A 71632-nucleotide genomic window follows, 5' to 3' on the forward strand; every position below is an offset into this window, starting at 1 on the left:
ACAGCGGTGATGTTTGAATGTATGGCTGCGGGTGACGCCGTTAATTTATTAAGCTGGCAGCTCGGGGTGCCGCCACCCCCGCGTCGTTCCGGCGGTTTAACGCGCGCGGCTCTGCCCCGTCAGCAGCCCCCCTCAGCCCCCGCGCCGCCCGCCCTCCCCACCCGACCAATGGCAGCCGCCGACACGTAGGCCTGCCCCTCCCGCTCTCCCCGCCAACCAATCGGCGCTCTCCGTGCGGAGCGCGGCGCGGCTCCGCGCCCCGGATTGGCTGCGGCGCACGGGCGCGCGGGTTACCGCCGGTAGCGATCGGCGGCCGCGTCCCGGAGCGCGTCCTCCTCCCCCTCCCTCCGCTCCCCGTACACCCCCGAAGCGCCCCCGGCGGCGCATGCGCGCTTCCCCATGGCGGGCGCGCGGGGCGGCGGGCGCGTGGCCCCTCCCCCCGGCGGGCGCGCGGCGGCTGTGGCGGGAGGAGGAGGAGGAGGAGGAGGCGGCGAGGAGGCGGCGCCTGTGTCGGCGCTGGAGGTTGTGTCCTTCCTGGGCAAGCTGCTGTGCGCAGTCGCGGCGCTGAAGGCGGCCCTCTACCTGCTGCGCAGGGTGTGCCTCGCCATGGCCTGGAAGTCGGGCGGCGCCAGCCACGCCGAGCTCATCCACAACCTCCGCAGTGAGTCGGCGGGCGGCCCCGAACGGCCCCGAACGGCCCTAACGGTCCCTAACGGCCCCTAACGGTCGGGGGGGGGCGGGAGGAGGTTGAAGAGGAGGCGGCGGCTCGCCGTGCCCAGCCCCGGGGAGGCCGCCGGGGGAGCAGAACGGCCCCGGGGGGCGTGAGGGGCCGCTGGTCCCCCCTCGTCCCGTCCCTGCCCCGCTCCTCACGCCCCTCAGGAGCCGGTTCTCCGGCAGGGGGGTGGCAGCGGGGCCGGCCGGCTCCCCAGCCCATCCCAGCAGGCGGTGGTGGCAGGGTGGTTACAGAGGACCTGGCGGCGAAACGCGTTTGGTGGCTGCAGGAAGCAGTGGCGGTGTCTTTCAACGCATGGAGGCTGTTGAGGGCTTTGCAAATAATAATAATAAATAATAATAATAACAAAAAAAAAGTTAAGACTCGCTATAGTCAGAACGCAACAGCAATTCCTGAAGGAATAGGAAAGCAAGCTGAAATTCTAACATTATAATCTCAAAAATGCCGATTGCTGGTAATTCAGTCAGCATTTCAGAAAATCGTACTCTGTAACTTTTACTCCTCTTGTTCTGCATCCGAACCCCAAATATTTTGAGCGATATCAAATTGGACTGGGAATAAAGCGCTGCAGAGGCACAAGTGCTGTTGATCTTGCTGCAAGGTTGTGTTGCTGACCGCTGTTTTGTTGGCGTGAGTGGGACTGCAGTGACGGGGCAGGGCTTTGCCAGGGCTCAGCAGTTGCAGGGTGAAGACCAGAAATGTCAAATAGGAGTTCTCCAGGTAAGGGGAGAACTTGTTGCTGAAGCTGGAAAGAGTTTAGGAAAAAGTGCTGTTTCATGTGGCATGTAGTTCTGTTAGGCGTGCTTTCAACAAACTTAAAAAAAATCCTGGGCTACAGAAGGACTGAGATGTTCTGGAGGATTCCATTTCAATAGTAGAGCCCTCAACGTGTTTAACTTTCTCTTCTAAAAACAGCTAAGCAGCACAGCATCTCTAGCATCTTTATACTAGAAATAATGCAAGTCTGATGGGGCTAGTTTGATGCTCTCCGAGCGTGAGGTATCTCGTGTGTGTGTGTAGCTTAGTAACTGAGTATGTAATTTGCATAAATTAAAATAAAGGCAGTGTCTCCCATTGTAGTGGCATAGCGTGTTTTCTTCTGCAGCAGAGTCTGGCTGAGTTGTGCTCGCTCCTGCTTTTATGCCCCGTTTTCTCTTTAGTGTGCTCATAGAAACGCTTGTGAGGGAGGCTGTGTTGTGAGACCGGGTCCCTTTCTTATCAGTCCCCTTGGCAGAAAGCAGAGGTTTAAGCCCCTCAGCATTCGTAAGCTGCTGTGCTGGTAGGTCTGGAGAGGCAGTGACCGTGGCTGTGGGTGTAAGTGGGCTGGGGAGAATGGGAGCTTCTTGAACTGGTTCTGCCTCTGTACGAAGGCATCAATGGAAGACTCCCGGAGGCTACGCATTCTTCTTTAGAACAGCCATATAGACTGTGCTTTATTACAGGGTGCTATTGACAGCTCTTCACGTCTCTGTTTTGTGGCAATGGAGCTCTAGTTTGATGAAGTTACATTAACGTACCCTCCTTTCACTGTTGCCTTAACTATAGCGCTGGCTTGTTCTCTGATGGGAACAAGGGGTGTGTGAGAGCAGTGCTAAGTGCCTGTGTATATTGCATGCAGATTTAGACGACTGCTTTTACAAGCCTCGTCTTTGTTTTCGTGTCTTAAAAGGGGTAAGTTAATGAAGAAGGCCCTGGAACTCTGCATGCTTTTCAGTGCATACTTGGAGACAAGTGACTGAGGAATCTTGTGTGGCTTTTGGTTTTGTTTGTTTTGATTTGTAGCTGTTTATTGTGTGTTCTTGCACCATTAATTTGAGGCATCATAGACATACAATTTGTACAACATGCAGAAAGAGCTTGCTTAAATCGCGCTCTGCACAACCAGAGCGCTGTCCCTGTGTATGCTGTTTTCTCAAGGTGTTCAGCTGCTTTGTTTTCAAGTGGTTTGCAAACTACTCCTCATGGAAAAAAAATCCTAACGTTTTGATGTTTCAAGCATGAGAGTTATTGTTAAAAGATATTTTTCACCTTTATGGGGTAATTATTTAAGCCTTTGCTTTTTACCTGCTGGAAATAGCTGAGTACCTGTCTTCAAAATTGATCAGACTTTACCCCTAAAAAGATTGAAACAAAAATCGTTTAAGAAGCAGCACTTCTAGGAAGCTATCTAAATGAAGATTGCTGGAGAGTTACAGATCGTACTGAATGCAGAAATAGTTGGCTGTGTTTAAATACATGGCTGTGGCTGGAGTTCCTTTCTGTTGTGAGCCTAGCATATGTGGATGCTGAGAAAATAGGAAAAGACTCGGTAACAGGTGACTTACTTGCTGTTACATTGCTTGGCTGGGGGTCTTTGGATCCTAAATCTTTATCTTCTCCCCCCCCCCCCCACCCCCCTATATCTTCAGATAGCCACCCTTCTCTCCCTGTTGGGTCCTTTTAATCTCCTTCTGTTCCTCATATCTGGGCTCTTGCCAAGTCCTGTTGCTCTACACACCACCGTCTTAGAAATCAGCTTGTCTTCTTCACCTGCAGAACTGAAAATTTGGTTCCCGTCCAGCTCTCAGTCCATCAGAGCTAATTAGGTTCCTTCATCACACCTTTCGTTCTCTCCTCCAGTGAACACGGGGTGCTGCAATATGACAATCTGTTTCCTTGCTTCTCTGATCGTGTCATGCCACTGGTGTTACAACCAGCTAAATATACTGTTGAATCCGAGTGTTCAGGTTTGAATGTGCAGGTGAATTAACTTGGACGTGACCGAGGTGCTGCATGGTGTTGTTAATTGCCTTTGTGCCTGTTTGCTGCTACGCTCTGTTCTCTTCCTCATCTAATAGCCTTGGATCAGAAAAGTTAGCAATTGCAATTCATGAGGTACTGCAGATTCCATAGAGTGTGATGGCTCGCTTCAGGCACAGATTCCTAATTTTTCAGCATGAATGATGTTTCAAAGCAGCGTTTATTCAAATATTGTTGGGCTTTGAAAAGTCTATTCTTAGACGTGAGAAAGATATTTCTGAGTGTTTTCTTATATGTTAAATAATTAAAAGTCGTATCTTTCAAAGCAAGCTTCATCCTGGCGAAGGCTTATCAACAGAGAATCCATGCCTTTGCTGCAGACACTTTTCTGCTTGCTCAGAACAAGCCTCCTTTGTGGAGGGGGGTGAGCTGCCATGAACATGAAGGCGTTGCGTGTGGCCTTGCTGAGCCTGAGCTTGGTTCTGCAAGAGCTGACCATGGTTCTTCTGAAGGTTGTGCTTTCCTGCTGTGTCATTCCTCTTGGTTCAGCCAAAGCTCTTCCACAACAGACTAATTTAGGTCGTGGAAGGGTAATGTAACTGGGATGAACACGGAGAAGGGAAATAGCAATCGATGAAACCAATAAAAAAACACTTAACCCACATTTAACACCTACACGGTACAGGCAATTATGCTGCCTATTGCACGTGTTCAGTGAACAGGCTTCCTTGCAACATGCGTGCAGTGTTGAGGCTTGCGTGACTAAGCATTGTAACTCAGGGCAGGATAGTGAAACAGTCAGAAATTATTTTTTATTAAAAATCAGTGCATCCATTGGTATGTTACTTTAAAGATGCAAAAAGTCAATTCAAATTTGTTAATGGTTCTGGTGGGAAATCTGTGGCTCTAAGAGGGAGGCATAAGAAATGGTAACAGAAAGGAAAAATAATGGACAGAACATTCATTGTGTTTTATTTGTGTGAACTAGGACTGTGTCCCTAACTGGTTGTCTGTTGGCATCCCCTAAATGTTAGACAAAGTGTTGATATGAAGTTATAAACATGCCTCATTCTTTCCCACAACAACCCCAAAATTCAAAGTCTGAATGCTCAGTCATACAAGGAAAAAAGAAAGCTATGTTTCTGGCTACTTTTTTATATCATAACATTTTAGAATCAGTCACTTTAATTTAAAAATATTTAGTTCTTTTGCTTGACTGAAGGTATGTTTTTGCCTCTGGTTTGGGTTTAATGGCGTAATACTATTTTTCTGGTAGTCTGAAGCTGCCTAATAACCCACAGTAGAATGGAAATAAGTCTTGCAAGTCTGTCCTTTGCAGGTGATTACCGTTGCTTGTGGGCATGTTAAAAATGGGAATTTGGTAGGTTTTAATTTCAATATAACTCCAAGTTTTTCTTTCAATGCTACTGTTAATGTAGTACAGAGAACTCATTGAGGGCTATTAGTAAGCTTGGGAAGAAACTGTGTAGTGCTGCTGTTCTTCTGACTGATGGTTTCTGTGAATATAGTACCTCAAAGCCATGTTTGTTACAGTAACACTTCAGGTGAATTTTTTTCTTGAGGTTCATCTTACGCCTTTGATTTGAATTACCAAAGTTTGGCAAAAGCAGAGTAAACTTTTTCAGAGGCTGAGACCAGTGTTGTTTTTTCAATGACATCTTTCCTGTTCTGGTTGACTTACGTTTAGAGACTTCAGAGCCTGAATACTGCAACGTTGGACTTGAACACAACATAGATTTTAATGCTTGCACTGTCAAAAACTAGAAGAGAGAAGTGTACAAATAGGACTTCAGAAGTTCTCCCTCATTTCTGCTAGTATGACAGCTCCATGTGATTTTGTACCTAAGTGCTTTATAGTCTGTAAATGTTATATCAATATATAGTTTTGTCTCTAGCTTGGGATATTTTTGGGACATGTCTTTCTCATGGTTTTTAGGTGCTTCAGCTTGGTGGTCTTCCTTTGTAATGCAGTTGCTGTGGAGCAAGAGGCTGCAGTCAGAACTGCCTTTTGCCGTTCCTTCACAAGAAATTGATGACAGCTTTCATCCCTGGGAAGCTAGTTGGTTCAGCATAGGGTACCATGCTTGGATGCTCTGAGAGTTCGTGTCACGTTTTGCTGATGGTTTTTACTTTTTTTGATCTTCCCTCAGCTATCACATAGCACTAGCGCCTGTTTTAATGAAACACCCTTCAAAGTAACCAACAGCCGATGTGGTCTGGCTGCTGGTTTTGACAGCATTGCCTTTTCTGAAATCAGGCCAGCAAATCTGATGCAGAAGTTGTGAGATGTGCAGCATCTCTGCTCCTTGAAGACCTGCTAAAGCTCCTGAAGTAGCCTTGCCTCCAGCCTTACTGTGAGGAGAGCTCCTTATCTGCTTGTCCTACCCAGCTATATTTATCTGAACTGCTGCAACATTTTTTTTTTATATTTTTTTTTAACTACTGGTGGCTGTTGCTACTTTGTGTTGAACTTGGTTTTGACGCCCCCTGTGACTTGTAAGTGGAGATCAGTCCCCCTAAATGCAGAGGGATCAAGATGTGCCTGGAAGTGGTCTCCCTCATCTGCACCCAGTCTGTTACAGTTTATTGGAAAATGTAGTTCTGTTCTTGCAGGCTGAACCCTAACTTAAAGGCACTTCATTCTTTCACGTGCTCTCAAAAGCTGCTTTGCTCAGACAGATGCTGATGTAGATTGACTGATGTCGTGTTTCAAGAAACATGACAGCATTATGGGTGGTGTTTGGGGTAGAGATACACGCTGTAGAGGTGTAAGGCAAGAACTAGCCTGCCTTCCTCCACCCTATCCACACGGGAGAAACTTGTTAATACCTACTTTGCAACATTTTTCTCAAGTATGAGGGAAAGATACAGCTGCAGTTAAATGTGCCTAAACTAGTCATTTGCAGACTTTCAGATCCGTGGATAGAGAACTGTTACCTGTGATACCAACCTTCCCATTTTGGTTTCAGAGATGGTCATTATTAAATAGACAAGGAGTATTCAAATAAAATAGAAGGGAAATTTTTGAGGGTAAGCTTGTATTTAGATCTTGAGGATCTATACTAGTATGTTTAGCTGTTGGTTCCCATGTGGTTTCACCTGTGTTTTGCTTAGCTTTGTTTATTTATTGCTTCCTCTTAGGGATTTTCTTGAGATTCCATCTTTTGAGTTTAATTTCTGGGCTGCAAGGTTAGCTGTGGTGGTCCCTTCCTTTCTTCCCTCAGTCTTTGTCATTGTTCTGTCTCTGAGTTACAGTCTCAACCGATCCCATCCAGTTAGCCCTGTGCAGTGTTTGGTTTGAGTAACGTTTCTGAGCCTTGTCCTGGTGACAGCAGACCTGCAGCTGAACATATGAGGCAGTTACTCTCTAAGGTGTAAGCAAAGCACAAGAGACTTGTATGTATGAGTGGTTTAAAAACGCTCTTTTGCAAACACCTACTTGGTTTCTTTAGCACAAAGAAGTTTGTATGTTTTGGGACCAGTGTCCTTTATTGCATCTCCGGGTGCTGATCCATCACTTCTTGTTCAAAGTGCTTTCTTTGTGTTCATGGTTTACAGTGAAAGCTTACTGTGCTTGATACTTAAATAAAACTCTGTTAACTGAAGTGGTTTCTTCCTCATCTTTTTGTTTCTTCTCCCTAGCAAAAAGACCCCAACCTAAAAAGCAGCTCTCAGTTGAACAGCCTTGAAAATCAAGCTGTGCTTCTAGCCCAGCCTGCTCTCTGTTGGAAAGCTGCTGGCTGGTTTGGATCGTTCAGGTGGAGCCCTCTGAAAACTGTTAGTTGTCACTGAAGTAATCTACTGCATTTCACCTTTTGCCACGCTGCGCTGTAATTGCTTTGCATCATGCGTTAAGACCTCTATGCTTGTGAAATGTCACTGCTTCACTGACAGGTTGTCTCCGTAAGTGCAGTTCTTTGCAGTGGTCATGGAGAAAGTCATCTGGGGAGAAACTGAGCGATGCTCATGCTGAAATAGCCCCACAGTAAATGGTTTGGGGATCCTCATGAGCATATTGTTTGTGTACAGCCACCACCAGGAGGTGTTTGAGGTGTTCCTGTGCTGCGACAGGCCATTGCAGCTGCACCATCTCTGCGTTGTGTAGTGAGCTCATGCAGCAGCAGACATCCTTTTTGTCATCCGGGGGCTAGTATCAGCATAAGTGTTGACTGCTGGTATTTTCTGGGTAGGTTGGAAGCTTGCTTGATCAACAGTCAGGACTCATCAGTGAAGTAGGCGTTTCCTTGAAAGATAGGCGCTTCTGCAACTTATCTGTTGCTCAATAAAGAGAGAAGTGGTTTTCTTGGTGCAAGTCCATCCGGTCTTGTCAGGCTTAGCTCTTTCCTTGCTCCCTGACAGCCAGCCGTCCGGTTTCCCAGCTTACATTCAGCAGCAGTATATTTCCACCTTCAAGCACAGGGAGCTCTTCTGTGAGTTCTGTTCCTGTTTTCCCGGTGTTATTCATGGAAAAGAAGCAGACCAGAGTTTTCAAAACATGCTCCAATTATGTCAAGCTGTCAGTGCTGCAGCCTCCGCGCAGAATAACTCCTGAACTCTGCAGGCCGTGCTTTACTATTAAGTGGTTACCTTTTGGCGCCAGCTCTTTCCCTCTTAGGGGTTGTGCTGGTGTAGCTAAAAGGGATTACATTTGATTTCAGGCTCTAACCTAGTTTGTTTGTGTATTAGCTTTTGCTTACAAACACTGTATAATTTAATAGCTGATTTGTTTGCAGTGGTGGTTACAAAAGCCTCAGAACCCAGCAGTCTGCTTGAACTGCAGGAAGAGGTCTCCTGTGCGTGTCATCGCTGGAAACAAAGTCAACTTATATGTGCTCAATTGGGATTGATTTTCCTCTGAGATAGAACTTCCTTTTAAGATATACAAAACATTTTGCATTGGTGTTTGTCCTGGTTTCAGTTAGCACAGAATTAATTTTCTTCCTAGTAGCTGGTGGAATGCTGTGTTTTGGCTTAGAATGAGAAGAGTGCTGATAACACCCCGATGCTTTAATTGTTGCAGAGCAGTGCTTATACTAAGCCAAGGACATCTCAGCCTTTGCTCTGTCCTGCCAACGGGCAGGCTGGGGGGTGCAGTAAGAGCTGGGAGGGGACAGACCCAGGACAGGTGACCCAAACTAGCCAAAGGGGTATTCCATACCATCTGACGTCATGCTAAACAATATATAGGGGTGGCTAGCCGGGGGGAGGGGGCCGGACTGCTCGGGGTTAGGCTGGGCATCGGTCAGCGGGTGGTGAGCAATTGCATTGTGCATCACTTGTTTGTACATACTATTATTACTTTCGTATTATCCCCATTGTATCATCATTATTATTATTGTTATTATTATTTTTGTTATTTTTTTTTTTTTCCTGTCTTATTAAACTGTCTTTATCTCAACTCACGGGCTTCACTTTCCATTTCTCTCCCCCGTCCCAGAGAGGGAGGGGGGAGGGTGAGCGAACGGCTGCGTGGTGTTTAGCTGCCGGTCGGGTTAAACCACGACAGTCTTTTTGGCGCCCAACGTGGGGCCCGAAAGGTTGAGATAACGGCAGATCTGATCAGAGTGTGTTAAACTAAAATTGGTGTAAGGATTAGACCTGCTTAATAGTCACTTGTCATGATGCTGATTGCTTTAATCACAACTCTGCTGCGCCTGTTTTCCAAATTGAGTATTATAGTACATTATTTTCCGTATTTGCTCTCTGTAGTGTTGTTTCTCCTCTCCGGGCCCTGGTTTCAGACCATTATGGTACTAAGTGTTATAGCAATGGCTTATGAGACGATAAGATATCTGGTCATGACTCTAACTTGGTATTTATACTCAGTAACATCGTGGACTCTGTACTTTGGAAACAGCATCTTGGGAACTATTAGCAATTATACCTATTGTTTTTCTCCATTAGAGAGTCAATCTGTGGAGGGGAAAGGGGAGGATATTTTTCCTTACTTGCTTACTCTCCCTTTCTCCTTCACCACCCCTGTATCCTCCTGGGTCACTCTGCCTCCTCCTCTCTCTCTCTGCCTTCCTCCTTCACCACCCTCTTATCCCCTGAGCTTGTCACAATAGCTCTCCAAGATATTGAATATTTCTGGAATACTCAGAATACCATAGTCTTGTTGTTCTGCCTCATGAATGCACTTCACATTCTGCTTAAAGTTAAACAACTACTTATGAAGCTCATCCGGAGATCTGCCCGGAGGCAGTATAGTTGTGGGTGGCAGGGAGTATGGGTGGATATGGGCAGGCATCTAGAGCAGTTGGCACCCCCAGTGTGTTGGAAATTCACCCCTGAACAATGGCAAAATCCTCAAAAACTGGCAGAATGCTTGAAAAAAAGGTGTAATGATTCTGGCAGTTCCAAAGTAACACAAATCATTGTAACATGCTGGGGCCTGGCTCATGCCTATCGAGCTGCCATTGATACTGCTGTCAACTTAGTGACAGACCCTGCGGCCACTCCAAACCCTGTGACAGATCCAACGGCCACTGTGACCCCTACGGTGGATTCTGCAGCCGCTCCAGTCCCAGCTCCTGCAGCCGCTCCAGTCCCAGCTCCTGCAGCCGCTCCAGTCCCAGCTCCTGCAGCCGCTCCAGTCCCAGCTCCTGCAGCCGCTCCAGTCCCAGCTCCTGCAGCCGCTCCAGTCCCAGCTCCTGCAGCCGCTCCAGTCCCAGCTCCTGCAGCCGCTCCAGTCCCAGCTCCTGCAGCCGCTCCAGTCCCAGCTCCTGCAGCCGCTCCAGTCCCAGCTCCTGCAGCCGCTCCAGTCCCAGCTCCTGCAGCTGCTCCAGTCCCAGTTCCTGCAGTCGCTCCAGTTCCAGCTCCGGCCGCTACTCCAGTCCCAGTTCCTGCAACTGCTCCAGCTCCAGCTCCTGAAGCCGCTCCAGCTCCAGCTCCTGCAGCTGCTCCAGTCCCAGTTCCTGCAGTCGCTCCAGTTCCAGCTCCGGCCGCTACTCCAGTCCCAGTTCCTGCAACTGCTCCAGTCCCAGCTTCTGAAGCCGCTCCAGCTCCAGCTCCTGAAGCCGCTCCAGCTCCAGCTCCTACTGCTGCTCCAGTCCCAGCTCCTGCAACTGCTCCAGCTCCAGCTCCAGCTCCTGTAGCCGCTACAGCTCCGGTTCCTGCAACTGCTCCAGCTCCTGTAGCCGCTCCAGCTCCTGTGGCCGTGTCAGAGAAACGAGCTGTAGCAGTGCAAGTTGACCCTGCAGAGGGCATTCCAACCCCTGTGGCAGACCCTGTAACAAAGTCAGAGAAACGAGCAGTAGCAGTGCAAGCTGCCCCTGTAGAGAAGGTGAAAATATGGTACAGAAATTCAAGTCGTTTAGAACGCAGAGAGTCTTCTGCCAATCCAGGTAAGGCTTCTGCCAAAACTAAGTATAGAGATGACGAAGATGATGACGACGCTGGGCCGTCAAGGATTCAGGAGGAGGAAGATGAGGATGCCGAAAGAGCAACAGTAACTACCCGAAGCCTAAACGAGCGCGAGCTACGAGATGTGCGAAAAGATTTTGGTCGCTGTATAGGTGAGCAGCTTGTCACCTGGCTGCTCCGGTGCTGGGACTCTGGAGCCAATTGTGTGGAATTAGACGGCAGGGAAGCCAAGCGGCTGGGATCCCTTGCTCGAGACGCCGGCATTGACAAAGCAATTGCAGATGGAGCACGACCCACCAGCCTCTGGAGGCGTCTCCTCTCAGCTGTGAGGGAAAGGTATCCCTTCAAGGAAGATATTTTATGTCTACCAGGCAAGTGGACCACTATGGAGAAGGGAATCCAGTACCTGAGGGAATTAGCCGTACGGGAAGTGATTTATGAGGATCCAGACCTCAATCAAACATCCACAGATCCAGATGAAGTCAAGTGTACACGACCCATGTGGCGGAAGTTTGTACGGAGTGCACCATCATCATATGCCAGCTCATTGGCAATAATGGCCTGGAAAGAGGATGAGGAACCCACAGTGGGTGAAGCGGCTAAACAACTCCGGCAGTACGAAGAAAGTCTCTCCTCTTCCTTACAGGCCTGCGTCTCAGCTGTGGAGAAACTTTCTGAAAAGGTTCACCAACTTGAAGAGAATCTATTGTCCTCCCCACCTGAACCAACCAGTGCCCACCGACCAAAGGAGAACACTTGGGAGAAACTTTCTGAAAAGGTTCACCAACTTGAAGAGAGATTATTCTCCTTCGCACCTGTACAAAGCAGTGTCTCAGCTGTCAGGGGTAGGCGTTCACCCACACAAGGAAGACGATATGGTGGGTACTCACCCCGTGCCACCCTGTGGTTTTACTTACGAGACCATGGAGAGGACATGAGAAAGTGGGATGGAAAATCTACCGCGACCCTAGAGGCACGGGTACGTGAGTTGCAAAAGAAAACAATCAGGAAAAAGGGATTCTCCGAAAAGTTTGCTGCTCCAACTTCCAGCAGACAGTCCTTCAAACACAGAAACGAGGAAGATTCTGACCAGGATTAGGGGGGCCCTGCCTCCAGCCAGGGGGAGGAAAGGGACAATCGAGTTTATTGGACTGTGTGGATTCGATGGCCTGGCACATCACGCGCACAGAAGTATAAGGCTTTAGTAGACACCGGTGCACAATGTACTATAATGCCATCGAGCTATAAAGGACCAGAGCCCATCTATATTTGTGGAGTGACAGGGGGATCTCAGCAGTTGACTGTATTGGAGGCTGAAGTGAGTCTGACTGGGAATGAGTGGGAAAAGCACCGCATTGTGACTGGTCCGGATGCTCCATGTATCCTTGGCATAGACTATCTTAGAAGAGGATACTGCAAGGACCCAAAAGGGTTCCGGTGGGCTTTTGGTATTGCTGCCTTAGAGACAGAGGGCATTAAACAATTATCTACCTTGCCTGGTCTCTCAGAGGACCCCTCTGTTGTGGGGTTGCTGAGGGTCGAAGAACAGCAAGTGCCAATTGCTACCACAACTGTGCACCGGCGGCAATATCGCACCAACCGAGACTCCCTGATTCCCATCCATAAGCTAATTCGTCAATTGGAGAGCCAAGGAGTGATCAGCAAGACTCATTCACCTTTCAATAGTCCCATATGGCCAGTGCGAAAGTCTAATGGCGAGTGGAGACTAACAGTGGACTATCGCGGCCTGAACGAAGTCACGCCACCACTGAGTGCTGCAGTGCCGGACATGCTGGAACTTCAGTATGAACTTGAATCGAAGGCAGCCAAGTGGTACGCCACAATTGATATCGCTAATGCATTTTTCTCCATCCCTCTAGCAGCAGAGTGCAGGCCACAATTTGCCTTCACTTGGAGGGGAGTCCAATATACTTGGAATAGGCTGCCCCAGGGGTGGAAACACAGCCCTACCATTTGCCATGGGCTGATCCAGTCTGCACTAGAGCAGGGGGAAGCTCCTGAACACCTGCAGTACATCGATGACATTATTGTGTGGGGTGACACAGCAGAGGAAGTTTTCGAGAAAGGGAAGAAAATAGTCCAAATCCTTCTGAAAGCCGGTTTTGCCATAAAACAAAATAAAGTCAAAGGACCTGCACGGGAGATCCAGTTTTTAGGAATAAAATGGCAAGATGGACGTCGCCAAATCCCAATGGATGTGATCAACAAAATAACAGCTATGTCTCCACCAACTAACAAAAAAGAAACACAGACTTTCCTAGGTGTTGTGGGGTTTTGGAGAATGCACATCCCAAATTACAGTCTGATTGTAAACCCACTCTACCAAGTAACTCGCAAGAAGAATGAGTTTGAATGGGGCCCTGAACAACGACAAGCCTTTGAACAAATCAAGCAGGAAATAGTCCATGCAGTAGCCCTTGGGCCAGTTCGAACAGGACCAGATGTAAAGAATGTGCTCTACACTGCAGCCGGGGAGAACGGCCCCACCTGGAGCCTCTGGCAGAAAGAACCTGGGGAAACTCGAGGTCGGCCTCTGGGGTTTTGGAGTCGGGGATACAGAGGATCTGAGGCCCGCTATACTCCAACTGAAAAGGAGATATTGGCAGCATATGAAGGAGTTCGATCTGCTTCGGAGGTGGTCGGTACTGAAGCGCAGCTCCTCCTAGCACCCCGATTACCGGTACTAGGCTGGATGTTCAAGGGAAGGGTCCCCTCTACGCATCATGCAACTGATGCTACATGGAGCAAGTGGGTTGCACTGATTACTCAGCGGGCTCGAATAGGAAACCCCAGTCGCCCAGGAATATTGGAAGTGATCATGGACTGGCCAGAAGGCAAATACTTTGGGATATCATCAGAGGAGGAGGTGGGTCGTGCTGAAGAAGCCCCACTGTACAACCAGTTGCCAGAGAATGAAAAGAAATATGCCCTGTTCACTGATGGGTCCTGTCGTATTGTGGGGAAGCATCGGAGATGGAAGGCTGCTGTATGGAGTCCTACGCGACGAGTTGCAGAAGCTGCTGAGGGAGAAGGTGAATCGAGTCAGTTTGCAGAAGTGAAAGCCATTCAGCTGGCTTTAGACATTGCTGAACGAGAAAAATGGCCAGTTCTCTATCTCTACACCGATTCATGGATGGTAGCAAATGCCCTGTGGGGATGGTTACAGCAATGGAAGCAAAACAACTGGCAGCGTAGGGGCAAACCTATCTGGGCTGCTGCATTGTGGCAAGATATTGCTGCTCGGGTAGAGAACCTGGCTGTGAAAGTACGCCACGTAGATGCTCATGTGCCCAAGAATCGGGCTACTGAAGAACATCAAAACAACCAGCAGGTGGATCAGGCTGCTAAGATTGAAGTAGCTCAGGTGGACCTGGATTGGCAGCATAAAGGTGAATTATTTATAGCCCGATGGGCCCATGACACCTCAGGCCATCAAGGTAGAGATGCAACATACAGATGGGCTCGTGATCGAGGGGTGGACTTGACCATGGACGCTATAGCACAGGTTATTCATGACTGTGAAACATGTGCTGCAATCAAGCAAGCCAAACGGTCAAAGCCTCTTTGGTATGGAGGACGATGGCTGAAATATAAATATGGAGAGGCCTGGCAGATTGATTACATCACACTCCCTCAAACTCGCAATGGCAAGCGCCACGTACTTACAATGGTGGAAGCAACCACCGGATGGCTGGAAACATATCCTGTGCCTCATGCTACCGCCCGGAACACCATCCTGGGCCTTGAAAAGCAAGTCCTATGGCGACATGGCACCCCAGAAAGAATAGAATCAGATAATGGGACTCACTTCCGAAACAACCTTATAGACACTTGGGCCAAAGAACATGGTATTGAATGGGTGTATCACATCCCCTATCATGCACCAGCCTCCGGGAAAGTTGAACGATACAATGGCCTGTTAAAGACTACCTTGAAAGCAATGGGCGCTGGGACGTTCAAAAACTGGGATACGCATTTGGCAAAGGCCACCTGGTTAGTCAATACTAGGGGATCTACCAACCGAGCTGGACCTGCCCAATCAAACCTGTTACGTACTGTAGATGGGGATAAAGTTCCTGTAGTGCATGTAAAAAATATGCTGGGTAAAACAGTCTGGGCTACTCCTGCCTCAGGAAAAGGCAAACCTATTCGTGGAATTGTTTTCGCTCAGGGACCTGGATATACTTGGTGGGTGATGCAAAAGAACGGAGAGGTCCGGTGTGTACCTCAAGGAGATTTAATACTGGGTGAGAATAGCCCATGAACTGAATTGCACCATGTTAAATAGTATATTATACTGTATGTTATCACTACCATGATTACTATAGGTGACTAATTAGAATGTATGGAAAAGAGTGTAACCTGAGCATGACATAAAAGGTATGGAATAAGGGGTGGATAGATGTCCTGGTTTCAGTTAGCACAGAATTAATTTTCTTCCTAGTAGCTGGTGGAATGCTGTGTTTTGGCTTAGAATGAGAAGAGTGCTGATAACACCCCGATGCTTTAATTGTTGCAGAGCAGTGCTTATACTAAGCCAAGGACATCTCAGCCTTTGCTCTGTCCTGCCAACGGGCAGGCTGGGGGGTGCAGTAAGAGCTGGGAGGGGACAGACCCAGGACAGGTGACCCAAACTAGCCAAAGGGGTATTCCATACCATCTGACGTCATGCTAAACAATATATAGGGGTGGCTAGCCGGGGGGAGGGGGCCGGACTGCTCGGGGTTAGGCTGGGCATCGGTCAGCGGGTGGTGAGCAATTGCATTGTGCATCACTTGTTTGTACATACTATTATTACTTTCGTATTATCCCCATTGTATCATCATTATTATTATTGTTATTATTATTTTTGTTATTTTTTTTTTTTTTCCTGTCTTATTAAACTGTCTTTATCTCAACTCACGGGCTTCACTTTCCATTTCTCTCCCCCGTCCCAGAGAGGGAGGGGGGAGGGTGAGCGAACGGCTGCGTGGTGTTTAGCTGCCGGTCGGGTTAAACCACGACAGTGTTTTATTAATAAATAATTTACTGCTGATTGTCTTTCTTGGCATTTAGAGAGAGCACAAAATTCAAATGTTGCCTTTGCAATATAAACTTCTAATATTGGCTTTTCTAGGGGGTATTTGTGTTTTCTTGACAATTCAGAATCTGGAAGAGATTCATTCCAGATGGAAGTAAGATACTCACGGTTGGTTGTCTAGGGACTGACTTCTGCAGCAAGAAGACATTCGCTGGAGTTCAGTACCTTCCTGTTGCTGCGTTGCTCTATATTTAATCATGAGACAAAGAAAAAGTCTATATGTCATCAACATGGACAAAAACTGTTTAGGTCTTGCTCGCTTTTCTTAATTCCCTTCTAAATTTTACCTTTTTTTTTTTTTTTTTTTTTTTTCTGCCTAGGAAATAGCAGTTGTGTTCTGGGAGCGTGGCTGTGTTTTGTTTGTTTGCATTCTGGTGTTCTTCAAACAAAATGGAAAAAGCAGAGTTTATCTATGAGTGATAATATGATGCTGTGTAATTCCACGTTTGTGGCTAAGAGGGTTAATTTTTTATGAAGAGGGGCATTATTTAACAGTTGAAGTAAGTGGTTGAGCCATGAGATCCAGCTCTTCCCCAGTTCTGCTGGGGACTCCAAGTTTGCTTAACTTGCTTCACCAATGAAAAAGATGGCACTAATCGAAGACAGACCTACAGTCAGCAAATCTCAGGAATAGTTACTGAAATATTTGCATCCTGAATACTGGGGATTTGTAAAATATTAGTGACTACCACTCCCAAGTTTTTGGGTTGTTTGCGTGTTGGTGGGAGCATCACACTTGGTGAAATTAAGCTTACTTCGGCTGAAATAAAATTTTAGGTTTTGTCTTGCGCAGACGTCTGTAGAGCTCTTGTAATGAAATTAAATTAGAGAGGAAACATGGGTAAAATATATAAACAAAGTAATGTCATGGAGGCAGAAGAAAACTGGTAAATGCCAGGAATTCTACTTAGTGATACTCTAAGTAGAAAGATGACAGGAATAGATCAGAGACGTGGCAGACATGGAGGCCCTTTTTTTTTTTTTAAAAAAAAAAAAAAAGAACAGATCATTGGGTAGAGTGAAAGGAGAGGTGTGGAAAAAGCCTGCAGTCATGGTAGTATAGAGACAGTCCCCTGAAAACTAGGGGAGGCTGTCTGCCTGACCATAGAGCCTTGCTCGAGCCATTCAGTGGTTGCTCTTTCAAGCTTGATCTGTTTATTCTCCGCGTGTTTGTTTCCCCAAGGCACAAAAGGAAGGAGCAGATGGTGTAGAAAGATGCATAGGTAACAATACACCATAAAGGAAAAAACTGCAACTTTGGATTTTTCTTGACTGCTTCTCAGCTGCTTGCTTTTGTCCCTCTTAGCTCCCAGAAATTTTCTTTTCACTTCTGCCATAATCAGCTTGGTTTATTCTCCCATCCCTCTTTTCTTTTTTAGGTACAATTATGTTAGATAAATCAATTTTTGGTGATACCTAATGAGAAGCTAACAGTAAAATTGGGATTTTTTTTTCTTATGCTTAATTTCCTGAACTGATCTGTAACTAATTCAGAGTGGCTAGGGCTTTTTCTTATACTATTTTACATTGTCAATGCCATTGTGTTAATTGGTTGATTTTTTTTTTTATTTTTATTTTTATTTGGTTTTGGGGTACTGTTTTGCTCAGTATGTCAACTTAGGAACTGCTGCAAATGCTTGCTGTGTCTCAGATAAAAAAACATGAACTGAAATGAGGAGTTCTTTCTAACTGAGACTGTACTAGACAGTTATGAATGAAGTCACAGCACGAGAAATGGGTAATGTGTGTAATCTGTGAGGGGAGCATGTGCTTTTTCTGAGGCTTACCAGATACAGAAATCATTCTTTAAAAAAATAAAAATATAAAGCATTGCTGTTTTCCTTAATAATTTGGTTGTATATTGCTGTTGCAGTTCTAGTTGGTACTTTGCATTCAGAACAGAAAGCAAAATTTATTTATTTTTTTGGGGGTGGTGGTAGTGGTAACTTGCTCTCTGAATCAAAACCTCTATTATACAGGGTCATGAAACCCTGGATACAGGCAGTGGATTGGGCTGCGGGGGGAGAACATTGACAAAAATCCAACACAACTGTGATTGCTAAGAGTAGTTTGTGGGAGCACACTGTAAGCAGTCAGGACACCACTGCAGAAGTTAGCTGAGGCCTGGTCACAGGGGATTTCCTGCTGGTGGGGCTTTAAAAAAAAAAAAAAAAAAAGCAACTTCAATTAAGACAATGTCAGAACTCCTTCATCTGATTTACTCCATTTGGGTTTAGATTTTGAAAGTGTTAAAGTTATCTTTTTCTTTTAACTTTTCCAAATAAATCTCCCCTGGTTAAAGTTACTAGCTAGTTAGTAAAGCATTACATTTTTGCATTTTCCATTATTTTAAGTTTATCCTGAATTTTTCAATGCAAGTGATTAGTTTCTTCCATTTGTTTTCTAACCATTTCTTTTACTTGCAAATGTCTCTTCAGAGCTTCAAAAACTAGAAATGTTAAAAAAGAAAATCTGTAAAACTAAAAGAAAAAATACTGTACTGCATAGTGTTTCTGACATTTTGTTTCCCTTTCCTTTTGAAGAATGAACAAAGGTTCAGAGTGTTTTGGTGTGAAAACTCCTTGGCTTTGGTCTGCCCCTGCATAAGAATTCTGATTCTGTAGGCGTTCCTTCACAAAGGGACTTTTTTCCTTTTGCCATCACAAAACAGAAATGGAACTTGAAAATAAAATATCAAGCAAGGAAGCCGTGGCTTCGAGCTTCTAACCTGCTTTTGTAGATTTTTCCATAATTAATTACTTACACTAAAAATGCGAAGTATATCGTGTTAGTTTTATAGACTGTGCTATCGTTTTCTTACTAAATACATTTTCAGGAATATCAAAGGTATGCATGAAGTTGAGCTTTTCTAGGGGATAGATCTTTGCAAAGGATCTCTGTTGCTTCAGAAAAGCATCTGTAACTGCTGGGAGAGTCTTGCTTCACGTTCACTGTCTTAAGCAGCATTTGATCATAGCTTAATTGATGGGACCTGTGAGGTAGCGTGATCTCTCACAGTGTTAGGAATATGCTCATGTATTTCACGTTGTCTTGACTGCAGAAGAGAAACAATGCCTTCAATTTTATTTGTTTTATTTATAGAAAATGGGATAATTAAATCAGACAAGGTATTTGAAGTAATGCTGGCTACAGACCGTTGCCATTATGCAAAATACAACCCATATATGGATTCTCCTCAGTCTATAGGTAAGAGCATTTTGTAAAAATGATTGTTCTAATTTGTGTAACAGTGACTGCCTTTGGCAGATATATATGTGGATTTTTTTTTAATATTTGGAAGCAATTTAGTTCTTTATCAGTTTGTTCAATAGCTTTTAACTACAAAGTTTTCAGTTTGTTCTGGAATGCAATTGGCATACTTGGATACATCAAGTAGATTGCTCTTCGTTATTAATGTGTAGGTATGAATGCATTTTTGAAACCACAGCAATTTGTGGAGGTGCAGCTAATGTTTAAATATTGAAAATGAAAACCAAATCACATACCCAACATACTTCAGAAACAGTCTTTCTTTATAGAAATGGCTCAGCTGAGATTGTTGCAGTGTTTCTCAGACTTTTTTCATAGAAAAATATCTCATGTAAATAGGCTTTAAATGGGAAGATCTGATAGGACAGTTGTTTAGGACACTTATTTTCCATTCAGTTCCTGGTTTTACCGTTGCAAGGCAGAAGGATGAATTAAATGAATATACCAATTTCCTTTTTTTTCCCCCATTCCCCTTTAGTAGTGGGTAGTGAGCATTATGAATTGTAATGGGATTTTATTATTTTTGTAGGAAACTTAAAAAAAAATCTTTTAAGATACACACTCAAAAATTATATATCTGCACAGAAATAAATACAGGTGAGTGTTCCTCCATGTTTTTTCTTAGGTGTATGTATGCTGTTTGAAAAACAGATGAAATACTGTCTCCAGGGGTTTTACGGTCCCCGCCACATCAAACTCGCACTAACAAATCCTGGTTTTTATATAGGGTTTATATAGGGTCCAAGAGTAAGGGGGGGGAGAAAAAATTCGTTCTGGGAAGCGTAAGTCTTCTGAATCCAATTTACTAGATGAAATCAAGGAGTTATAGTGGCAAAGTGGAGATTGTAACTGAGATAAGTGTAGAACCCTTTTTATTTTCCTGTCCAGAATCAACAAGGCATAGCTTACAGATGATGTTCTCTACTTCAGAAGTGAGTTAAGTACTTACGCAGCCATTTCACAGTTAAGATCTGTAAAGATAGTGAGATCGCTGTCTGAACAATTATCAATTCTTCCACTTTCTTGTCTTGCAGGTTTCCAAGCAACAATCAGTGCTCCGCATATGGTAAGCTTTAAACTTACGTGACTAGTGTAGATGATTTCATAAAGATCCAAATGCTCCTGAAGTAAAATACTTCTCCTAACAAATTTAACCAGCAGTTGATTGCAGTGATGTGCTTGTGAACTACCCGATGGGAGGGCGCAGAGAAGATAGAGCCAGACTTTCCTTGGAGGTGCACAGAGACATGAGGGGTAGTGGATGAAAAATGCAACATGAGATTAGATTCCAGGGGAAAATTCATGTTGAGGGTAATCAAGCGCTGGAGCAGGTTTCCCAGATTGTGGAAATTCTGTTCTTAGATATACAAAGAACCTGAGTGGACAGGGCCCTGGGCAGCCTAATTTAACTCAACATTGAATTGAGTGTTGGACCGCAGGATTGCCAGAGATCTTTTCCAACCTAAATTACTCTGACTGTGTAACTTTAAGAACAACAAAAATTCAGAAGTGGATAACAGTGACTTCTGTGGTGTGGTGTTGCAGTAATGCCTTTAATTCTTTGGGCAGGAGAAAATACACCGTTGACTGAGATTTTTTATTTTATTTTATTTTATTTTTTTTTTTTTTTTGGCCAAGTAATTGGAGACCAGGGCAATCATGGCTGAGCATTAAGAGGGGACTTCAGTACATAAATGCAGCACAGATGTAATTCTTCAGTTTGAGAAGAATGAATAGAAGGATATATTTGTTCATGCAATGTTTGGCGAGTATCAAAATGTATGGAGCAAAGAATGGTTTAAAAGTGTTATTAAAAGTTTGCTCCCTGTCCACTGAAAACTACCAAGCTGGGCTAGAATGTTCCTACTCAACAATATTAAAACCTCAGTGTTTCTTGTAGAAATGTTAGCAGCTGTATTCAAGGATATAAAGAGAGAAATACTGTGGCAAAGTGAGGAAAATAATTTGCAAGGCCTCTCGTCCCTCCAGGGGGTCAACAGCACCTCCCCATTTAGCAGACTTGCTGAGGATGCACTCCATTCCTGCATCCAGATCACTGATAGAAATGCTGAACAGGACTGGCCCTAGAACGGCCCTGGGGAACACTGCTGGAAATGGGCTGCTTGCCACTTGTAGCCCTACATACTATGACCCTTTGAGCTCCACCGTAGAGCCAGTTCAGGACCCAGCACAGCGTGATCCTGTTTATCTCACAGTTGGACAATTCGTCCCAAAGGATGCTGTGAGGGATAATATCAAAAGCCTTACTGAAATCCAGAAAGATTATGTCCGCTGTCTTTCCTTCATCCACCGTGTAGGGTGGATATAGGGTGGATTTCCTTCTTCTCATAGGAGGAAATTAAATTACTGAGACAGGATCTTCCCTTCCCAAACCCATGTTGATTATGCCTGATACCTGCTTTGAATGTCCCCCAGGGTAATCTTCATAACTTTTCCAGGGACTGAGGTTAAACTAGCAAGTCTCAATAACAAATTGTTTTTTTAACATGTGAAGTAAGCTTAGTTTGTGTACTGGTCTGCTACGTAAGAAAGCAAAACAGCTCAGGATGTCTCTGTAGATTACTACATTCTCATATATGAATCTTCTTGTCTTTCTGCCTTTCTAATACACAACTTTTTTCTAACTCTTTGATCCAACAAGTGTGCAGGTAATACAAGAGGTAGTTTAAGTACAATGGCCTTTCTCCTTGGTCCTCCAAAGCTGCCTTCTTCCTAACTAGCATCTGTCCCAGCATATTCCAATGTATATGGCACAATGATAAGCTGACTTTTCTATAGCCCATATCCACCAGAACAGTGAGAACCCTCAGACTTGAAGAGAATTGAATTGATCTATGGTGTCTCTCCCAATAACTGTATCTAAATTGAGTGCAAGCTAGAAGCCTGAATGGTTGGATAACCATGTGTCTATATATAACAAAAAGATGCTTTCTTGAAGTAAATGGAATAACAGCAATTATGTAGCTAACTCTCTCCTGCCTTTTTTTGGTAATAAAAAGTAATTCTGAGGATTCTTAAGCTCTGTACATTTTTCTGTGCATTGTCCAAAACCACTGAAGAAATGAACATGTGTAGGGTGAAGTTACATTTAAAATATTTTGACATCTTCTTTCCTTTCCTTAGCACGCATATGCTCTTGAACTTCTGTCTGATCAGTTACATGAAGGAGCCAAAGCACTTGACGTAGGTTCTGGAAGTGGAATCCTTACAGCATGCTTTTCACGAATGGTGAGAGATTTAGTTTAATCACTTAACATCACTTAACCATTTAACTGCTTGAATTACAGCATAACTGGTTTAAGGAGGGGGGAGAGAAATGCAGGCTACTTACAGTGGGATGAAGTAGATTACACAGAAAATAAACTACTCTCCTGGGTGTGACCAGTACCTATTTCTAATTATAGCTGATACTAGGTGCTTGGGTCCAGTAAATCATCTGGTGGTGACAAAACTGCCTCAATGGAAGTCTTTTCTTGATTACATTTTAATGGATGCTGTATAACTTGAAGGAAGGATATGTTTGTCTTGCCCAGTGTAATTTTTACCTTATATTGTGTGGCTGTGAATGTTCTCATTGTGATAATTCTTGTTTTTCTGCTATGATGAGAGCTTAATGAGGCCTAAAAGAATCCCATTTCCATAGGTTAGTTATAGTTAGTTGTATGTGTATAAATAGTCTTTGAAGTTGTGTTTTTTCCTGTAACTATATTGTGGCAGTATCACTGCAAGTACCCATTTAATCTTTTCTAAGGTAGTATTAATTTATATTCCTTTTACATCTTTTCCAAGTAACTTCATCTTGGGTTGTTCAGCTTGTGCATAAGGAATTTGCTGTGGTTCCACCCCATCTTACATCAAGGAAATAAAGATGGTTAAAATTGTTCTGTGATAGCTGTAACTAGCGTTCTCCTACTTATTTGTGTAGTAGAATATAATCAGTTCTTCCTTCTCTGTTCCAGGTCTTTACCATTGCTTTATAACGAGCAGAGATCTTCATTAAACTACCAACTTGATGCCTTTTTTTTTTTTTTTTTCTGAAAAGTTAATTTGGAATATGGTGATGCATATGATAAATTCTCTTACGTTCTCTTTACTATTTAAATTTTACTGTTTTCAAGCATTGGTTTGTTGAGACTGCATTTCCTGTATTAAGACTTATTTGAGAATGTTTTTGACTGGACAATGCACCAGCAAAATCTTCAGGATTTTAAAATACCAACTGCCATTTTAAAAAAAAAAAAAAAAAAAAAAAGGTTGAAATAAGTACACCAAACTGCAGTCCAGAGTAAATCTTAAAAGTTACTTTTTGAACTTTCTACCTATTATTTTTGGTCTAACTTTGTAGTCAGTGATCAGTTGCTAGTGGCATGCGCAGGAACTCCAGTCTATGGAGTGATAAACAAGTGATAAAATGTTTGTCAAAGTTGCATGTTATGTCGTTAAAGTTAGGGATGTATAGAAGAATTTCTATGTTAGATAAGGTGTGTGACATGTGGTTGTACGCTTTTTTTCTTTTAAAATTATATAAGAGAAGTTGAAAATCTGCTGAGGAGTCAGAATTATCACAAAAAGGAAACCTCTTTCTATTTTTGCTAGGGTTAACAGCGTTATCTTTTTATCACCGTATGAACATCCAGTTTCTCTTCTGAATCCTGTCTAATTTTCCTCCTTGGTGGTATGCTACCAAATGCTTTACAGACACATTTGCTGGAACGTGGTAGATAAATGCTTTTGTTCTCTTTGGTAGTATGATTACTGTATAATGCAGATCTTGCGGCATCCACTTGAATGAGGATAAGACAGTGTATATGCTGCACTGACTCAGCTTTCTTCCTCTGTAAAGATCTTTCTAACAGTATCATCATTCCAGAAAATGTCCTTTCTCAAACTTTTGTTAGTCCTTTGCTATCAAAATTCAACTGGGGCTGTGCTTACTGAACATGTTCTCAGTCTATTTGAGATCTAGAATGATCATCAGGCATTTGTGGCACAAGTATTCGACTGCACATTGATGTCGTGGCAGCTTTACTCCTCTGATGATAATCTCATTTGTGGTACTTCTGGGAAGGCCTTGTTTGCTTGCACTAGCATGGTTGTTCTTTGTGGTAAACTGCTGTCACAAACTTAAGTTTATATGCTTCGTAGGTAACTTCATTCACTTTTAAAGGTTGATGGCAAACTAAACGAATTATAAATACTGGAGCTATAAGGAGAGTGGGGTATATTTCTATTCCAGACACACCATGGAGACCCCGACAGTTGTGCTACTTTGCTATTGCCTTGATGACGTACACTTTTAAGTTCTAGGGCAATGTACAGGGGTAATTCTAGATCAGTGAGGATTCAGGAAGAGCATAAACTGTGATGTGCTGCTGGACATGCTGTTATTTTAAATCAGGCTACTTCAAGCTGTTGATCATTTTGCTGAATTTTGGTTTCTGTGATAATGCACTTTGCTGAAGAGAGTGCACTGGATCTTTTGCCAGACTGGCAGACATCCCTGCAAATCTGTGGTTGTGAAAATTTGCCCTGTGTCTTGCTCTGTTTCAAAAGCTAGGCCAGGCTTGTTCCACTGGGGAGGGGAGAGTGTAGTACTGCTTTTTCTATGTTTTTAACATAGGGCTTGTCTATAATAAACAGAAGAAAGTCCCCATCACACCAATAAACAGTTACTAACTTTTCATGTCTTAGCAAGATTAAAATGTAAGATACAGGAATATAACTGATGCATTCAGATGTGGCCATTAAAGGACAGTTATATGATAGCATGGACTGCCAGGACATTTACTATTTTGTTCTTTGAAGTGAATCCTGCTAAAGATGGTCAGATCTTAACATCTGGGTTCTTTTTTCTTCTCTCCAAAATTGGATTATTTTTTTCTCTGGAATAAAGAGACAAGTCCAGAAGAAATATCTATTATTGAGAAGTTTCTGTTAGTGTGATAGCCTGTAAAAGTACAATCAGTTTTGTAGGCCTTTTTCCCCTCAAGATACACAAATCTTTTCTGACCTTTTTTGAGTTATGAGTTCTCAAAAGTTCTGTTCTTCCTGCAGAAGAGAGCTGTGAATCTGAAAGATTCATTGATATGAGAGAGAGGTGGAAGGTATTTTGTTGCTGACTATTAACTATAGTATATACTTCTGAAAGAATATCTTGACATATCTTAGAACAAAATGCATGACTTAACTATTTTCTTTGAAGTAAGGTCTTATCTTAAAAAGAAAAACAAAAGTTTAATCTTTAAGTTTATTCAGAATGAAAGGTGATTGCTTCTAGTGTTTGTCCTTGAAGTTTTTGCTTCCTATTGGAGGTAATACAAATACTCATGATAGGATTTAATTTTAAAAAATTCAGAGCAAGAAGTCTCCACTAATAGTATAACTTTACTGAATCACGTATTAAAAAAGATGACTATAACAAACATTTATAAATCTCTACTGCCAAACTTTAATTGCTGGTTGCTTCTAGCAGTCAGAATGTGTAATTCTAAGCACTAGTTTTATTTACGTTGGGAAGATACACTACCAGTTCTCTGCTTTTGTTTTATTTTAGAGAAATGGGCTCAGGAGATGGAAATACTGATTCTATAAATAAAGCAAAGCTAGCAGAAATTATTCAACTGTATATTTTTATTCCAGGTTGGTCCCAAAGGACAAGTTGTAGGAATTGATCATATCAAAGAACTAGTAGATGACTCAATAAATAATGTCAAAAAAGACGATCCCACATTGCTGTCTTCAGGAAGAGTGAAACTGATTGGTGAGCATCAGACTCTGATATACTTATTCATTAAACTGATATTCTTTCTAGCAGCTGTTTGAAAATGACTGGAATTTGGATGTGGGTAAAAACTCTGATATAAGAAGTTAAAGAAAGTCAATTAACCAAGGAAGGAAGAGCCAATTGAAAATCTAAAAATTCAAATCTTCCTTCAGCATTTTAATTTTTTTTTTAATCTTTGCACACTTTTGAGAATATGGCTTCTGATAATCTTAAAGAATATGTGCTCATTCCTAATATGGAAGCTTAACATGGAAGTGTTTTCTAGTGAAAATACTTCTCATGCTGAAGCTCTGTCGTGTTAAATTTGCTTTTTAAAATTAGGCTTCAATGCACAATGTTTCTTGAGTAAATGTATTGTCATCTAAATTTGAACGCTTTAACAATGCCTTCATACTTCTGATATAGTAACTGAGAAAGCATCACTCAAAGAGTCAAGTGGGGAAAAAAATACTAATTGGCAGTATGCATCTCTGAAGTTTTTCAATTGTTTTTAAAATTGATACTATTTCTATTTTAGGCAATTGATTAATTGATACCAAACTAGTTTAAATCAGCATTACTGGGAGGAAATAATGCTAAAATTATACAGTGAATTGTAAATATTACTTCTATGACGAAAGGAAAAAAAAAGATGGCTTTTTTTCAGAAGATGCAGAGCTGGCAGGAGGAAAGCATTCCTTTCATTATCATTCTTTTGGTTAAGTTTAAAAAGAAGTTGAAGGTCTGGGTTATTTTGGGGCTGTTCTTACAAATGTGCTTGGAAATACTATTATGGTTTGTAATAGACAGCTCTTACCTTAGTTACTCCCTTTCTGGTTCTTGGTCTTTTTTTTCCTAAAGGAGGGACTTTATACATCTTTAGAAATAAGCAGATCAACATGTGTACTTATAGAAATGTATAAAATACAGTGACTGTCACCAATAACACTTATGCCTTAAATTTCTTGAAAAAGAAGTCGTAACTGAGACTGCTGGGGGTTGAGGGAGGAAACGGGGATGAATTCTGTTGATACTGTACAGGAGCATTTTGCACTTCTGGTTATACCTGAAACAAACTCTGTTGCTCTTGGTAGTCTAGTGTTCCAAGCAAATGTCATCATCTATATTGTGTTTGACTGTAGCAGGATGACTAAGACTTCTGAATAGTTTTGTTGTGAGGTACATGTAAAAGAAAATACAGGGGGAGGAGTAGCAGTTCTGTGAACCAGATGGAGTAGAATAATGTTTCAACTATGCTGGATTCCTGGGAGCTCTTTGAAGTGGAGTTAGAATTCAGACAGAGCTGTTTCAAACAAACAAAACCCTTGAAAACCCAGGACTGTTTGGTGGTGGGAACTGTATAGATTAAGACTAAGCCAGTTAGTTGCTGGCTTTTGACAGGGAGGCTTGATGTATTCTTCTTTGCTTTGTTAGACTTTGGATATACCACAATTTCATTTCAGGAGCATCAGCTTTTTTTTCCCCCCAATTTCTAAGCAACACAACTGCACCCAGAACTGGGCAATAGGTATCCTTAGGCCATGTTAGTTTGTGGAGTGTGGGTTGGTTTTTGTTTTGGATTGAGAGGGTTGTGAGGTGAATCTCTCAAATGTTTGCACTTGCCACTCTTGGGTTCCCATGAGCGTGTTCCTAGAGAGTACAAACTTTGATTCCATTTGGATGAAACTAGGCTGTGTTATGTGCTCTGAGAAGCCACCAAGTAAGTTTGAAATGTTGATGGGTATTAAGCCAGTAAGACTAGAGCTAGACCAGCAATCATCCTGAAATGCATATGTTGCACAGGCGTATGTTGTACTTATCTGTACAACAGTGCATCCGTTGTACAGATCTGCTCCTACTGTGCTGCACTGTTCTCTGATGCTGACATAGCCGGAAGGAATAAGGTAATACATTGCTCACTGCTCACTCTTTAGAGGAGGCATACTGTGTGACTAACATGTAAGTGAGTATAAACGATACACTTAACTGCACTGAAGTGGATGTTCCAGTGGAACCCACTTTGGCAGGGGCAGAGAGATTTGGGGCTGGAATTACTGGAAGCTCCATCTTCATTCCTGGCAACAGTAATAAAAATTGACTTGGTGGAGCTGGTGCCCTGTAGCCATGGGTTCTTTTGAATCATTGATGGTTCTTGCTTGGCAGCCTCCAAGCTGTGGAGGAGGAGCTTGTGCTGGGCAGAATTTTGTGATGTGAGGAAAGAAGGTGCTTTAAGGGGTTCCTCACCTGCTGGGGAAAGGTGTTCTCTTCCACATCCAGCTTAAGGACTGTAAGAAGGGCCTTGCAGGGTCTTGTTTCAAGGTCTGTTGTGAAAGATAACAAACTCCATGATTTAAACTGTTTCAAAAATCTGCCCAGATCTTCCTGTACACTCTTGGATATTTAAGTATCTTGTTACTGTCAGCGTGGCCCTCCCTGTCATTGAGGTCAAAATTAAATCTGCTATGGACACCATATATTTTCTCTGCTTCGTGAGTTGATAGAAAGCAAAAAGTTTGATAAAGTTTTTGCTTCTGGCAGCAGTGTAGAATTTCTCTTGACTTGTTCAGACTTTTAGTTAATCTGTAATAATGGCAACTGCCCTTTAGAAGTCAAAGCTCAGTCCAAAGACAGCAAACCCCAAACAACTGTGTGTTGAGCAGAAGTGTATCTTCATTACCCTCTTTGCTTTTTCTTCCTGACTGGGAACTGGGACTTCTGCACTCACTGAACATGAATTTATAGATGGCTTAATATCATGTACATCTCTTGTTCCTAGAGAACTCTAGGTAGAGCTTTGTGTAAAGCCTAACTTGTCCTGAGCTTCCTGTTGGTTTGGTATAAATCCTGTGGATATATTCACAATCACCATCTTTTAAAACTTAACTCAGGGTCTAGTCTCTCTTGTAACATACTTCAGTGGTTGAGGGCTTTAATATTAAACTTTATTTCCCTTTGCATTCTGTGATAGTTTGATAGTTTGGGGTGTCAGATTGTGGTGGGTTCACTGTTGCTGTCTCGCAGATGCCCACCCAGCCTCTCTTTCATTCCCATCCTGAATGGGACGGGGAAAAAAAGATGAAAAGCTGATGGGGTTAGATAGAGATGGAGATCACTTATCAGTTACTGTCACAGGCAAGGCAAACTATTTGGGGAAAATTAATTTATTGCTCATTAAAAATAAGGTAGGGCAACGAGAAACAAAAACTATAACACCTTTCCCCTCCCAACATCTGCTACATAACCTTGCCACATAAACCCCATACACAGTTTTATTCCAAGTTACCAAAACTAAGATCTTTGGAAATTTTATTGTCTGTATTTCAAAGGGACCTACAGTTTCTGCAGTTAGAAGTTCGCAGATGCAGAATCAAGGTGACTTTTTTTTTTTTGCCTGATTCTATCTATCTTGTATTTGACAAGCAGATTTCCGTAAGAGCAGCCAGAGGTTGCAATTGTTTTGGACACCTCGGGGTTCTGGATTTTTTTTTCCTTGTGTAATCTCCATTCTGCTTTTTTGGGAGTGCTGAGTGTGAGACTGGCTACTTATGTAGGTCCTAATATTTATCTCACGCATGAGTAACCGTCAGTACTGATACTTCAGTTATTCGAGTCTTGAATGGCACGATTAGTTTTGCTCCATTGAGTTTAATATTTCGCCTACCCCATAATAGGCTTCTCAGTCTCTTTCCTCCTGTCGGCCTTTTCTGAGGACATGCTAATAAAAGCAATAGGCACACTGTGAGAATTAGGACATGCAGCACATGAGCAGATTTGTATAGTTTTTTGCTTTATATTTTTGTGGCAGGTACTTATGTGACCGAAAGAGAGGTCGCTGGACTTTGAACAGTGCCTTTAGTTTTTCAGTTCGAGTTCAGGTGCAAATCTAACCTAGACAATCTAAAAGTCTGTATGTCTCAACCTTCAGAATTGCTGTTTACACATCCAGAATATCTTTGCATTTGATTGATTGGGTTGGCAGCTGAAGCAGTTGAAATAAGGTGAAAAAGCTTCCCCGTTTGTGTGTTTGGTTTACAGACTAATGAAGAGGTTGAGAATGACTCCTTTAGCCCCTGTTGAAAGTAGTCCTGTGTGTTTAAGGTTTTCGCACTGAAAACAGCTTCATCTGTGATGCGTGTCCCATTCACCCTCTGTGTTGATGGCTATGTTGTTGTCTTGCCCTTCCCAGAATGTGACTAGAAAACCTGGGTCGCTTTTCTGGAAGTGGTTTTGTGGCGTTCAGTACCTGCTGAACGAAATAAATTATTTTTGTCTTGCCCACTTTTTGCCATCGATCCAAAAGGTTATGTTTTTGTAGTTGTTTTGTTTTTAGTTGCATTTGTCAGAACGACCAGTGTGATTGCCTTTCTACTGACCCTGGTGTCTTGACCCGCATAAATCCTTGATAGCGTAATCTCAGCGGTTTTACCTTTAAAACTATCCAGTGAGAAGTCCAAGGTCTCTGCCATCTTTCAGACTCACCCCAGTATTTATTACCTTGTTCCATTTCAAAATATAGATTATGAGTAGCTCTCACATTAACTTTACTTCTTCCATTTACATGGGACTTACGGGTAGAGAACAGGGTTTTGATATTAAGGCAGAGTGCAGCTATGCACCTTTCTCTGCTTCTTGTTGCTGCAAGCTTCTGTCATCTTCAAATACCAGCTGATACTAAATCAGGGTAATGAAGTGTGGGCTTCATTCCAACTTGCAGTGCAGCTTTAAGTGTACAGTCTGTGAATGCTTGCCGTGTCCTCTCCTCCTCACCCCTTTGGAGTGTTCTGATATGTACTTCTGAGATTTAATGCCATAGAGCTATGATTTGCATTATATTTAGGAAGGGTGTGAGTGAAGGCAAGGCAAAGCATAGTTTTTTAGGAGGGTGAATGGGTGGAATTCACCTGCATTGGAATGAAAGGGCACATAAATGCTTAGTGATCTCTTCTGGGTGGACCATGTGTCTCAGACAACTTTCATTATAAATCTGGGCTTTCTGATTTCAGGTAGTATTTCTGATGTATTTTATGTATTTTATAAATGTGTGCGTGTGTATATTTTTTTGCATCTATTTTATTGAATTCATATTTTTAAACTAACTCTAGCATGTTACTATGGCTCAGCAACATTTTAGTTGATATCTGAGTGTAGCCTTTCATTTATGATAGGTTATCTTTTTAAAAAGTGTTTTTTTTTTTTTTTTTCAGTGGGAGATGGAAGAATGGGATATGCAGAAGAAGCTCCCTATGATGCAATTCACGTAGGAGCTGCAGCACCGGTTGTGCCCCAAGCAGTAAGCCATTTATGTTTTGTGTGTGTGATTCAGTAATCTGTTAGCTGTAAAGAGCATTTTTATACACATACATGTAAGGTACTTTGCTCACTTGCACTGCTGGGAGTGTCAGTGGGCAGGGTGGCATTAGTGTAGGGTGCGGCTTTTTGTTTCTGCTGTATTGGACTTCCTGTTCATCTGCAAAAGTTGCATGTTCTAATGACTTTTCTGAAAGCATACTTTAAAATGACTTGGGTACAGCTTGTATTACCACTGTGAGCTGGAGTATTCTCTTGAGTAAATCAATTTGCTTCTATTGAACATTGAATTACAAAAAAAAAAAGTGCTCAGCTGGAATAACAGAGAATGCTATATTTTCATAGCTTTCAGAGTGAACGCAGTGCAGTTGTTGCTAGAGAGACTGAAGAGAAACTAGGGACTCCGGAGTATGTATCCATGAAGTAAATTACCTTGCAGATAAGGTTTTTTCTCTTTTCACCAGGTGAATGGGAAAAGACATATTTAAACATTATCTTATATGGCATGATCTTGGCATGCTAAATACCAGTTAAATTTTTTAAATCTGAATTTTAATAAGGGTAGTGAAGGACTAGAGGTTTGCGGTATTATAGACAGGTTAGATATCTCCAGGCATTGGCTGTTAGTTTTTTTTTGTTTATTTGTGTGGGGAGTTGTTCCCAGCAAAGTATTGTCAGATAGAAATTGTGAGGGTAATGTAAAGCTTACTTTCTTATTTTTTTCTAACTTTTAAATATGGAGGGTTAGGATTTTTTTTTCACAGCTTCAGGGAACTACTGAGAAGCTATAATTAACCACCTTCTTTAATTATAGAAGCCAAAAAAAGAAGTGTGGCTTCTTGTCACTTACCTTACTCACGTTATATTTCAGACTGGTTTCATGAAATACTGTGTTCACAGAGTGAAAGAAGAGCTGTTGGGTAGCCGATGTCTTATAGACAACTTGAAATTATTCAAGAAAGATAAATAATTAAAATGTCGCAAATCTCAAATGGTATCCTGAGTCTTCCAGGGGAGATCAGGTACCCCCCAAAATGTTAAACAATGGGCATGTACAGATCAACTGCAAGTGTTACACTATTCAAAGTGGCAACTTAAAAAGAATTTACTATAAAAGTAATTCATGACTTTGGTATTTTTCTCTTCTTGTGTAGAGATTAAAAGTGCAACCAACCCAGTTAATCCAACTGCTATTTTACCTTCTTTTAGAAGTACATGAAATTATTGTGAATTTTTCTGTAATACTAATTGTTATACTCTCTTGTTGTGGTACTCTCACTTTGTGTGTATTTTATTTTTCTTAATTGAAGTAATTATCTACTGCATAATAATACATAGATAAAACACGGCAAAGCTGTTCATGTAACGAACTTTGGATGCAGTTTCTCTGAAGCGGATGGTTACACTCTAACTTCTGTGTTGTCTTCCAGCTTATAGATCAGTTAAAACCTGGCGGAAGATTGATATTACCAGTTGGTCCTGCAGGGGGAAACCAGATGCTTGAACAGTATGACAAACTAGAAGATGGCAGTGTCAAAATGAAGCCTCTGATGGGAGTGATATATGTGCCTTTAACAGATAAAGAGAAGCAGTGGTCCAGGTGGAAGTGATTTTCTGTTCCACTTACTTCTTCCACACACACGCAAGGTGAAAGGGTGTGAATTTTAAGCAGATAGACCGCAAGGCCTGCCTTTGCTGCTGTCATTGCTTTCTGCTCCTCCATACCATGACAAGTGACTCAGTCTGCATTACTACATCACCAAGAGGAGGTTATGCTAAGTTTGAGTTAAATTAAAAGCAGAAGAAAAATATTGCATGGGTTGCACTTTGTCTCTTTTGGACTCGTGTTTTCTTTAGTCTTGGAGTGTTGAAGTGTTTTTTTTTCTTTTTAAACACAGTATTTTCTAAATTTGAACTTCCCTTTTAGTGAACTTCTTACAAGCAGCTTGCTAAATAATTAGGTCGAAGTGTAAAATACTACTTCAGAATAAGTATTGTCACGTCCTATAAGTTAGTGGTAATTTTCTGTTCATTTCTGATTTTTCTGAGATGTCACAAATGAAGAGAAATGTGTGTAAAATCCTTAAGGGGCAATATAGATAATCTTCCTAGCACTTTTCCTTCAGCCTCCAAGTAGCAGAAAGTGGAGAAGCTAATCCCTTCTTTCATAAAGTATAAATGCAGTTGAGTAGTGTTTAGAAAATGTCCTCGAACATGTTAATAAGTCTTTCGCCTGCCTTTGGGGACGCATTTGTGTTCTGCAACACAGCAAACTCTGAAGGCCTTTCTAGAGGTAGTAAACCTTCCAATCTGCTGATTTGAACGGCCACTAACACAGACATAGCACAGCTGTCAGCTTAAACCATACTAGGCATTGGTATGGAAATGAACAAAGCCGCAGTCCTGTTTTGATTCCTGCCAGAAAATGCTTGTGAATGTACTGGCTGTTTTAATGGCGTGCATAGATCTGTGTTGAGCTCTGAAAACAGCTTTTGAGTTTTATATCTTTTTATTTTTTTTTCTGGATACCCTGGAGGGTAGCTTGTTTTGGTTCTGTGAACATTTAAAGTTATCAAAATGTCCATAGAAAAGAACAAATAAAGCAGTTGATATTACTGCTGCTTATTGAAACCTCACTTCAGTGTTGGCTTCCTGCATAGTGACCATATACAATTTACTTCTAGAACACCTTTAATGAGTTACTGCTTAGTTCAGAGCTTGTGAAGCATGCTTGCTATTCAGATGTTTTGTAGTTATGTAAATTAATACTTTGTCCTTCAATATTGCCAATATTCTCTGTGTGGTACTCAGGGACTTCCTGCCACAGCGTAAGGCTCTGGAAGTCTTGCTTTGTGGTCATTTTCATCCTCTGGCAAATGTGGCAGACTTTATTCAGATCTGGAATCCGTGCTTTAAAAAATAATGTTCTTCTTGAGCCTTCTTTTTTTCCAAAGTTTGAAAACATTTTTCTGCCTTTCCATCTGACATAATTATAGTAACAGTTATTATTCATAGCAGCAATATGTGTTCTTACAAATAGTGTTTATTGAAGTGGAAGGAGTGGTTATCCCAAGCTGCTAGTGATGGCAGTGTAGTGTATTTAGGAGCAGAAGTCTAAGGTCTTTGCGTTTCACCTGTGCTGTTTTGTACTGTTTTCCCTACCAGTGAAGGAAGAGGTAATACATTCTTTGAACTTTCTTCAGTCATGAGTAAGGTTTTGGTGTGTTTATCCTTCATTTTCCTTCCCCCCAGATTTTCTTACAAGTCCACTTCTTGTAATGCCTTTTTGTTGTTAAATTGTCCCTTTGTCTGAAGAAAACTCTCATTCCCTTTCTAAGGATAACTGCCACTGTATTGCAGACTTTACAGGAGGTGGTTACCTCTGTCTCGTTGTTGTAGTTATTTTTCTCTATCAGTGTGTCCAAAGTGTATGACCAGCCAAGTGCTGCTAAGGGAACTCCTATTTATCATTCAGTATTTGCTATCTGTGCTGCCATCAGAGGTAATAGATGTATTCTTTTCTGGACTTCTTAGATTCAAGTTTATCTTTCCTAAACTGCTGGAGACCTGTGAGTGGAGATCAGTAAGAGACTCTTCTGAAAGAGCCTATTTAGGTTTCTTTGTAATAAAGAGCTGTTATTATACAAGAGGCTCAGTGGCTGTAAATACAAAATTAATTGGATTTGAATGGTCATCGTGCTTACCTTCATTCCCTTAGTTAACATCACATTAAGCAAGTTCACTCCTAACACAGGGAGCTGTTTCATCATGTTCCGAACATCATGTTTGGTGTTCCTTCACAAAATAGTCTAAAACTGGCCACTAAAATGGCCAATATTGTCCTAGGCTAGAAGACCTTCCATTTGGCATGAAAGAAACCACTTGAAGAGAGAAAGCGACTTTGGCCATGCTCATATTGGAGTAATTTGGAGAGAGAGCTCTTACTAGGCCTGCAGGTGCTGTTTGCAGAGCAGCACCACAGCAGCTGAGACTGTTGCCAGCCAGTACTAGGGATATAAGAAATCATTACTCCTGTGTTTTTTCTCCTGCTTAGGGTAACTTAAATGTGATTGCTCAGACTCTACATGTTTTTTTTTTTCTCTGAAAGCCTTTGAAAACAATTAATTGGGTCCCATACTCAAGTTAATTAGACAATATGAAAACAGAATCTGGTTTAGTAAGTGGAATAAAATGCAGAATTCTAACTCTGAGGAAGCTATAAACAAATCATTTTGTCCTGCTATATCCATAATACTGTTTATCTCTACGTGGTATTTGAAGTCAAACCTACCTTCAGATACTTTGCATCGTTCTTCATTATGTAAAGATGGAGCTAATAGCAAAAGAAAATGTGGACTGGACTAGATGGAAGGAAAAGACTCATTAGATTTTGAATAATTCATGTGTTAATATATAATTTTATGTGAATATTGTTGGGCTTCTCTAAACTTAATCCATAGTTTCCTGGTTTTGATTCAGCTGTAGTAGTATTTTTAAGCTCCAAATATAAGTGAGAATCTTTTCAAATGTGACTCCATGGGACATGTTGAAGTAGACAGTACATAGGAGCCCAATCTCTGGAGTGTGGTACAACAGAAAATGTGTTGTTGTACTGCTGATACAGGAGTAGGGGCCTGCTTATGTGATTATGCAGGTAAGGATGTTTATCTTTTCATGTAGAACTTAGGAATTCTTAGTTATCAGTTTAAAAAAAAAAAAATAAATGGAGAAGACCTCTCAGGCTTTGCAGTTCATAACACAGCTTATTGGCTACCTTATTGGTAGTTCTTGCCTAAATTAGGATCTCTCTGGTGTTACTTCTCTGTGAGAGTTAACTTACTGCCTATATGGATATTGCCTATGTGGAAAGACACTTTATAGAAGATAACAATGTAGGAAAGGCTTAGTAAGAAGTATCTACTGCAATTTTATTCACATTTTTTAAAACTTAAAATATTAATTAATAGAAATGATTTAGAAATGTCAAGCTAAATTCATATTTGATTAAATCCAAAATACAAAATATCAGGATAACTTTTCTGAGCAAAAACTACAGTGACTAAATTGGGACTGGTACTGAATGCCACATTCTTCACATTCATTGTTAAGCACCTTTTTGGAAAAAGTTATTCAATAGGAAATATTTTTAAAGGTTTTTGCTGAGAAACCCTTATTAAATGTTTCAACCTGATGAGCTGGTTGGCTAAATTCAATTGAAATTAGAAGCAGTTGATTGCCCTTAGTTCCTTAGGCTATGTAGACCAATGGTTGTGGCTAAAGTTTTTATTTTATCTCTGTAGAAGGAACCTGAAGTGAATATAGGATAAATTTAAAATTGATTTATTATGCAAAAAAAAAAAAAAGCATATGTTGACACTGGTATAAAAGGTTGCAGAGAAAATTACTTTTCTTTGTCATTTCAACCTATTCTCTGTTTGAGATTGATCATAGCATATAATAAATACTTTGTAACAGCATATTTCCAGATGAAAATGCTACAGGTGTAGATGTTGGTCTATTTAAATATGGAAAAATAATTGGCTGCTGAAACATTGGTGCTATACTGACTTTGAGTGTAGCCAAATATAGATACTAGAAACTAGATACTAGAAATAAAGTATCATTAATGACAGCGTATATTTAATATTTGAAAAATATGTCAAAGGGAAAAAATCAGTGTTCAATGAAAAAAAAAGGGATCAAAGGCAATGAGTTACTGACTTCAGATAAGTTTATGTATTTGTTCAAATACTACATTTGAATGCCTTCTAACACAGAGGTTAGAGACGTATCACAAAATGTTATTATTTACATTTCCCAAACTTCTGTTACTACTTACTGTTAATATTTTTGATCTTTTTTTTCCATAATGAACTCTGGCATTTACCTGAATATCTACATATCAGATTTTTCTGAGACTCTTAGTTTCCTACTGGATACTCCCAATGGGAAATGCAAAGTACTCTTGTGTATATACTCCCCCTACTTGCAAGTCACTTTTTAAAGCTTTTTAAAAATTTATTTTTAGAGTAGCATTTTTGAGCTGATGACTTCTGAAATTTTGCATCGAGTTTAGAAAAAAGCTTTGCCTGAATTTACAGCACTAAGCGAGAGACTCTCTTGCTAGAATTCCAAGGGGCTAAGAAGGACTACTGTGATGACACAAAGCCTAAATATACATGTAGCTTACTAAGCAGGAGCTGGTAAGCAGATTGGAAGGAGCGCATAAATGAAGGTGGAGGGAAATTACATGAGCTGTGTAAGAATTGTAGCCAACGGTCCTGGCCTGTTGGGAGGGGAGGAAAAAACACAAACTGATCAGAAGATCTTTCGTATGGCTCTGGAAGACAATGGGTTATTTCCACCAAGGAAATAGCGGTTGTCTTTTAAGTCTCTTTTTAAGTTTTTCAGCTGCATAGGTCTTTTGCCACTGGGAGGGTCAGCTAGTAAATATTTTGTCATGTAACAGTGAGGATGCTGCTGAAGCCTGATAAATTTCGTAGCTCGGTATCTTCTGATCTATACAGCTGACGCTACGATCAGTCAGTGCTGTATTGCAATGCATATTCAAGTCTGCTAGCTGTCTGCATTAGGTGGAAAGCTGAGAAGTGTTACCTGCCTGAAGATCTAAAACTTCTTTAGATTTTTAAAGTATATGTATATAATCCAGTAGTACATGTATGAGCAGTTTCTCACAGCAGTAGAAAATAAACAATGCATAATTTTAACATGTACATCATGGATTGTTTCGGGCTGACATGCTATTAGATTCAGAAGCAGTGAAGACTGAGGGAAAAGTCTTGAGGGAAGCTGATCCCTCTAATGCAGTGATGTTTGAATAAAAAATGTGAAAAAACCTCTGTTTTGAAAGTGACAACTGAGATATACATGTACTTAACTGTTTTGTCAGCAGTAGCTGAAAGCAATGTGAAATACCAACAGTTAAACACTGGCGTGTTAGTACACTCACTTGGATTCTAAGTACAAATACCATTTTGTCAAAGAAAAAAATGTCAAATGCATTGAGTTAGCTAACAGCATGTAGAAACCTTGCCAAAATTTGTTGATGGGTGGAGTTACCATTTTTAATAGTTCCAGAGTAAATACAGATTTTTTTCTTATGCTTCTGATTTGTTAAGGGTCTAGCTTGGGTGTAAAGGATTAAGAATTGTTTGTCACAGTAAAAGACCAGGCATTTACAAAGCTGTGAGAGTATATGGTGTAGGATTCAGGATGCAAACCACATCAGCAATTAGGCATATGAGGCTGAGCCAGCAATAACAGTAGTTGCTATTCACATGCACTAATGGGTGATGCAGCTCCTGGAAGCATTAAGGAAGAGTGAAGTAAGTGGCCAAATTCACCTGCACTACATTTTAAACTGAGTATCTGATGTTCATTTATTTTCATCTGTTTCATCTGTAAACAAGTAACTCTTCCCTGAAGCAGGCAAATAGGGAGAACTTCCAAACATTTGGCTACAGACAGATTTTTCTTTCCCTTCGCCAAGATTTTTTTCCCTTTTGCTTTTTTCTCTAACTTCTGCAACACTGAATCTCTATTATTAGTACCTCCCTACTAAAAGGCAGTGCAAAGTGCAAAGAATGCAAATATTTATGACTAACAAACCCGAAGGTTTGTGTTGCAGCTGCCACAGCTAGAGCTAGTCTCTCAGGCACTACCTGCAACAACCTTTTGGTTGCTTTTAAAGCCGCGCGCATGCTGCCATTCCGTGCTGTGTGAACTCGGAAGGATAACGCCTTCGGGAACTTGAAGCTTTTGCTTGTGTGCATGTGGCACTGCATCTTTGTGGTTAGTTTGCATGATATACCAGCTGGAAACGCTAGCAGGGATTGAGCCAGCAATCACATTAGTGAAGTTTTTCTTAATTCAGACAGTGTTTGCTTTGGCTGATGAGGGTGATGCACCTACCGAAAGAAAGAAAAACTGGAGCAATTCTTTGTTGGTTTATAGATTGCTTGTGCCTCATGGGAGGAGAGGAAGGGGGAGAGAAAAAAAAAAAGCAAACACTTCTGTTTGAATTTTCATTCATATTCACAGCTTTCAGATTTGATGGACATTTGGTATTAAAGTTATTGCTTTAGCAATATTTAAACAAATCGCTAATACATGATAATTTCACTGCTGGAATATGGGTTCTATAGATTTCCTGTTCCAATGTGTTTTAAGTGATGGGTAGGAAAAAACGCCTGCATTTTCTAGAGTCCTCACAGTGATTTAGAGAGACTTCTTGATGCATCCTTTCCCCTGCCTGAACCTCCTTTTGCTGTAACAGCCCCTCACTCCCCCTTTCCAAAACGTAGCCCTGATTTAGCATACAGGTCCTTCAGGAGCTCCTTTTGGAGCTGGTAGAGTTCCTCTGCAAAATAAATGAAATGGTACAGACTTCATGGCGTTGGTGTGAGGCGTTCCTAGCTTTCTGGAGAGACTGTAGCTGAGGTTAAACTTTGGCAGCTACTGAGCATGTGTTTTTGCCAATGCTCTGTCTAGTAAGCTGGCTCAGCTTCTTGCCAGCAGGTAGCCAGCAGTTTGGATGATAAATGGCTGTGTAACCTTACAAAGTTACTGGTTTTGGTGGCGTGGGGGATGTTCATTTAGGTAAATGAGCCATTAAATGTGATAGAGAGGAGGGACCCATATTTCACAGCGCATCACATAATGATCGTACAAGTCAATATGGGATTGCTGTTGCTTTTCCTTTTTAATTGAATGCTTGATGAGATCTCTGAAGTTTTGCTGATGTGTTTGAACGCGTAAATGTATTCTGATACAGTATCAAAACTTATCAAGTATGCTTTCCAGAGGGAGAAGAATCATAACTGCGTGTGTTTTCTTTCTGCAGGGATGAATTGTAAAAGCTACATCATCTTGACCCAAACATAGTGTTACAGTGGACTGCTCATCTCCAGTTCTAAAAGCTTTTTGAAACCAACAGCATTGCAGCTTGTTTTGGACTTCGTTATACTGTTGTTATCAGCATGGAAAAGCGTGGTGTTTGTTTTATTTTCTTAGATGCTCAAGGCAAATCTGATAAAGACATGGTGGAAAGTTTTATGTGGGCACTGTTTTATTTAACATGCCTTTATTTTACTTTCATCTGTTGAAAGCGGATTTCTGCAGAGCTGCAGATGAAGACCTATAGCTTGTGAACTCTAATTTTGATGGGGGTACTTGAACACTCACTTCTCTTGGCTCCTGTGTCCCTTGGTAAAACTGCTTCTGTGCACCTTACGACACTACATAGGTAATATCAGGTTTTCTGTGTTCCGATGTCTGCTAGATGCTACTAAAAGGAGATGAACTTCCTTTTTAAGCTTTTGACATGGTGTCATAGACTAGCATGTAGTAGATACAATCAACTGCTTTACTACCTTAAAACCAGGCATTTGTAAATATTAAACTTCAAGATATCAGAGGTGGCCACTCTTACTAAATATTGCTGTTGGGCGTGAGACATTGTTTTCCCTTCCCTTCTCCATTAACTAATGGAGTCTTGAAACTCTGGTTTGGTTTGTAGCTGGCTGCTGATACAATGCACCTAAATTCAAGTCCAGAAATAATGATGCGAACTTCATCCCAGTCACTGGGGTAATTAATGTAAAAGCAGCAAGGAGGTTGTGCTTGTGTGGAGGATTAGGGTCAGCATGTGGTAGGCATACAGGTCCTTAGGTTCTTTAAAAATAGGAAATGAAAAAAAAAATAAAAAATGAATGTTTAGTTAGTCCTAAGTGAAAGTTGCTTTTGACAAAGCCACCTGCTGTAGTAACGTTCTCCTTTTTCTGTGGGCACCCAGGAAGAAATCTGGGTTTTTAGGGAGCGAACTCTTTATTGTTATACAATGAAAATGTGACACATTCAGGAGGAGTAACATCTCCTGATAGAGATGCAATTGTTCCATTTTCATATAGAAGAATAGTTGGAAGGCTATAAACTTTTTTTTTTTCCCCACGTTTTCTGTTTGGGTATGGTAAAATGACAGCAGGCAAATGCAAAGCAGTACAGTAAATTGAGCTGCTTTGGGAAAGTGGGGAAGTGTGTCTGAGCCTTCTTGCTCGGATCTGCACAACCAGAAAATAAGGTAAACAGCATGTTCTTGTTCTTTTTTAATGATAAAAAGGATTATAAAATAAAATAACTATATAAAAGCAACCTGTAGTGATCACTGCAAAATGCATTTGGCTGTTTATGGTGGAACAGCAATATCTTTGTGACAGGTTGAATCACTGAAAGGTTAAAATTCAAAGGCCTCTGAATACGGAAGAGGTAATATCTTAAAACATCTCAAATAACCTTCCTTCGAAGGTCAGCTCAATCCCATTCCTCTGGGAACGCTAGGTATCGAGTCACGTAGATGTGTGGAAGTTACCGTACCACCTCCTGACCTGCGTGCAGCCTGGGAGCACACACACAAGGATTAATCTGACAAAGGAATTAATACAGCCTGTATTCTAGGAAATACAATTCAGAAAAAAACACTTGCGTCTGACAAATTTGTACTAACCCACAATCAACTGTGAATCTAGTTCTTGGTGTTGAAGTGAAATATCTTAAATGATGCATGCTAATATTCAGCCTTTGGTCACTGTTTCATTCAATTTGAGTTCAGCTTTACTTACATCTTCTCACTAAGTTGATCAGTCAAACGAGATTAAGAGCTCGACTGTATCCAAATTCTCGTCTCTGGGCACAGCGTGACAAGCTAGCCTAGCTTGGAAGAGGTGACAAAGCTGAGACCTGGCAACAGCTTTTTGGGGAGAACCACTTCAGGAGGTGCAAGGCTGCGGGGACCAAGGCGGCCGGGAGCGGGGCGCCCGTTCCACGGGAGGGGTTGTGGTGGTCGAGGTGCTCGGGCAGAGGAGCACCCAGGAGCAGCGTTTAGGCATCGGGGAACCAAGACCCCTCCGTGACGGAGCAATGGTTCTGAAGGGAAAGCTTCTCGGAGGACAAGTGGACATGCGGAAGATTTGAAGAGCTTGAATAAATGCTGTGTGAACTGTCTGAATTGCTACTTTGCCAAATAAAACAAATTGAGAGGAAGCTGTATTTAGGTGTCTGAATATTATTATTTTTTTTTGCCTTTACAGATCTTAACATGTCCAAAAAGCAAGCAAGCATGTATAAAAAAAAAATAATCTGAATGACCAGAAATGTGTGTCCATTTTCTGTTAATTAATGTACTGCAGGATACTACAGCAATTACCAAGCCTGGTAATGCCGTTTGGGATGTAAGTGGAGTTTCACTGTGCTCTTTGGAGTTTCCTCTGGTGGATATTGGTGTGTTTTGGGGAGTGGCCTGAGTGAGTCCTGTGTGTGTGTGGTATTAATTCTGCCTGTCCTCGGGGGCTGAGGACAGCTAGCTGGGCCTGCCGGTTGTAGGGGTAAAGGCCTTTTTTTTTTTTTTTTCCTTTTTCCCCTTCCAGAGATGCAGGGATGGCTCACTAGATTGGTTTTGGTTACAGATGGTTGTAAGGACTGGGGAGGGAGAACAGTTTGGCTGGGGTGCTGGCAGTGCCGGATCCAGGTATTACCAGTGGAAAGCCTCCAAAGGCTGAGCAGGGGAACCAAGGGCCATATGGTTTCCAGTCAAACCAGCTGGCTAACTAGGGAACAGAAACCACTGCATGATTTTTGGAGGGAAGCTAATGCATGCAGGGTGCAGGTTGGCCCTGCTGGCGGAGGCCCCCTGGGTGGTTCCTGAGGCGTTTTGTGGTCAGCGAGCTCCAAGCAGACAATAACGCAATGGTCGACAGCCGCGGGCTCCCTGTGGCAGGCCCTGGAGCAAGCTGGCGGCAGTTCCTGTGACAGGGTGGCAAGCTCCAGGGGTTTCGACACCTGTAAGGCCCTCTCACACCCTTTGCCTTTTCTGTCACTGAGATGCACTTGTGTGCCCTGAGTGCTTCCAGAAAATTCTGGGCTTTTGTGCCTCAGCTGGCTCAGGAAATCAGCTTGGGGTAAAACTTGGCCCTACACAGGCAGAAATGCTATAAACTTTCCTCCCTGCCCTGTTTGCCTCCTGCACTTCATCCCTGCCAGGGTGGAAGCTGTGTGTACAGCACCACGGCCTAACGCTGCAGCTCCTGTGCTCCTGCCCTCTTGGCAGGGTGTTACTGAGGCTGCTGAGACACCCCTCAGACCATGCTCAGGAGTTACAAACCCCATTTCTTTAAGTTAATGAAATTAAGGGACATGGCTACTGCTGAAATGTGGGTGTAGGACCTCCAGCTGCCCATTGAAAACTGCCTGAAAGCTTCTGTGGGGGGCAATGGAGGGAGCTCCCTTGTCTCATCGCACCAAATGTGGAAACGTGAATGCCTTAATCCCCTGCCTTTTAAACAGCTCTGTGGTGGGAACAGATTAGTTTCATGAAGATTGTTGGCTGTTTCTCTGAGATCTCACTTTCATCTTTTAATGTGTCTTTGTAGTCCAGCCATGTTCACCCCGCGCTTCCGAGGAACTGACCTGCTGCGTGTTCTTGAAAGCATTCCCTGAAGTTTCCGAGAAGCTGAAGTCCCATTTTCAGCCGTGTTTAGGCATATGTTTGCATCTTACTTCTTTATTATGAACAGATTAAGTGTCTTGTGTAGTGTGTTCTGCCAAATCCACTTTTTTTTTTTTTTCTCTGTAGTGAAGGAAGGACATCTGAGGTGAATCAGTAACTTTTGTTTCAGATGCCTTTTGGACCAAAAGGGCGGTCTCAAAGGCCTCTGTTTAGGGAAATGTGTGGTTCATGAAGCATCTGCTTCATGACTGTAATTCCCTGATAGAGCTCAGGAGAAACTCATCACCCCAGCCATGGCATCACCCAAAGGACAGTAGTTTCTTGGGCATGAAATTAGCCTTTAGGGATGTTTTCCTCACGGTCCCTACCTCTCATTGTACTGCCTACTTCCCAGTTCTTTCCAGTCCTATGCAGTCAGGTCTCCTGCTCCCCCTTTATATCTCTGTTGTTCAGTCATTTGTTTTGAATTTAAATACCATAAATGTATCTCTTTTGTGTGTTAAGGGATGGTAGTTGTGAAGAACTATGGTAAAAGTTCTTGTTGTGTCATCTTTAAGATAGCATTGTATGTTTTAGAACATATAAAAGCTCATTTCTGTGCTGGCTTTTTGTGCTGATTCAGTTCAGTGCTCCCAGTGTTTGTGTTTCAGGGCTCCAGCATTCAGTGCTCTGCAAGTGGTTCTGTTGTATTGCACTTGTACTTGTAGCCTTGCATTCTTGCTTCCCAATTTAAGTAACTACTAGTTGAAAAATATTTAGCAAAGGTACTTCTACACATTACACATTCCCCCACCTCAGTTAAGCTAATTGCTTTGTGACTTTTTTTTTTGTTCTGTATGTCCATCAGCTCTTTGAATCCTTTTTTTTTTTTTTTTTTTTTTTTTCCCTGTGCTTTTACTCTTTTAGCTTTTGCCAGCAGAGACTGAAAAATCGTGTTTCTGATGCTCGTGACAGCAGCAGCAAGCTCAGACCTTTGTGCTGTGTGGCTGTCAGCCCGCCGAGCGTGCTGGAAAGGCTCGGCTTTGTTCAGGCAGCGTGTTTGTGCTGCTGCTGGTCGCTGCCTCTGACTCGCTCTGCAGTTTGGGACTGGAGCCTTTATGCTTTATTTAGGATTTAAAACAGTAAATGGAGCATCATGTTGACCTATCTCAGCCTTTTTGTTTTCCAAATGTGCTTCTGGAACTGCCGTGATCCTGCAGGGCTATGGAAAGGCAACGGGGGTGTTCAGGCTAAGACCCCTGCAAAATTGGGCAGGTGCCTTATGGAAAAAAAGCATTTGAACTGAAGTACCTACCTTGATCAACATGAAAACACACTGACTAAACAGCCTGTAATGGGCTCTCCTAATACACAGAGTGATGCCCACAGGTGTGTGCTATCAAAGCAACCGGTATTGTCCTCTGGCTAAGGACACTGGTAATTAAAAACAGGTGGATGGAGCACGTTACAGACAGACTCAGACCTGGGAGCTGCTGGGGAAGGGCTACAGAGTGGTGCTGGCAGCAGGCAAGGGCTGGGAGCAGCCCCAGGAGAGGGGCAGCACCCCCAGCACCTTGGCAGTGGTGTCGTGGCACGGCTTTTTCTGCTGGTGCTTGGGCGTGCTCCAGCCCAGGAGTTCAGCATTACTCATTTGAAGTCTCGCAGCTTGTAGAAAGTGAAATGTTATTGAGATGCTAGCAGCTGCTGAGGCAATCTCATACTCTGCCAACTTTGTCTTGCTCTGAATCGAGCTGTGGATGCCCATGCTTCCTGGTGAGGTGCGACCCTTTTGTAAACTTCAGTCTAGCTGCGGAGTTTCCAGTTGCTTTAGCGTGGTGGTCTGCATGGCAGCAAATGTCACCACATAGAAAGAAAGGTCTCTGGGAAGACTGGCACCTGCAGCATACTGGTAGCTTTGTCCTGTGCTATGCTTGCTGTCAGGGATTTTGGTAATAGGAGCGGTACGTGCATGGTGAGAAAAAAAGCTGCTATGGGGAGATGGTGAAGGATTAGCTGCTTAAACCCAAATAAAGCAAAAGCAATGATTTTTCAATATAATAGGGGATATATCCCTAGCAGATGGGCAGCGCATCTTTCCTAGAAGGCTGGATTTATCAAGTAGCCTTTCGGGGCTTGTGCTACGCGCCACGCCTGCTGTAGGCTGTGCCCCCAGGTTGGAAGCGGAGAGCACCAGCAGAAAGGCTCCTGGGCCCCAGGCAATGCTGCACTGCAGCCGGCCAGGCTTTGCCTAACGTGGCAGGAGGGCCCTGGCAAGCAGCACTGCCAACCCAATTCACTCCTGCTTGATGCACAGCTTGAGTCCTGCTCTTGAGACAGGTGATGATGGGTGAAGATGGGAAGTGGCCCTGTTCTCGGTCCTCCTGCAAGATGTGGCCCTCTTCTCGGTCCTCCTGCAACAAAACGTCTCTACGCCTCCCCCCACCGTGCACATCCCACCTTCTTCTAAGGCCCTTTTGTGGTGCCTATTTTATATGCTCCTATCTATCTGTTGGGAGGAATGTTACCCAGAATTTATCTGGTAGCTGAAGATAAATGCAATGCAGGAGATGTAAGAATAAAATAGGTTTATTAGAGCTATTTTACATAAATTAAACGAGACCAAGCAACTCAAAGAGCTATCTGTTTACCATGGCAAGGTTCTTGTAGACTTGGAGTTACTGAAGTACAAAAGACGACATACAAAAAGATGCATGCCTCACCTGCCTCTGCTTTTATTGGGACCCATGATGAATGCGACATCCTCGGACGGTCAAACGAGATAGACGGCACGGTGTCGGTACGTAGGTATATATAACATGTACTGTACACGATTTACTGTTAACACACCTGAAGTTCACTCACACATATCAATTACTTGCTCTAATTCTAGGAGAATTTTGCTGGGGTGGGGACACGTTGCTGAAGCTTTCAAGCTTAGCAGGGAGCTAGGAGTTCACCAGCACGGCCCCCAGGCTCCGGGGAAGCAGGGGTGTGGTTCAGCCACTCTGCTGGAGGCGGCAGTCGCGCTGACCGTGCCTGGTTGGCTACCACTAACTTTGGTTTTCACCCCGAAGGAACTCCCAACACCACAAACCCGGCCACTGCTAGCAAAGCTGGGGTTGGTGTCAGAGCAGAGCTGCAGCCCGCTGCTCTTTTGCAAGGTGGAGTGCGTGGAGCTGGGGGTGGAGAAGGCTCAACAAGCCACGAGCTCCAGGGAGATGCAGCTCCGGGATCGCACCCAATGGCTGTTGGACACTGCCAAGTCCAAACTGCTCCTCTACTCGTGTTTTCACTTTAGTGAGCGTGGCTCTGTTAGCTGCAGAGAGGTTTAAACTACGAATGAAAAATACAATCTGTTCCTTAAATCCCAGATTCGTTACAAAAGCTGGTGCTTAGATGGCGATTGCTTTTAATTAACAAAGCAAAACAAAATTCTTTCATGAAACCGCTCCCTGTGAGTCAGGTAAGCGCGTCCCCGTACCCAGCGTGGAGCAGCAGGGCAGGGACGAGCTGCCCTCTACGCCCCGGGCAGCGCCACGGGGACCTGCTGCCTTGGCTGCCCCAGCACAGGGCCCTGGGGCCCGGCTGCTGCGGGGAGGGTGAGGGCACCCCCACGGCTCCGGGGGGGTCTCCACCTGGCGGCGTCTTCTACAGAGTCTGCTGGAGCCTGAAGGCTTCTGAGCTTCTGACCATGGGCATCCACCCACATCTTTACTTCTTCTTCAAAGGGGGAGAACGCGTTCCTCACCTTGGAGGCTTCTACATTTGAAACTTAACTAAAGACTTTGGTCCTTTTTTAGAGGCAGAGGTACATGGACACAGGAGAAAGGGGAGAAAACAACAGACCTAGATCTGATTTTCAGAGATACATCCCGTTGATGAGGTAATCAGACTCTTCAGATGTAATGGGTCGAGCTTTTTTAAGCTTCTGTCTCACTAAACGCAGTCTGCAAGCAACCATAAGCAGCAGTAACGCCGTGATGGCCAAGCCTAAGGCCAAAGGCAGTACAGCACCTGCAGAGAGGTTAAGACAGATTACGCTTTATTTAATGCAGTGGGAAAACAGTAGAGAAAACCTCAAAATTCTCTTTAAAAACACAGCTGCTCTATCAGCTGGGTGCTAATATTTGGAGAAACTCACACTGAGAAATGAAACTGTGTGATCACGTGCTGAGAGCGGGTCAGAACATGGAAGCACGCTGCTCAGTCCCTGACAGCAGCGTCTGGGTCTGTGTCACCTGACTGAAAAACTCCAACGTAACTCAAAATGAATTCACGCAGTCAGTCTTACCTGTTTCTGGGACTGGGTGACCACCTCCAAGCTGATCTCTCTTTGGCACAGTTATGCCATTTCCATCTTTATCATCTGTTTTTTTCCCTGAGGAACTGTTATCTGCAGAAAACGAAGCAAGACAAATGAATATTGCAGTTGAGCAACTCAGGAAGTCTTATCCACAGGATACTAAAATCAAATAACATGAAAGCATTTGAATTTAGAAAAAAAAAAAAAAAAAAAAAAAACAGTTTCAAAACTGCTGATTCTTATCATGTAGTTTATTTATTTTTTTTAAATAATGTGAAACTAATACTAAAATGTAAATTCATTTTTTCCATCACAAACCACAGTGCATCTCAACCAAACCCATGTGGGGTCACTTTCCACTGAAAAAAAAAGATATAATTTCTCTCTTAAAGCTTTCCTAACAGGGTACAGACCAATATGAGCTAAAGCATTACTGAAGCAGTTACATATAGCTGAAAATGAGGCCATTTCAAGTCATGTTATCTCCATCCTTATGGTTTGTAAAGCAGGAGGTGCATAGGTTGGCTGCCCAAGCTACCTTAATTTTGCCTAATATCTGACACATACAAAAGCAGAACTAAGTACTTGGAAGACATGAAAATATTTGAAAAACGGTAACTTAAGCACTTCAGCTGTGTGTGGTACAGGAGGTGCAACAGAGCACTGTTTGTAACGACACAAGAGGAGAGCGCACACGCTTTGCTGCCCAGATGTGTTCACCCTGGGAGTGCAGATGACTGCAGTTTTACTTCACAAGAGCAAAGAGTAATGCAGCTGGGACTCCTTCCTCCTGCCCTCACACCGGAGTCCTGCACTGATAGCTATGGGACCACTTAATGCAAGACTGACAGCTAAATGCAATGCCTTCACGATAATCAGTTCACCCCACGGGTGCTGCTTTGACTCGGAGTACTAAGCTCAACTGTGAAATTTTGTCAGGTAACTCTAGAGAGGTGGAGAAAAGAGATTTTTTTTTTCCCTGAGGTGATTTAACTTTGATAAATTTGGGCTTCTTGCCTGCCTAGTAATAATTTTAACAATATTAGACTAAAGCGTGTTATGTGGGCTTGGTTTTATTTTGACTCTCTCTTCATTTTCTATTCTGTGCCTAGGAATTGCAATTTATAGCCCTTTCTGGTTACCCTACATCTCAGCTCTGAGCAGTAGCTACTGCTGGGGATGCCTCCACAGTGAGAACATGACTAAGGCTTGGGCACTCAGTCAAACGTTGTAATCCCATCCCCGAGCAGTGCTGCCGAACAGCTGGTGCGGCACAGACCCTGTGCCAGGGCAATGCAAAGCTGTTACGGTGATTTGTACGTTCCAGTTTGCTGCGCCGGGAGGTGAAAGCCTTCCGACTGCTTAGGAATGCCACCTGGCTACAGCACTGTGGCTCCTCAAAGGGCTACTGGTGCTTAGGAACTAGCCCATCGCTCACCCCGGTGTGCTCTGCTGCCACTGTGTTTTTGTTGTATTCATCTACAAGAGCAGCAGTGCCAGAGTATGCATTTTGGCTGGAGAACACCCCTGGAAATGATGCCAGGGCATACTGGAGGCAGGCAAGCAGAAGTGCTGCGCTGGCCTTTGCAGGAGATGCAGTCTGGGTTACCTCGCTCTGCCGTTATGTCTGCAAGGGGAAAGGACTCCTTCACTGACACTGAGTTCCTCCTCCTGCACCCACTCCCAGCTACAGAAGAAAACATTTCATCTTCTAGCTTAGACAGAAGCAAATCCTGAGGCTGTTACAAAAGACTCCACGCACTGAGCCCCCAGGGTGGTCTGTAAGCCGGACCTGGTGCTCCCCTGGGGTCACGCTGCTGTAGAGAAACCCCACTGCAAAGGCAGAACAAAGCTCACCCACTGTCCACAATTACTTTTTTATTTTATTTTACTGTTAACAGATTCCCTGTTAGGCCAGGTAGAAGTTTCCAACAGCCTGCACCTTGAATGAGCACATTTTCACATTTTTATATTTAAGCATAAATCCGTAAAAAGCCTGTATCAAATCAAAGCCAAATTCAAGAGGCTACTGGAGTAAAGAAACAGGCTCAGGGAAATTGGGAACAGATAATTATTATAATTATTAGGAGAATATGGGGTTCTGGGATAGATTTCCCTTGGTATTACCCTCACAGATGTATTGTAGCCCTGCTGCAAAGAGCTATCCAACAGCCCAAACGCCACAGCCCAGCCCAGCTCGTTTTACAAACGAGAAAAGACAAACATGGTATGCCTTGACACAGAGATCCGTTTACTGGGTATCTTCATTCTTACAGACAAAAGGTGGAAGGGTCTTTACTGGTGTTGTAACCAGCACTGTAATTCAAACAGATGTAGGAAAAGAAGCAAATGCCAACAAAGTAAGAGAGATGTAGGCCTGAAATGAGCTCCCCCCAGTGGAGGGAGTGCGGGAACCTGTGCTGGCCCTGCAAAGCCACATCCCTTAACATGCATCTTAACTAGACAGCTTCTCACCTCTGACATTACAAGCATTAAAGCTCATTTATGAGTCTGATTTACAACAGTCTATTAGGAGCCTAGATACTTGGAAAGTCAGCTCTAAGCCAACAAGCAATACGACTGTCCTGTCCACCAAGACCTTTACAACGGGACTTGGAGGCTCAGGATCTGCCTCAGTACCAGCGCAGGGTCTCAGGAAAGCACAGAATCCTGGGACAGGATCGTCGCGGGACACATGCACATAGCGTAAAAGTCATCGCATTTTTGTAGCACCTAATTATTAAATTTGGTCTGTGATCTCCTTGAGATGACAGTGATGGACAGAAATTTAATTCACTGCATCAGGGTGCATTTTTAGGAATGGGTTAGATGTCTGGCAGCTCAGGTCCCTAGTGGCTGTGATGCCTGCCAGTGGGGCAGGACTTGAACTTCTTTGGATCTCTGTGTATCATTAATGTACAGCGTGTAACCTCTATGGATTTTAAATTTCTCCATAAGGAAACAGAAACTCATGGAGATTTTGGCAGCTGCCCTTCAGGCCCAGGTACCTAGTGCCTCTCATGTCCCACCACATGCACCCTCTTTGGAACTGATCCGTAGGCTATTTAAAAACTTGCTGAACTGTTTGCTGCTTTTCTGGTTAAAACTATTGCGTTACTGGCTCCTTCTTTTCTACAAGTAAATCCTTACGTATCATTCAACTGAAATTAAATTCAGGCTGAGCCTTGTCAAAAGCATTAAAGACAGACACGGTCAGCTGGAAATCTTGCTTGTTTAAAACAACAGATTTTGGTATTTTGGTTCTGGTACTATACTTATCAATGAAGCCCCATCATTTTTTTAAGGTTTCATAATATTTTTTTCTTTTGCTGTTTACCTGCTGGGTAAAAGCCTACTTTAAGAGCAAAAACTGTGCAAGCAAGTCACTGTGCAGGAGGGTAAACACTGAAAGTGACTACACAGAGGAGCCACTCTTCCACACACTTCCAATTATAATTGATTATAGGTGGCCAAGCTTGGTGACCTCAATTCTGGTTTTACTTCTGGATTCACAAGCCCAATGGCTTTTAAGACACAGCAGCTGACTTTCCACTGGAGTTTGCAATGGCCTTTGGCAACCTGATCTGTAGTTTGGGTAGCCCTGTATCAGGTGTTGCTCAGAACTATGATGCCAAATGGGTTTGGGGCAGACTGCAGAGTTTTAACTCATTCCGATAAGGAGCACCGAGTTCTTTTACACTGACAGAAAAGGGGGAAACATGTGAGACAAGATTTTGCCGCAAGTTTCTACTTATTCACCGAGGGAGTGAAATTCTTGAAGATCATTGTTTCACTCCCTCTGCGGTCTCCACAATTGAAATACAAGAATACAAGAATCTGAAGTGTGAACTAGGGAAGTATTCTTTACGAGAGTCAATAGCAGAGGGCACTGAGCACAGCTTTGTTGTAAGAAGAAAACAAAACTGTGTTTATAATTAGCTGCATCCTGGGGAGCAAGAATCAGTCTGAACTCTTAAGAAACAGAAGTGGGAGGTCTTGCACTCATTTTAGGCTCTGTGAATACAGTTTTGCTTTCATTCAGTTACCATTTGCCATTTCAGGTCATTTTAATCCAGCAGCAGGAACCACCTTTGGCTGCCTTAAAAGGCACACCAATTTCACTGCAGCTTCTGGAGTTCTACCAAGGCAATGTTTGGTGACTGCTGCCTGTAACATCCCTACACACTGACTCACAACAGGCTTGCAGCCAGTACAGAGAATACGACAGGGACTTGGGATTGTTTGTTACCAAAGACTGAGCCTACTCTATAGCAATGAAAGACTTCTTCTGCTCTGAATATACAATTCAGAATAAAGTGCCCATAATAACCAAGATACTACTTCAGGGAAGAAAAAAAGTCATCAATTAGCACTAGAAGATATGCAATTGGTTTCAGTCAATTTGAACAGCACGTTATGTTCTACTGAAGGTAAAACCCTGCAAATCTAAAGATTCCCATCTATCAGCTTACACAGATGAACCTGTTTCTATTTAGCTCACTGCATGCTTTGTTCCTTAGATTGCATTTTTTTCCTAGTGCTTCTACATGTTAACTTTCTCTTTGCAGCTGCTACGAATCAGACTTGACAATTACTAATTGTAACTTACCTATTGCAGGCTTCTTTTGCATTTTTCTTACATTTGCAAAAGTTTACTTTTAGCCAGGCACCAAAAGACAGTTTAAGGTGAAAGACCTGTCTTCCTCGAGACAGGATGATTTATTGAAACTGATGCTTTTCAGCTCTTACCTGGCACAAATCCACTGTTTTGTTTCTTTGGTCCCTGAGAAAGCGATTGGTTAGACATGTCTGCATCCAGTGGAAGGAGCGGCTGATTTCTGGCAGTGGCTTTCAGGGTGTTTTCTGCAGAGCTTTCATCTGTATTTTCAGTCAGTCCTACAGTCCTTTGCTGGGTAGTGCCAAAGGCTGCATGAGTCACTGTCTTCCGGCCTTGGCTGACTATGTTAACAGAAACAAAAATCAATTTTTATATAGGAAAGGAACGGGAATATTCTGATAGAAAACCCTGCAACATGAGCCTTCAGGTAGACTAACCAAGTTTGCCTGACTCAGACATACGATGAAATGTGAGTTCCACATACATTGCAAGCTACTGATCGCCCACTGCTCAGCTGCTGAGCTAGAGCATACCTAAAGTGAAACCCAGCAACTGAAATGTTAATGGGAGAGTGATTAGCCACTATGCCAATTCACCCTCTGATCATTTTTGTACACTTTGCTGAGCGTGGGCATATGTTGAGGGTAAATAACGAAAACTAAGAGTGCACTGGTGAATCAGCTGGTTGCTCTACACATCCAGCTTTCCAGTGTTTCAGATTCAGGTAAGGTGCACAACTGCACTTTGAAGTGCACCTCTGAGCTGCCCTTAGTCCTTGTCTCCAGAATCACTATGCAGGTAAAGAACTGATCTCGTAAATGTTGAGATCTGTAACTCAAAATCTGCTATTCAGGGACTTTTGATAGTTTTGATACACTTTGAAAAAAATTGAATAGATTTCTGAGCATCTCCTCAATGCTGGTATGAAACATTCCCACATACCAACTAATGGTTCTACACTGGGAGCAAGCTGCTTGTTGGCAGGAGAAGCCACAGAGGGGGCATCATTTCCCTCTGGCTGCACAGTCTGCAGTTACTGTCACAATCTATGCTGTCCCACGGGGCACTTACGGTTCTGGCAGAAAGTCTCGTCGGAGCCGTCAGGGCACTGCTTCACGCCATCGCAAGCAAATGTGATGTCGATGCAGCAGCCGTCATCACAGATGAACTGGTAGCGAGAGCAAACCCCGACACAGGCTATTGAGAAACAATTCCCGAATTACCAAAAAAGAAATAGGAACAGTAAATACTGAGTCAATGACTAAAATCTGCAGCAGCCAGGAAAATGCCAAACCACACTATGACAAGAAGGACCATGGACAAAGCTGAAGAAAGGCCAGGCCCAGCTACACGACATTACGTTGACAGAGAAGCTAATACAGCTAATCATTGTTCCTTGCACCCTTATCGCTCTTCTGGAAACCTCTTTACTTCAAAACCACTCAACCTGGAAGCCCTACAGGCCATGCAGCACCCCTATAGTGCTTTAATCTCCACCAGCCTATGCTGAAAAGAGATCTTTGCAGGGTTAGAAGACCTAGGACAATCCTGAAGAATATTTACATGAGATCTCTGTAGTTAGAGCTGCCTTTCTCCAGCATGTAATTCCTACTACATACTCATTCCGTGTTTCTGACAGTAAGTTATCTTACAGACACACCTATGGACTACATGGAATCTCTTATGGCATGTTTTCTGTAACCAAATTAAAATACTAAAAGAGTACTTGCCATTTATCCGCATGAACAACCCATCCATCCTGCCAGAGCAGGGCTGAGCACAAGGTCTTACAAGTGACCTTCACCAGAGAGAACTGCCTGCTGCCTGCTTCAGTACTGAGATTCCTCTGGAAATGGAGGATATCCCTGGATGTTTCACAACTGCAATTATATTCTAAAAGCTTTCCTGAAACCCATTCTGACCTTGTAATTACCAAGTGTTTACATACGTGCTTTCCTCCTCCCACCAGCAGTGTATTTCACTGCTTGTAAAGCGCTATCAAATTCGCTGTTTGGGCACAGTTGTAAAAGCAAATCAATTTGCATAAGCAAATCACAGCCTTTGGTTGTCACCCTGCGAAGCACCAGAACAACAGTTTTTAAAGCTGAACAACGCTAATGAAAGTATGGCAGGAACACAAGCGTATGCTTAAGCCCCCCAAAACTGTAGTTTTATTTGAAAATATTTTAATGAGATATATTTGAAAATATATCTCATTAACTTCAGTCCTACTAATAGCACAGGTGCTGCAAGCATTAAGGCTCTGTGCTCTCGTTTAACCATGGCAGTAGCACTCGAACTGCAAACATACTTGGGGAATGAGAAGAAGAAAAAAGGCAGCAAATCCTCTGCATGCTCCACCCAAGAGATACTACAGATGCCCACAGCAACAAATAAACAAACCTCTCTGTCTGCTTTAGCTGAATTAAACACTAATGAATACAATTCTACCATCTATTACTAGAACACAGCTATTAGTAACAGACTCGTAAGTGGATTTATATAATGTCCATTTACTGCCACTGGGACAAACCTTTCACGTAGTGATATTGGACTGCTGCAGAGCAAGTTTTCACTGGGTCTGCGGAGCACAGTAACGATGCCAGTTTACCCTTAACTTTGTGCCAAAACAGCAGATCTACATTAGCAGCTTGCTAATTACAGCATAATTAAAAGTTATTACATTAAAGAGCCCGAAACCGACAGCCACAGACTTCTATCTTCCTTCCTACCTTTTATGCTTTTTCCGTGTTTCTTAAGCTCAGAGTTAAAAAATGATGGGTCAATTCCAGTTTTGGTTGCCACAGTAACGTAAGGTTTCACTGGTTAACAAACATTACACAGAAAGGCTTAAATGCATGAAAACCAGAAACCTTGCAGACTACAGATGCAGGCAATAATTTTATTAGTCTGTGAGTCATACATACTATTTACTGCTTTTACTTGGGTCTTCCCTGTACCACAATCTCTGTCCTGTTCCATGAGCCACCTGGCTACACAATGAACAATAATGGTGTCTGATACATATGGCAGTATTTCATTTCTCCAACCTTGCCTGCTTATTCACCACATAGGGATGAACATTTAACTTTAGGTATTATTGCAAACATGATATTTGCTTCCTCAAATTGGAACAGCAACTCAAAACTGAATGAGATTTTGTTATACAATGAAGATGGGAGAGATAATATGACGGAAACGGGAGTAAGACTTCTCTCTCCATCAAGCCCCTTGCTCTGAGCAGCGTACCCTGGGCATGACATGGCCACCGACTGCACTCAGCTTCTCACCTACTGCAGAATGAGCCATAGGGAGAACGGTCACAGAGACGTTATCCGAGCTCCGCTGACCAGCAGTGTCTGTCACGGTTAGCTGGAAAATATACGTGCCTTCCTGGAAGTGAGACAGCTTCAGTGTTCCTGGCTGTGGTACCTGATAGAAGACAAACAGAGAAAAAAGTCAGGCTGGTATAAAGGATCTGTCCGTAATTTCTAGGACTAGGTAGGTCATTTCTGCATGATGCCTTTCATACAGATTAGATGCTTCTCTTAAGAGAACTGGAATTTTCAATAAATATGTCAGTAGAGTCCTAGACCTAGCTTTATTACTAAATGTATTGATAAATTAATTTTTTCCTAACCTGAAATTTCTTTCCTTTTGTATTCTTCTTCCCTTGCATTTATCCAAATGCAGTGTTACCTAATCATTCTGTTGATTACCTCCTGATGATGAATGTGACACTTCAGAATTTTATTCTTTATTGTATCGCAGAACTAAATATGATCTCAGAAACATCTGCTGTTCTTCACCATGGCTACTGGGAGAGCAAATATGTAATTTAGAACTCATGAACCAGAGAGTCCAACTCTCTTCTCAGTGCACATCCAGAGAAGCACAGCTGACTTCAGAATACACTGCTCTTCCTGACAACCTCTGTGTTTTTCTCTTTCTCTCTCTTCTGCCCTTAAGGATCCCTTAGTGTGCCTCCTTTGTTCCAAACTTTGGCTCGGACTAGACAGTAACTTTCCAGATAATCAGCATTAAAAAAACAAACAAACAAACCAGACCAACAATTGCCTACAACTGCCAGAGCTTTGCAGCTACAGCATGTGGACAGAAATCTGAGAAGCAAATTATCCTTAAGCTAATCAGTCACAATAGAAAAAAAAATTTCCACTGGCTTCCCTCTATGATATGATAAGACATCTTTATAGCAGTCTCTGCCCTCCTGTGCCTTCTGTTTATTTTTGATACGTACGTGCAATGCAACAGCTGCCTTTTATCTTAAATAAACACCATCTCATTTTCCCTTGCAGCTAAGGACTCATGTACAGTTTATTAAGAATAGATTACAAGAAACCCACTAACTTCAGGATAGCAACAAAAGCACCAAGGATAGCAAGTGCAGACTGTACAAATAATCACAATTATTAACTCTACTAAAAGTTAAACTACCATGGAAAACCATCAGTGTACATATCTGTGGGAGAAATCCCTGCTCATCTGAACACAATAAAAAGCATGAACCTGTGTCAGAATTGTTTTCATTTATCAAATATAAAGAAATCACCAACACAAATGTGAATTTTGCAGGTTTAAATAAAGAACTGGTCTCAAACTTATCGAGTGAATCTGAGTGAAAATAAACATCTGAACTTTAACAGTATCTAGCAACCACTCTTAAAGCACCACTCAAGACATTTCTATGCATTACACTGTCTGTACTCCTTATGTACTCCTGTACTCCCTTGACCTTTTAATTTTCAAGTGGATAAAATACTAAATGAACAAACTCACAGTGGTCTTTGATATAACAGTGTCAAATTGCAATGCAACCTCAAGTAATTCAGAGTTGGCTGACTGTAGTTTGAGTCCCCAGTGTTCCCTTAATACCATGGACTATGAACAGACTGTCAGTAGACTCTATGGGTTTTAGACATTCTTCCTTTCCATTTCTGCTGCTCTTACAGCAGTCACAAAGAAGGGTATGATGGAGAATCCCTCTTTTGATGGTCAATTTTAAATCACAGAATCACAGAATTGTAGGGGTTGGAAGGGAACTCGAAAGATCATCGGGTCCAACCTCCCTGCAAAAGCAGGTTCCTTAGAGCACGCTGCCCAGGGAGGCATCCAGACAGGCCTTAAATATCTCCAGTTCGAAGTACCTTCATTTCAACAGCTGAGTCGCCTTGGAGCAACGTCCATTCATACTGCACAATTCCATGGTCATCCGAACTTTCTCTACCATCCAAAAGCACCCAGTCGACAGGTGACTGCAGCACAACATCCTGTCCTGCCTTGCACAGGGGAGGCTCATCATATTCTTCTTCTTCAATAAAAAAAAAAAAGAGAGGCTCAGTTATTTATCAGGGGGAATTGGGTGATTATTTATATCAAGCAGATTTTTCTTGGTTAAGTTATTGACTCACAGCCGTGCGACTTCCTGAAAAAGAGAACAAACACTACTCAGCACTCAGTAGCTATATTCTTCAGTCTCAGGTAGGGACCATTCAGTTAACCACTTTAGCATGTCTGTAGCTGTTAGCTGAATGGGCTGTCAGATGCTGCTGGGATGCTGCTGCTGCCCAAACTCACACCATGTGATGAAAACCAAAAGCTCCTCAAAACTTAAGCTTCCACTAGGCAAAAGAACTTGTGTTACAAACTACAAGATTAATGGAGATAAGAATACATTATTTCTGTTCGTTTGAAGGCTTAAAAATGCCAGAAGCACCATGTTCAATAGTGCATGATTTAAATGAAGTAATATCTATCTACCTATGTTTTAACTCAGTTAACTGTTCAGTATTCAGAGCTGTCTCCAGGAAATAACTGCTACACTGCAAGCCTACTGCACAGGAAACCTCTCTGTGTACACGGATGTTTCTCTAATACAACACGACTGCTAGCATCAGTGTTGTGTTGTTTTTTTTTACTATGAGTTAAGGAAATTTGATGTAAATATAAATTACATATACATTCATATGGCAGTCCCTGCACACCTTTTGCAGCACTCTGCCTAACTTCACACTCTTAGTCTCTTGTAATACACCCTTATGGGAGTGAAAACCTTATTTAACGTAAGCTGAAGTCCTGGTGAAGTTGTGCTCAAGAACATCATGATATAAATGATCAGAAATGAGCACCAAGTTTTTAAGTACCATTTTAAGTACCTAATTTAAGACATCCAAAACTTTTTTTTTTTTAATGTTCATAAGATTTGTGGCATTTTTTTTTATTCCAAACACAGCTGTTACTGAATAATGTTGTGAGTATTAAGTACTGTTGCCAATCAGAGCAGAAGTTTTTCAGGTGAGGCTAACAAAATGCATGGTACCTCAAGTGAAATGACCTGTGAGAAGTGATCTGCCCGGCATCATTCAGGAAATGCAGTGAACAGAGACAGATAAAATCCAGTTCTGCAAGTGAGCATTTGACAGCTTTACCCACAAGAACGTATCTTTTTGTAGTTACCTGCCCAGGTATCATTCATTCTCTGGGCATGGCACATCCCTGGCACTCTGAAGTGGCAGGGTGCTTTCTGCTCCTTGATCTCTGCTCTCCTTCTGCCCTCCTGCAAACATGCCACACAGCTCACTTCTTCTCCAAAGTGTACTGAGATGTACTGAAAATACAGGTTTGGTGCCTCAGTATTTGCAGGAGACATCTTCCTTCCTTCTTCACACAGCGGTCAGGGCATGCAGCGGGCTGAATGAAGAAGGTAGGTGCACAGAGCATTGATATGCAGCTCTGAAAAGCATCTCCTGAGCCTGTAACTTCCCTTGGTGTGGGTAGAGCTGCACGAGGTGCTTCCTGCCAGTGTCGGGAGCCTTCCTTTCATACACTCCTGTCCCGTTTCCAGAGCCTGCTGGAGGGCACGGAAGCCAACAGAGCAGTGGCACAATCTCCAGCAGTGACCGCAGGACAGACCTGCTCTTTGCTGCTTTGCTCTAAGACACTCCTATGAAAGCGTCAGGGAAAGACAGATGAAACCAGACACAGCACATTCCAACGCAAACGCCTTCACGTAGGGGAATGTACAAATAACTGAAAAAAGCATCTAATAATAGAAAGTATGAAACTGTTCCCACTGCTCCAGCTGGCACAGGAAGCTTTGCCGAGTGTGTGTACACAGAGTTCTCAAAGCCCAGGGTGTTTAAAAAGCACCATTTAGGTGCAAAAAAATACTGTTAATAAACACCATCATTGTGGTGCCAGGACAACTCTTACGGGGTAGGTAGGAACTATGTGCAGTCTTTACGTGGCTATTTACTTTACCCATCACTGCCAAAAAGAGGATAACGAGCTCGACTGACCAGGGTCTGAAACAGCACAGCCCGTTCTCCCCCTCTCAGCTCAGAAAGTGGTTGCACATCACCCGTCTGCTTGAAACGACTTGACCAATTCCCTGCAGAAACTCCAGGGCAGAGGCGAGCCCCAGTTCCCCCGGACCATAAGCAATAAAGATGCTCTCTCCTCCTGGGCTAACGTTACGCTGCAGCGGCCCGAGCTGTCCTGGCAGGAGCTGTGCTGGGACAACACAAAGGTTCCTCCATGCCAAAACGCAGGATGAAGGCACGATGCCTTTGTAAGCTACCAGAACATTTTTGGAAAGGTAAATTGATGGCAAATCAACTTGTCTCTTACACTTGTAAAGAAAAACATGACCTGAGAGAGACATCTGGCATGGGAAGAGTCAGCCTCACGAGCTGAAGACTTTTTCCACGGCAAAGTTTTGAACAAGGGGATGTATTATCTTTACAGGGTGAAATAGCCCCACACATCGTCAATGCATGCTTCTAAGAAGTCAGTGTAAAAAAGAAAGGAAGCATACTTGGGGGTAATCTACAGCCACAGGGATAAAGGGCTGTCAGCCCCAGGTTAGTAGAAAAATCAAGCTCGTAAAGCATCTTTTAACTTCTGTTCCTAGCTTTTATTCAGATTGAATGTATGTAATATGAAACTGATACATCAGGACAACACTGAGATGCTGGAGCTGGCTGCTCGCTACAAAATGGGCTATAACTTTATAAGCAACCCCTTTTTCTGAAGTGGGGACAACACGACAGGCTGCATTTGTTCTACTTCCTCCTCCATACAGGCTTGGCCCGCCAGCAATGAAGCTGCCAGCTAGTTGTCTGAATGAGGGCTTTGTTATAAAAGGTTATTTCACTACCAATGCCTCATTTTCTTCGGTATTGGTTTACCTTGACGTTGAATGGTCACTGCTCACCAGCAGCGCGCATCACAGATGGGATGTTACACATCTCTCGTGAGGCATTCAAAGCCTTTCTCTTTCTATGTCAGGAATTTTGGATTTGCTGCACAAAGGCAAAAAGGATTTACCTCTTCTTTCAGTACAGCCACATGGGTTTCCACTGTTAAAGCTACACGAACTGCCTGAACGTGCTATGTGAATCAACAGTTGAGCCAGCAAAAATTGGGTGTAAAAAGAAAATAAAATCAGGGCTCTGATTTACCATGGAAAGGCCAGCTTCAAAAATTCACCACTCCACTGACTTTTCCAGTACACAGAGATGTACATGATCTGAAGGATACATCTCCCTCATTACCTGCTTCTAGAGCCAGATATGCAATTGTTTTTGGCTTACTGAAGATCCTTAACATAAACACAAACAGAATGCCCTAGAGATCACTGTTTACTAATGCTCAGAAGTATTTGGAATTACAAGGACACCACCTTTATGGGTTGATGTTGGTTTGGGATTATCAAAGAGTAAACAACAGAAGACACACCACCACAGTACTCTGAAAGAAAAGAACAGGTAAGAGGTGATGCCCTCATATCATAAAATCTTGAAATGCAAAGCTATTTCCTAAACTTCCCAGATTTGATCATGTGGTGACATAAGGGACAAAGGGTCTATCCTCACTGCCCTATTACCCATTGTTGTCCAGATTAATTTTTCAATAAAATTCAAGAATGCAGAGGTAACATGACATCAGATGGCAAAATAATCTAATCTGATTTATCTTTCCTGGTTTATGTCACAGCTGACAGATGTTTGAATAAAAGTTCATTCTCCTTTGTGGCTCTGCTTCATCTCCAGCTTAATTGCATTAAGAAGTCATAATCTCCTGTTCCTGATACCACCCTCACCCACGAGGCAGACTTTTAAATAAACCCATCAGGACACAGAGCAATTTGCAGATTAGAAACCTAAATTGCCTTGCTAACCCCGTGCTGATAGTCATGAAAGCTGCCAAAAAGGCAAAGCTTTGGAATTCAAGATTTCCAATAGGTGGATTATCACTTCAACGAGTGTGACCTTTATCGTGTCTGACTGCACTCTACACTAGGGTCAGATTTTAAGATTTTAATGGAACCGAGGCGGTTCAAAATGATGAAGGCCATCCAGAGATGTTTTCAAAGGTTTTCAGAGATGCCTAATTCTCTGTGACTTTGATTTAAAAGCTAGTCTTATGCCTTCTATCTTGCAAGTGCACACATTAAGGGACATAAAACAGAATTACCCAGAAGTTGCTACATTAACAATACCACAGACCTAACAGTCGCCTGGCTGTAAATGTTGGGGTCATAGCTTGGGTCTCTGTGGCATCTTAGGCTTCCCTCATCTTCGATTCTACAAATTCCTTCTTCTAACTTTCTAGTTCATCTACCCAGGCACTTTGCAGTAGTTACACACCTAAACTCTTCTGCAAAGTGACCCCCTTGTACCCCCAGGAGCTCCCCACAGGCACTGCCATAACCTCGGCAGCGCTGGGGGGGGGCTCAGCGTTGATGTCCCCCCAACCGAGGGCACAAAGCAGAGGCTGCCCGGACACCCTGTTCCCAGCCACCCCGCACCTTGTGCTGCCAGGTGGTTCACGAATAAAGAGCCACGAGGCGCTGCAGACAGGCGGTGAGGATACATGCCCAGCAGCAGCGATGCAGCCGAGCCCTGAACCAGGACCCCCCCCCCCCCGGCCGCGGCGGGGCAGCAAATGGCGGCCCCCGGAGCCATCTTACCGGCGCGCCGCCGGCTGTAGGTGCTGTAGCCGCGGTGCGGGGCGAAGCGGCAGACGGGCCGGCCGCGGTGGGTGCAGTTGAAGAGGTAGCAGCCCAGATCCGCTCCTCCTCCTCCTCCTCCTCCTGCTGCTGCTGCTGCTGCCGCTGCCCGCGGCCGCCCCGGCGCCTGCACCACGGCCAGCGTGCAGCGCGGCTCGGCGCAGCAGGCGTCCAGGCACTGCCGCCAGCCCGCCGCCCCGCCGGGCGCCCGCAGGAAGGTGGCGCCGGCCGCGATGGAGTCCTTGGTGCGGATGATGGAGTCGGGCCTGGCGGAGAAGCCGAAGCCGCCGCCGCCGCCGCAGCGCTCGCCCCCGGCCACCGCCGAGCCGGCGGCCGGCGGCGGGCCCGGCTCGTCCTGCTGCAGCTGCCGGCGGAACTCCTCCAGCAGCGACTCCACGCCCGAGAGCTGCGAGCGCAGCTCGGCCAGCGGCGCCGCGCAGCGCCCGCCCGGCAGCACGGCCCGGCCGCCCAGCGCCGCCAGCAGCAGCAGCACCAGCGCCGACATGGCCCCGCCGGCGGCCCACCAGGGCCCGGCTCCCCCCGCCGGCCCCGCCCGGCTGCCAGGCAGGCGCGGAGCCGCCGCGCTCAGCACCCGGCCGCACGAACAGCTCCGCCGGGAGGGGCCGCGGTGCGCGGCTCGGAGCACGGCCCGCCCACACAGCAGCAGCCACGGCTGCCGCCCCAACCAGTCCACCCGAGCACCCTGCTGCTCAGGGCCCTCAGGGGGTGCCCAGGACATTCAGAACCGTCTGGGTTGGAGGAGAGCTCCACCATCACCCGCTCCAACCCCTGACCTAACGCTAGCAGTCCCCACTAAACCATATCCCCAAGCTCTACATCGAAACGTCTTTTACAGACCGCCAGGGATGGGGACTCCACCACTTCCCTGGGCAGCCCGTTCCAATGCCTCGCAACCCTCTCGGTAAAGAAGTTCTTCCCAATATCCAACCATTTTATTTTTTTTCCTTGATTTTCTATCAAATTTGGTTGAAACTGGTCAATGCATCCAAAAGTTATAAGGGAAGGAGGATGGAGCAGCTAGACAACAAGGTAACATAATCCATAGCATCTGACAACATAATGATAACATAATCATTTCATCTGAAAATCAAGCTAAAATATCATGATTTATTTATTTATTTATTTATTTTAAATGGGAAAATTCTGGAGGGGTGATTAATCCGTTCACAGCAGAGGTACTGACTGTGACACACCGGTTTGCCATCCGTGGCACTGTTTTCCGACTGCTCTGTCCTTATACTCTCTGATACTACTTGTGCTGCCAGAGCGTAAAGCATAATTAGAGCTCCCACAACTAATATGGTGCCTGTAGTTGGCAGAAGTAACCAAATGCGCAAGGTTGTAATTGCTTGTCCCATCCTCATAGTCACCCAAGGGCTCCTCTGTTGGAGCAGAAGCTCCTGGCTCTCAGCTGGCGCACAACTAGTGCTGATTAGTGGGGACCTGTTTACAGGGCAGAGAGGGTGGCTCATGCCACCACCCTTAGCATGTCCAGTTGTGCCAAAAAGATAGTTTCCAGCTGTCAGTGATGGCAGCACTTCTGAAGTGGCTGGTTGTCTTCTGCAGAGGGGTCAGAGCTCCCTTCTTGCAGAAGACACTGAGGGAAATGTTGGCTTTCAATGACTTCATAACGAGGAAGCCATGGTTGGAAGGTGTCTGTAAGGAGCAAGTGGACTCTTCTAGTAGCTGGGTTAAGGATGACATGCTCAAATTTGTACTTAGAAGTGTTGAGGCCAAGCTCAAAGTAGAACCTTGAACAAGCACGTGCAAGTGCAGCAGGTTTTCCGTAGATATGTTACAACAGAACTTGTTTTGTTGCCTGATTTCCTTGGATCAGAATGTGTGGCTGATACTACTTTTGCCTTGTGAGAAAGATGACATTCATAGTTATTCCGTGCTTTGTTCAGAAGGTGGCAGCAGCTTATTACTTATATAAACCAGGTTGCTTCTAGACCTTAATGTCTGCCTAAGTGTAAATAAATAAATACATTTAATTTCATATATCTATACTGGTTCATTGTTGTGAGTGCCTTAGATTTTCATTAGGCTGTGGGGTTGCAAATCTAAATTAATTTTTAGTGTATTTAGTAGTACTTAAGGTATTTTATTCCTGCCTACCACAGAAGGGAAATTTTGGGGTGGTTTGGTTTTCAAGCAGAGGGCATTAGAGATTTATGAGGATGTTTGCTGGGTTTTATTTCTTTTTCCCTTTCCAAAGGATACACACCTGAACCACAGTTTATTGTCCATGCACATAATAAGAACACGGGATAAGTAAAGCGAATGCTAGCTTTGTTTTCCAAAAGTGGTGATTAGACAGCACGTATATTGTTTACATCTGAACAATACCTGATAGAGTAATACAGGATTTCAGAATTCATGAATATTCATGCTTCCAAACCATCTGTTGATTAGTTTTAATCTCTATTCATATTCAGAATTCATAAATCACTGGAACTATGTGAGTAAGATATGAGTGCATCTCTCTTTTTCTTCCTTTAGATGTATTTTTTCCAAAGTAAGAGAAGAACAGGGAGGAAGAAAAGTCAGGGGACAGAAAGGTAATGGAGTAGGATAGAAAGAAATGGAGAAAGTAGAGAGGGTGCAAAAAGAAAAGGCAAAATTTCATCCAGGCTTCCCCATCTGAATTGCTTTTTTATGGACTGGCGGTTTCCTTTTTGTTGGAATATGTGCTCAAAAAAAAAAGAAAAATATGTCTTCATTTTTATGTGATGTCTTCCAGATGCGCCGTAAACAATAAACACTTAATGCAAATATTATCTGCAGAAAATGTGTCATCAGCATGATGCTGCCATTAAACACATTTTCTCTATTTCAGCTTGCTTGTGAGAATCTGTCAGGTAAACATCCATGATAGATACAAATCTGCTTGGATGCTGGAGTGGACTTCTGACTGACAGCTGAATTTGAACAATTTGCCCACGAATGAATTGAAGTGATAACCTTTTCTTTGCAGTGTGGAGGTTCAGGTTTCTGACTGTGTGAGTGAGAGCTGAGGCGTTCAGCAGAAATTACAGAGGGTAGGGTGGTAAATGTTAGCAGTGGGAGCAGTGGAATTACAGGTATATAACTCATCTTCTGTGTTTTGTCATTTTTAATCTTTCCCATTCCTCACAAGCAAAATCATGTAATGCTGAGTACTGGTGTTATGAAAACAGTAGGAGGAATCATTTTTCAAACTCCTAAATTGAAAAATTAATGTAATCATTAAAATGTTTCATACCGTATTGATTATATGTATATCCCATGGTGATGCAAGTTAAAAAGACAAGTCCAGTTACAGCTAAGCTGATTTTAGTCTGGGTATGGTAAATAATCTTCTTTACCTTCTTTAAGAACTGAAAAGTACCCACCCCAATCCTGGCCGTGTGTGTGAGTGTCTATAATTTTGCTTGTTCTTTTACTGCTATATTAACTATCAGTGCACAAAAAGTGAGAGCTCTACTAGTTGGTAAAGTGGAGTAGCACTAGCAAAAACCTCTCCTTTCTGTATGCCTGACTGTAATTGTACCTAACATAAAGCAACTATTTTGCTAAAACAGGGAAGGAGACAGAGAAAGAAAAAGGGCTCAAGACTTATTTTAGAGAACCTTTCCCGGTAGCAGCAGTGGTAAGCATTAGGCTAAGAAAGAGACATCAGGTGATTTGTTTAACATTACATTCTTGTGTGCTGTGCTTGCTTCTCTGCCCAGATACTGCATAATTGACTGCACGGCATTAGCCAGGCACCACGTGGTATAAGAACACATACTCTGACGAAAAAGCACCAGGGCTCTGGTACTGAAATCGATCTTTTTTTTTTTTTTTTTTTTTAAATATAAAAAAAAAACAAAACACTTCCTTGTAAAGAAGGGGGGGGGGGGGGGAGAGGGGGGTGGAGAAAGGAGAAGCCATTTCTGTAAAGTGAATTTATTAACTGTATTTATTACCTGTTTTAAGGTGAAATTCACTGTGGGAGGAGAGGTCACATAAAGATCATTCTCATCACTGTTGAGGTATGGGCACTACTGGAGTTAAAGGACTGTTTCAACAAAATCAAGCATGCAGGTGAGGAGTAAAAAAAGGGGCAGAGTAAAGCCCAGAAAGAAAATCCTGATATTGGTGATAGAACAGCACCATAGAATCATAGGATATCCTGAGCTGGAAGGGACCCACCAGGATCATTGAGTCCAACTCCTGGCTCCACACAGGACCACCCAAAAATCAGGCTATATATCTGACAGCATTGTCCTAATGCTTCTTGAACTCCGTCAGGCTCAGTGCTGTGACCACTGCCCTGGGGAGCCTGTCCCAGTGCCCGACCACCCTTTGGGTGCAGACCCTTTCCCTAACCCCCAGCCTGACCCTCCCGTGCCCCAGCTCCATGCCGTTCCCTCTGGTCCTGTCACTGTCCCCAGAGAGCAGAGCTCAGCACCTGCCCCTCCGCTCCCCTCGTGAGGGAGCTGCAGGCCGCCATGAGGCCTCCCCTCAGCCTCCTCTGCTCTGGGCTGAACAAGGTGGCCTTGGCTGCTCCTTATATGTCCTCTTTCCAGACCCTTCACCATCTTTGTAGCTCTCCTTTGGACTCTATCTAATAGTTTCACGTCCTTCTTGTACTGTGGTGCCCAAAACTGTAAACAGTGCTTGGAGGTGAGGCCACGCCAGCGCAGAGCAGGGCAGGGCAGTCACTTCCCTCAGCCAGCTAGGAATGCTGTGTCTGATGCACCCCAGGACATGGTTGGCCCTTTTGGCTGCTAGGACACACTACTGGCTCACGTTCAACTTACCATTGACAAAAACCATCAGATCCCTTTCCACAAGGGACCTCTTGTTCCCCACTCTGTACCTACATCCAGGGTTGCCTTGTCCCACATGCAGAATCCAGCACTTGCTCTTGTTAAGCTTCATATTGCTGGTCATTGCCCAGCCCTTTAACTTGTCAAGATCTATTGGCAAGGCTTCTCTACCCTTTAGGGAGTCGACATCTCCTAATTTAGTATCACCTACAAACTTTCTTAGTGTATCTTCTAGTCCTGCATCCAAGTCATTTATGAAAACATTAAAGAGAACTGGCCCTGAAGTGGAGCCCTTGGAGACCCCACTAGTGTCTGCCCACCAGCCTGATATAACCCATTTACTATAATCCTTTGTGCCCAACCCTTCAGCCAATTGTTCACTTACAGTGTTAAGTATTTATCTAGCTGTATGCTGGACATTTTGTCCAGAAGGATATTGTGAGAAACTGTATCAAAAGCTTTGCTGAAATCCGAAAAGATTACATTAGCTGGCTTTCCTTGGTCAACTAGGGGGGTGACCTTATCGTAAAAGGGAATTAAGTTCATTAAACAGGACTTTCCCCTTGTGAACCTGTGTTGGCTGCGACCTATGACTGCGTTGTCTTTCAGGTATTTTTCAGTAACTCCCAGAATAATCTTCTCCATAATATCACCAGGCACTGAAGTGAGACTGACAGGTCTGTAATTACCAGGGTCTACTTTCATACCCTTCTCGGAAACTGGGACAACATTTGCAAGCTTCTAGTCAACTGGGAACTGCTTTTACCACATTTTTTGGTTGGATCTTGGAAAAAAATGCAATATTTCTTTCCAACTTGGAATCTGCCAAATATTCATTTAGAAACCTTATGGTCAGTGCAATGGTACTGACAACTGCTTCTTTGGGCAAGAAGGCTTTAAAATTGTAGTCTGAGAGGTGAAGGACAGTTGTGATTCTATTAAAAAAAATATTTGAAATATTTCTGTGGTAAAGGTGAGATGTGAGCAGTAGGTCTGTAGCTGGAATTTCAGCTGCTTCTGCAGAGATAAGTTACCACTGATTTACAAACAGTAAAAACCTAATTTAACATCCAGAGCCCAGGTTAAGCTGTGAGTAGAAAAAGCCATTTTGCTTGTAAACAGCACCATCAATATGGGAATGGCTGAGAGAATGAAGATGGGTCAAATACTATGCATTTTTATGATCAGCGTATTTTAACCTCTGAAGACACAGACTGCCTATATTTGTGCTGAAGCAAAACAACTTGTGCTCCTAGATGTTGGCTAAGCACAGATTTGTATAATGTGTCCAACAGTCAATGCAAAATTTTCCAGTGCTCACTGAAAACATGGAAACTTTTTAATATACGGGCTGAACATACAGAACTGACAGCCTACATCCTTTATGCACGGATTTTTTTTTGAAATATATGAAGCTTTGATATTGTGCACAAAACTACAAAGGATCACTTCCCAGAAGGAAAATGCCTAGCTGAAAAATTGACTCATTGCTATTTCAGCCATGCGTTCCTGTGCAGTATGGTATGTTGATAAAAATCAATTGGGTAATAAGCTCATGAATAGTGAGTCAATGGAAGCTGGTGGCAGCTCTGACGTTGATCAATAATGACAAGATTTTCTAACCATTTACAAAACAATAGCAGGCTCTGCAGATGTTGCTGAAATAGCAAATAAACTGGACATGACCACCAACACCCCTCTTTCTGCTTGTTACCGCCTGTGATTTTTCACACAATGGGAAAAAAGAAGCCAATTAGTTGGTCTATGTTGACAGATTTATAAAGAGTTTTTCATTTATACTCTGAATTTAGCATGCTGTCTTCAGAAGATCATAGAACCACAGAGTGGTTGAGGTTGGAAGGGACCTCTGGAGGTCACCTGGTTTAAGCAGGGACACCCTGAGCAGGTTGCCCACCTTCATGTCTAGGTGGCTTTTGAAGATCTCCAAGGAGGGAGATGTTCACTCTGGGCAACCTGTGCCAGTGCTTGGAGAGGTGCCCCAGTCCTCTAATCATCTTAGTAGCCCTCCGTTGGACTCTCCCCGGTATGTCCATCTCTCTCTTGTACTGGGAAGCCCAGAACTGGTCACAGTACTCTGCAGCCTCAGCAAAGTCACGTAGAACAGCGAACAGTTTTAAACTTAGCCCTTCTTGTTTATTTTTGTCCGTTTCCAAGCTCTTCAGAAAATAAAGGGCTTCAGGGCTGTTTGTAAGGTCAGTAGACCCTTCACATCTTTATTGATACTACAGAAAGCCAGAAATATAGTTACAGTAGTATTTAACTTACTAGCAGCAGTAGAAGTACTAAGCAGACTGGACAGCTTGATCTATTTGTGGAACAGGGCAGTGTTTTTTGCTCCATTAAGGCTTCCTTTTAAGCTCCATCACAAAATACAATCCCCATTTTTAAATCCCAATCTACTTCACTTTTCTTCCCAGACACTTCTGTTCTTTTTTTTTTTTTTTCTTTCATTTTTTTTTTTTCCCCTTTGGATGTTAAACAATAGAAATGAGTGTAGCAACCATTATTTATAATTTTAACCCACAGTGTTGCAGCTGATAGCTTTCCCAGTAATTTTTCTCAAGCAATTTCTTGGAAAAGCTTATTCTCTTAGTGCTGAGAATGCATCAGCTAGGATTTAATAAGTTATCTAGCATGGCAAAAATGTAAACAGTTCGGTTCCACAGCCTAAGTTGCTGCTTTCATGTTATCCTACTGTCTTAAGGGAGTGCAGCCATGATTAGATGGTAAAACAATCAAATTCAGGTAAAGGATTGTTTTAATTTTGAACCTTAATATTCACAAATAGCCAAAGACCCTTCTTAGGTCTTCTGATTTTTAATAATAAAAGTGATAGCTTGTGGCCTTGCCATATCTATTCACCTGGCCATTATTTTGTTAAAGAAATAGGCCTGTATTTTTCTGTTATAGGCATAAAACGTGAGCTCATGGAAGCTGGAAGGACAACATGTTTTTCTTAGTCTGAAGTCAGGAGATCTCTCTCTGTTGCAAGGCAGATCACACAGCTTGCCCTCCCAGCTCTGAGCAGACTTCTGCTGACTTCAGTAGGCTCCAGGCCAGATTCATAATCTGCATCTCTTATTTACAAATTGGAAATATTAATAAGTATCTACAAAAGGAGAGCTGCAGTTGAAAAACTAATTCATGTTAATAACACGCTTTGAGGTCATTGCAATTGAATAACTAAAGGATACAATTATAATATTCATTTCTGTTTTTTTTTTTTTTTTTTTTTTTTTTTTTTTTTTACTCAGTAGAATCCAATTCTTCTGAATATTGAGCTGACTGTGTTTACCCTCTATTACTATATTTGCGTTTGGCTTTTTTTTTTTTTTTCCCAAGCTTTCTGACTACGATTCTAGCAGTTCCCTTGTATTTCTGACTGCTGTCATGTTAGAACTGCTGTCACTATTCACTTTGCATTGTAGGTCACACACAAAAATCTCTCCAGGTGAAGTCAGTGGCATCACTGAGTAATGTTCCTGCTTCAGTAATGGTGGAGAAATGGATTTTAGTTGTGTTGTAACTGGTCTCTTAATTGGAGCTTTTATATGAGTTTTATCCCAAGCATTTCACTTCTGTCCTCATTAAAAGTCTTCCTGGACTTCAAAGCAGGAGGGCTGTTAAATTAACTTTGATGGATGAGAGAGTGGGATTTTCTTTAAATTGGGCTGCAAATCACACATTTTGTAGTGAAGCTAGAGGCAAAATGACTTGAATGCAGATAATCTTCCAGTGTTCTTCCCAATGTTCTCCCATATGTGTCCTGGGGGAATGCATATGTTTCATTACAGGTGACTAACTTGGCTAAAAAAAAACACCATAGAGGGTGTCAGCATGAAAAAAATAAAAAAAGCCATTGTGTCTCAGTCACCTACAATTTAAATACTGGCACAGAGTGTACACTGTGGGAGATACCTGAATTTTGGTTAGACTCCGATACAGTTTACCCAGGGTAACTGTGCAATGAAGATGCACTGGTCTCATTGACCAAAAAGAGGTCCTAAACATGATACAGACACAG

At 42.9% G+C, this 71632-nt stretch overlaps 2 protein-coding genes across 3 annotated transcripts; one reads left to right on the plus strand and one right to left on the minus strand.

The window, feature by feature from the left end:
* Positions 1-319: 319 nt before the first annotated feature.
* On the plus strand, positions 320-40393 carry PCMT1 (protein-L-isoaspartate (D-aspartate) O-methyltransferase). Of its 2 annotated transcripts, none has more exons than XM_084284848.1 (8): positions 320-661; positions 19062-19166; positions 20264-20295; positions 22374-22478; positions 25890-26010; positions 31218-31303; positions 32751-32920; positions 40184-40393. In XM_084284848.1, the coding sequence occupies exons 1-8, from the start codon at positions 400-402 to the stop codon at positions 40194-40196; spliced, it is 894 nt and encodes a 297-aa protein (XP_084140974.1). In that variant the 5' UTR covers positions 320-399; the 3' UTR covers positions 40197-40393. The 2 variants fall into 2 exon arrangements, with proteins under 2 accessions (XP_084140974.1, XP_084140975.1); XM_084284849.1 differs by having other exon boundaries at positions 325-661; positions 32751-32967.
* Positions 40394-46496: 6103 nt separating this feature from the next.
* On the minus strand, positions 46497-63275 carry LRP11 (LDL receptor related protein 11; the record flags this gene model as incomplete). The annotated part of the gene is made up of 7 exons (XM_084283495.1): positions 46497-47833; positions 48111-48212; positions 52872-53081; positions 53812-53937; positions 56031-56172; positions 57906-58069; positions 62732-63275. 7 exons carry the CDS (start codon positions 63273-63275, stop codon positions 47679-47681), a joined length of 1443 nt encoding a protein of 480 aa, XP_084139621.1. The 3' UTR covers positions 46497-47678.
* Positions 63276-71632: the final 8357 nt, after the last annotated feature.

This window comes from Netta rufina (genome assembly GCF_964035555.1).
Source record: "Netta rufina genome assembly, chromosome: 3".
Lineage (NCBI taxonomy): Eukaryota > Metazoa > Chordata > Aves > Anseriformes > Anatidae > Netta > Netta rufina.

Excerpts from the sequence above, each read along its gene's own strand:
- PCMT1 (XM_084284848.1), top strand. The coding sequence starts at position 400 with ATGGCGGGCGCGCGGGGCGGCGGGCGCGTGGCCCCTCCCCCCGGCGGG. Across the intron at positions 22,479-25,889 it reads CAGCATGCTTTTCACGAATG|GTTGGTCCCAAAGGACAAGT; the intron begins GTGAGAGATTTA and ends TTTTTATTCCAG. Across the intron at positions 26,011-31,217 it reads AGGAAGAGTGAAACTGATTG|TGGGAGATGGAAGAATGGGA; the intron begins GTGAGCATCAGA and ends TTTTTTTTTCAG.